The sequence below is a fragment of the Castor canadensis genome, chromosome 10 (assembly GCF_047511655.1).
Source record: "Castor canadensis chromosome 10, mCasCan1.hap1v2, whole genome shotgun sequence".
NCBI lineage: Eukaryota > Metazoa > Chordata > Mammalia > Rodentia > Castoridae > Castor > Castor canadensis.
Window position 1 is genome coordinate 79,813,598 of NC_133395.1, and position 60,948 is coordinate 79,874,545.

Genomic DNA, 60,948 nt, shown 5'->3' on the forward strand with positions numbered 1-60,948 from the left:
CCACTTACTGGCTCAACAGCAAGTGACATTCAGCCTTTTATTTCCCTGCACCAAACCCACAGAGTGGGGCTCACTGCCCACCTTTCAATCATTAATGAAGGTGACCAAGAATCCAAAGATGAAGGGTCCCTCCTCTGAATTCCAAGGGTGTGTTTTACCTGTGGTCTGTGGCAACAGAGGAACCCAGGACATATGGGTCTGGGAACAGTGTGGCCACTTTCCTAAATACCCTGATCCTTCAGAAGCACCAGTCTCAAGCCCCGGCCCAACTGGCACCTGGTCTGCAGAAGGGATCAGAGCTCCAAAAGGATATCAACAGTGCTCTACAAGACAACTCTACCCCATGGGCTGCCCACCAACCTGGCCAGTGCCCTTCCAGTCCATTTTGCTTTGGTTATTTTGGAGATGAGATGTCACAAACTATTTGCCCAGGCTAGACCCCAACTGCAGTCCTCCCAATCTCAGTCTCTAAAGTAGCTAGGATTACAGGCATGAACCACCAGCACATAGCAACCCTCTCCCATTCTTGAGACCCCCTAACTGTAAGGTGAGGAGACTCAGAGTCCCCTACCTACTCACTGTTCAGCCCCGAGAGACTGATCCTTCTTTGCCCACACACCTGGGGTCCTGTCCTGGGCCATACTCCCAGGCTCGCATTGATGATAGAATGCCATGGCCCAAGGATGAACAAAGCTCTGACTTGTATCCACTCCACTCCTTGCCCATCCTAGGTGGGGCTTCCTAGTATTCCCTGCATTGCACAGGGATGAGGGCTGGCTGGAATGAGCTCACCTTAGAAGTCGTAGAGTGGAACTTCTTAGTCAGGCTGTGCCTTGGAGTCACCAGGTGCTTTGAAATGTACTGTTAGTGGTAGGGAGGGGAATCAAATCAGATCATCTACAGAGGAACCAGCCAGAGATGGTCAGTTTTTTAGGCTTTCAGGTGGTTCTTATGTGTAGCCAAAGGATTATTGCAAGGTTTGAATCTCCTGAGGTTGTTTGAAATCCATGGCCACAATCCTAGAAAACATAGCCAGACACACAGAGCTTCCAATGTGTTCCATGAAGTCCCCGGACCCCTGAAGTCCAGTGATTGAAGGGCAAACTCTTATGCTTCCCATACAACACTGTCCCTGGAAAACGAGGAAACTGGGGCTCAGGAGGAGGGACTAACCTGCCTTATGGCACACAGGCAGGCACTAGACCAGGTGCCCAGAGCACCGGTCCAGCTATCTGACACTCTGCAGCTCCCTTGGACTCCAATAGTCCACCCAGCCTCTGGCAGGTAGAGCTCTGCAGATATTCTCTCAATGCCCACCTCCTTTCCCAAACTCTAATGGCCAGCTCAGTTCAGCAACAGTCTAGAACTCACCAGTTCCTGACCTCAGTCACACACTGGCCTCTTGGAGCAAGGCCATGCAGAGCAAGTGGAGGCAGGAGAGGAGTCATGGTCAGGCTGCTCACACACATAATGTCCTGCTTTGCAAGTGTCAATAGGAAATGTGAAACATTAGCCACACAGGATGTCTGCACAGGTCTTGCAGTAGGAGCTGGAATGGACAGTCACCTACTAAGCCCCACCTCTATGTCAGACACTCAAAACCCCAGGACCCCCAGGGTTGAACTCATAAAGTGGCCCTGCCCCCCCCCAAACACACAGTCTAGATGTCCCCTCCAAAGGACACCCAATTATCAGGAAGCCTTCCCTGACTTTCTCCTAGGTACCAGCAGACTGAGTTGCATGTGAGTGACTGGATACAGAAGATGTGGCCTAGGGGAAGGACCCTCACTGTGTCCTTAGAACCAAGAGCCTAATCCAGCAGGGTCAGAGCCTGTACCAGAAGTGCAGGAATCACATTACAAGGATGAGTTGCTGCTGAAAGCAGCTGCCTCCTTCTGGCCTTCCCAACAGCCAGACTGACCTGTGTCTTGGTTCCAGAGGCAGCTGGCCCTTGTCCTCAGGGACACTACTGCCCCAGAGGCTCTACTGTGCCCCAGCCTTGCCCACCTGGCACCTTCAGCCCCTGGATCAAACTTGGCTCAGAGGGAGGGGTACCCCAGCCTGGGCAGGAGGCTGGGTGTGGGGGGAGGGCTCTGTATTGGATTTGACCAGACCACACTGGCACCAAGGCCAAAGGTTACCATGGCGATCAGGGCCACCTAGTCAGCCACCTTCCTTCCTTGGGTCATTATTGAAAGTCACTTCCCAAGGAGGCCCCCCCTAGCCCCATGAGCACACAGTACAGTCTCACATTCTGTTTCACTCACTGACTGTAGTTATTTTCTGTTTCCTTGACTAAAATATAAGCACCACATAGCCAGGGAACCTGTCACTTGCTCACTGCTCTATAATCACAGAGTGGCTCCCCACATGTATGTGTCAGACCTAACACTACTTGAATAAACTGAGGCTGAAACCTCCAAGGGCACAGCATATCCAGCTCTGCAGGGCACATACAGTGGCATCCAGGTGGCCACCAATGGTAGCAGGAAGGGTGCGCACTCCTGCTGTTTATTGGTCAAACCACAAAAGGTCATGAAAGAAGGAAGAGGAGGAGAGGCCAATGAAATAATTTGAAGAGTAAGTTTCTGGCTGCAAAGAAGTATGCTATCACGTAAAGGGGTCAGTCTGCAGGAAGTGGCATCTGCCTTAGAGAATGTGCCAGCAGAGGGCAAATTATACCTATGTGGGCTATAGTTTGGGAGAGGTAGGCTAAATTGAGAGGAAGCCAGAGAAGAAGGTCTCAGATCCCAGGCTTCTTTAAGTCCTCTGTTCCCTCACCAAGCATTCAAAAGACCTCTCCTAGAGGACAGGGGGGCCTACTTCCCTGACCTGGCAGAAACAAGGGTTGTGCATCCTCACTGGGGGTATCTCCTGCAGGCTGCCAGCTCTCCATGTCTACCTGGCCACTACTGTGACTCTGCTGGTCTTGCCCACCCTTCTGGTCCCTGTAGCAAAGGTTTCTTCTGCCTCCAGGGGGCCCTTGTACCCAATGGCTCCCTGGGAGATGGGACCAGTGGCCTGTGCCCTGCAGGTACTCCTCAGAGTAAAGGTGGCTAACACCTGGGAAGGTGGGGAATGAGTGAGCTCCAAACCCAAGTGAGAGCTTAGCCCACTCTGCCTCTGTCACCCAAAGGGGTCAAGGGCCCTGTGGCACAAACAACTGTAGGACCTGGGTTAAGACTAGAAATGCTCTGATCACCAGGGAGGGGTGGTAGGGTGCTACCTAGGGCCCTGACCTTAGGGATCTGCTTTCCTTTCAGGGCACTTTTGCCCCCAAGGCACCATCTCCCCAAAGCCCTGCCCAGCTGGCACCCACAACACCCTGGTTGCTCAGGATCACTGTGAACCACGTCCCCAGGGGTAAGTGTTGAGAAACAACCTTATGGACCTTCTAGTCTCTGAATATGCAGTTTGCATTCTTGCTGCAGGAGGTGGCTGGGCTAGGGGCTGATTCAGATCCCTTCAATCTGAGTTTCCTGAGACTGTAAGAAGTCCCACAATAATCTCCAAGACTCCTAGGAGCCATCAGTCTCTGTCTTTTGATATCTTTTTTGGTACCACTGGGTCATTTCTGGGCTTGTTTACCTACCATTTAAGCCATTTTTCCTTCACTAACCCCAAACCCTCAGCTTAGGGCACTATGCAGTACAGAGCTGTCTTGCACACTGGGTGGTGACTCTGGAAGCCAACAGTGGAGGGCCACTCAGGTGACAGCCTCCAGTGCCCATCACGCTACAGGGGCTATCCAGCCTTCTGAGCCCCTCCTCCCTTCTTTACAGTTTCTTCTGCCTGGCCAACACATCCTCCGTGGTGGGGAACGAGTGTCATGCTGGCCACTACTGCCCAGCCTCCACCACCTTTGCTTCTCAGTTTCCCTGTCCCAGCGGCACATACAAGCCACAAAGAGGGGGTTTCCAGCAGTCAGACTGCACTCCCTGTGAGCCAGGTAAGGGGCAGGGACTTATCTCATCCCCTTACCACCACCCCCACCCCCCTCATCATGGCCACATTGTGCTTTGATCTCCCTACCCTCAGGCCTGGCTCAGGTGGGGATGCCATCTTAGGAAATTAGTACTGGGTTGGCTGCCCAAGCCCTTCTCCCCAGTCCCATCTTGTCATTCCCTCTAGGGTCCTATTGTCTCCTGCCTGGGCTGGTGGCCCCATCAGGACCCTGCAGTGCTGGTTTCTACTGCAATCATGGAGCATCTGTCCCGAATCCCACCGATGGAGTCATGGGAGACCTCTGCCCTCCAGGCCACTTCTGCCCACAGGGAAGCCCCAAGCCTGTTCCATGTGCCCCTGGTGGGTTACCAATGGGTGAGGTCTGCTCTAGGTGCTGGAAAGGAGAGAGGAGCTAGACCCAGCCATGGGAGTCTCCTAGGAAAGGACACAGAGGAAAGAAACCCCTGAAATTGCCTTTATGGAGCAGGGTCCAACCCCTACACACACAGTGTGGGCTTGGGCGTTGTGGGAGTAGCTAGTTTGACCTAAAGCCAGGTCCAACTTCCCAGGAAAGGTGGCAGAGCTGGCTGGGCTATAGAAACTCTACAGAGAGGGAGGAACGGTGTCAACTGAGCCAGAACTCCAACATGCTAGGTGGGGAGTTGGAGGGCATTAAAGTAACCCATCCATGAATCTGAATGAGCAGAGCAGGATGGTGGCTCTGCTGGCTGAGATGGGCCACCATGGGTCTCCATCTGGTAGACCTCCTGTCCCAGCCTCAATGTGTGCACCTGCAGGCTCCTTCTTGCCTCTCCGAGGTGCCTCATCCATGGAGGAATGCCAGCCATGCCCAGCTGGCTGGTTCTGCTCCCGGGCCGTCCTGAGCTCCCCAGAGGCCCTGTGTGAAGGAGGCTGGTACTGCCCTGGGGCCTCTGTCTCTGGGCACAGTCCAGGTAAGGGCAGACCCTCCTTACCATTCTAGAGAGAAGAAGGGTGGGTGATCCTTGAAGAAGACAGGGGCCATTGGTACTGCCTTATCTCAGCTTCTCTGGCTCCTGGACTGTGGGAGAAGGGGCAGAACACAATGTATCCAGCCTGGCTCCTGCACCCAGAGCTGTGTCCCTTGCTCAGAAAGGGGAATGAAGACTCCTGGGGTGAGAGAAAAGAAGAGCCCAGAAGCATTTAATAGGAAAACAGTCAAACATGGGGAATTCTGTGCTTTGGGCGGGGAGAATAAAAGTACTACAGACTCATGCAAGACATCTCTAGTGAGGCATTGATCAGGCAGAGAAGGTGAGAAGGTGTGCCCCCAGCCATAAGGGTGGATTCAAGCTCTCCTTAGCAGGACTGGCAAAATTCTACTTTCTAGGGCCTGTTAAATAAATAAGTTTTGGCAAATTAAATTTAATGGAGTTTATTTGATCAGTTTCTGATTCATGAATTGGGCAGTAATCAAAACCAGAAAAAGTTCTGAAAGTTCCGACAGACAGCATGAAGAGACTATCGAGAAACCCCTTGATTGGCTACAACCTGGCATCTGCCTTATTTGGGCATGGTGTAAAGCATTGGCTGCCTCTGATTGGCTAAAACCTGGCTTTCTGTTGCAAAACAAAATAGACTCCTAAGTTAGGTTCAGTTTGTCTATGTACTAAGGTGGGCTGTAGTTTGTTAAATAGGAGCTTTTAAGTACAGAGACAGCCTCAGGCTAAGGTGATCCTGCTTGTTTAATCTGACAGGCCTTGGTTCTCTACCTATAGAGGTTGGCAATAATCAATTTTTAGGTTTATAAGTAATTATAATAGGACATTCAGTGTTTAGAATTGGTGTCCTTTTTTAATCAAAATGGGTTAGAAGTTGGCTTTAATCACTACATTACTCAGTCTCAATCTGAAATGCTTTCTTAGATCAAAATTAAAAAGGGGGTAAAGTCACCGCACGTTCCTGGGACTTGGTTGTGGCCTAAGGTAAAGTATGTGTCATCATTGTGTGGGAAAAACAGACTGAGAAGGCCAACAGAGGCAAAGGGGCCTCCAGAGCAGCTGAGGACACAGGCTCTGCAGATCCAAGGAGTAGTCACCAAGTCTACCAGTTAAACAAATTTGGAGGGTTGAAAGGGAGCCCACTCTTGGGAGAAGAGATGCTTGCTTACAGGGCCCAAGCTGAACTAGAATGCACAGATGGGTCAGGTTTGAACCAACAATGCCTGTCAGGGCTCAAGGGAAGATGCAGGGAACTGTATACAAAGGATGACATTCCTGGCAGTCCAAGTCAGCCTGGGATGGCCTGACCATACCTTCCACTCTAACGCAGTGTCACCAGAATATTCACCAAGGGCAGTGCTGTCCGACACTGTTGCAGAGAGCTAGAGCATCAAGTCTCAAGTCCCACCAAGCTCTCACTTGCTTCAAAGCACCAAAGTGTACAGCCTCAGGCAGCTTCCAAGGACCAGGCTCCATCAAATGCTACAGCCATGGCAGCCAGTCCTCAGGAGTATGCTCTATCCTGCAGCTAAAAACCCTGGCCACAGTGTGGACACAGCCTAACCCACAGAGCACAGCATAATACATCTAGGCTAGCATCTCCAGAGAGGGTGTTGTTACTGTCCAGAAGAAACAGAGGATGCTGTGTATAAAAGATGGAGACAAACCTTTCCTTCAGCACATGGCTATGGGGTACAAAGTGCCAGCTTCTGACCCTGCCTATCCTGTTCCACATTCTCTCCTAAAGAAGTCCCCTGCTTGGTCACATCTGGCCTCTCACCACAAAGGTCCCCATTTCCTGAACTGGGGATCCCTCATTGCTGTCGGGGCTCACTGTGAAGAAGGTGTAGGGCTCCTGGGAGCCAGTTCCCAAACACACATGTCCAAGCAACCCACATTCTGAGGACCATTTCATAGGATAAGATCTCTGAGAACATGTTTGATGAAAAATATTCTGACTCAATAACAGAAGCTGCCTTGTGATTCTCTGTGAGGCCCATCCAGTCTTGTCACTAGAGATCTGGCTCCTTGCCTCCAAGGCTGAGAGATTTCAAGTGGCTCTAATACTTGAGGCTACTTTAGGGCTGGGACTGGAGCTGCCTCCTCTTCAGGGGAAACAAAAGAATGAGATGTGGAGGAAGGACATGCTCACCCCCAGATGAGTAGCAGGATGGCCAGGGTGTCCTAGGTCACCCTAGTGATACAGAGGGAGCAGGAAGAGTTCATGCGAGGCTCTGGCTAGAAAAAGGGGAAGCCTCCAAGAGGAAACAGCCCCTCTCTCTTTGCTTTTCTAGATGCTATGTGCCCTCCTGGCCACTCATGTCCTCCTGGCAGCCAAGAGCCTTGGCCTTGTTCCCCAGGGCAGTATCAGGATAAACCTGGACAGAGCTTCTGCAAGATGTGCCCTGCTGGGAAGTAAGAGTTGTCACTGGGGCCTCTCCTCTCTGTCCACTGACATCTGGCTTTTCTGACACTCCTGAGACCATAAGGAGCTAACACATGTCACAGGAACCTTCATGGACAGAAACGATAGGCACCCCAGTACCATAACACCCCAAAGTCAATGCAGGGTCTTGGAGGGTGGAAGCCCCATGCAAAAGACTCAAAAGCACCTTGATCACCTGGTGTCTATTTCCCATGTGTTCAGATAGGCCTGTGGGAATTTTACTTCTGCCCAAATCCTCCAAGATCCAGAAGCTTCCTTCTCCTTGAAAGCTTTGCTCCCTAGGGAGCATGGTGATACCAATGGCACCAACTCCTTCATGCTGACCACCCATCCTTTGTGTCCACAGGTCTTGTCCTTTTGTGATCCAGGAGCAAGGAGCCAGGCCTATGGGGCCAGTAGACTGTCCTGCTGGCTACTACTGCCCTCTGGGTACCCAGAGCCCCACCCAACACCCTTGTCCTGGGGGAACATTCCGAGAGAAGCCCGGGGCACGCAGCATCAAGGACTGCAGACCCTGTCCTGCAGGACAATTCTGTGCTGATTCAGGTGACCTGTGCCACCTCTGGAACTTTGCTATGTCCCTGGACGGTCCCTATGTTTCAGAGGCTCCTGGTCTGCCTTTATAGGACATCCTAGGTCCCCTGGTATGCATATCCCTATAGCAGAAACTTCTTGAGAGATGGATGGGTTCAGTGTGGGAGATAGGGAAGGCAAGGGGAACTCACAGTGGGAAAGGGACACAGTGGGGCAAAGAGACAGAAGCCACATCAGGAACTGGCCTAGGCATGCCATGAACTCAAAACATTTTCATACAGTTCTGAACAAGGTGCTCTGGGTGTTCTGAGGAAGGTGACATTGGTCTCATGGTTTGCAGGGAGGCTTGGTAGAGGGCTTGCTCTGAACTTGAAGATGACCAAGGACATCGGCAGGTTGGAATAGGGGAAAGAAAAAAGCACCAAGATGGCATCCAGCTGAGACCCGCAGAAAGCAGTGGTTCAGGCTGTACAGGAAGTAGGGAGCAAGACTAGAGGGACCCTGACTAGGATTGAACCTGAGGCTTGGATGATAGGCACAACACTAACCTTGTTGAAGTGAGGAAGAGAGTGAAGTACATTTGTCATTTAGTTGTCTGTCCCAGTTGTAAATAAATCACCTGGAATAAGGTATAGTCAGGTGGCAAATAGATGTGAGAGTGCTGCTGGAAGAGAGAATTAGGTGGCATCCACCACATGGTCCCCAGACTCTCAGTGGTTCACAAAAGCACTAAGACACCACACCAGAATCAGGTTCAGGACTCCAAGTGTCAGCAATCACCTTCATGCAGACCATACCCTGTTGTCACCAACCTCACAGTCTGGTCTATATGTCCAGGTTCCTGTGTTACCATTCCCTCCCTTTGCTGGACATAGTCCCACGGATAAGATAAGGTATGTCTTTTGTCCAGAGAGGGACTGAGCAAAAGAGCCAGAGGAACTAAAAAAACAGGTGGAGACACAGAACCAGGTGGGGACATGGAACCAGGAAATGCTCACAGAACCAGAAGAGAACACAGCCAGAAAAGGGCACAGAGCCAGAAGGGGCCACAGTGAGAGGAGGAGACAGAGTTAAGCTCCAAGTTTTTGAACTCCACAGCACTACATTCATCCAAAACTGAATGACTGGGTCCAGGGCATTTTTTCCTCCTCATTTGACTGTAGGCCTCCTGTCCTAGACAGAGTCTGTCTTTACCCTTTTCACAGGGGCTGGAAAACGCCTCCCAGATGGGCTGTGCTCAACAGGATATTACTGTCCCCCTGGACAGACCTCAGCCACCCCCATGTCTTTCCGGTGCCCCCAAGGTTTCTACTGTCCTGAGGGATCACCCCAGCCAAGGGCCTATGAAAATGGAACCTTCCAGCCCCAAGAGGCACAGAGCTCCTGTGAGCCCTGCCCCGTGGGTTTCTACTGCAAAGCCTCCATCACAGGTGTGTTCCAGGGACTGGCACAAGAAATCTCAGGGTGGGAGTCCCCAGAGGCCTGATTTTTCTCTTTTTACAGGCAAATGTTTTGACCCATATGCAGTATATGAACAACTGATGTTGACAGGGTATAGAGAGGGGACTGTGACAACCTGTTTGCAAGGACAGGCATGTTGAGGGCTTAAACCAGGATGGGGCCTCAGGCCCTCACACCCTTGGACCTCACAATACCCATCCCAGGTCTGAGCATAGTGGGAACATGAGGGCAGGACATGGCAGGACAATCTGAGACCCAGGACCCAGGACCTAGGTGGCCAATGTCCAACTCAGTTCCCCAAGGGGTTGACATGTAGGCTGGGCCTGTGCTAAGGGTGGTGCCCCTAGTGCGGAAAAGGGGGATTTATGCTCAAGGCCCCTCATAGTCATAAGTTTCCTGGGCCATGCATCTCCACTCCAAATGGCCAGCTATGTGGGATCCTCACTGTCAGGAGCACAGAAATCAAACAAAGAATAAAGTACTTGTATCCATGGGCTAGACCTAAGTATGTCCAGAACCAGGGGTTCTCAGGACACTGAGAGGGTAGGAGTCCCACCTTGAATCAGGCTGACCTTGCCACTCGCTCCTACACCCAGAAGCTTATAGCCCCAGCCTCCTGTTCCTCCAGGGCTACCTCTACCCCTCAGGCTCCCACTCGGCCACTGCCCACCCATGCCCTCGGGGGACTTTCAGACCCAGACAAGGTGCTGCTGCAGAGCTGGATTGTGAGCCATGTCCAGCAGGTTTGTGAACTCTGCACCAATCATGGATACTCAGGGGGCCTGGACTAAAGATCAGGAAGAGAATGAGGAAAAGTGGAGAGGAAGGCAGGCAAACTAATCCTGAAGGAACATGCTTGCTCTGGGAATAGCACCCAGAGCCCAATAGCTGGGTCAAGGATGCCAAGTCAGGGTCTAAAATGTGCACCAGGGCACACAACAGGCCCACAGTCCAAATTGTCATTTGGATGCTCACAGCCTCCTCATCCCTACACTCTGGCCTGCCCTACATTCACCTCTAGGGCTGGGAACGACTGGTCCTGAGTTCTCCTCAGAGTTCAGGTCTGCTGGAGAGAAACTGAGGCAACTCCAAGTTTCCAAATCCTTTTGCTCCTCACTCCCTCATCTGCAGGGCCATCTCACCCTATGTTTGTCTGAAGGAAGCATGGGGCGGGGCGGGGGGAGTGGTTAAGGGGAGTGCAGATGGGAGGTGAGGTACAGATGTAACACACTCAACAGGTACAGGGTTTCTGCCTGAGCAGGTGGGAGGTAAAGAGCCCCTGTCACCTGCCCTAGCTATTTCTGCTCCTTCCAGGGATGTTCTGTTCATTGGAAGGGCTTCCCCAGCCATCCGGGCTCTGTCACTCTGGCCACTACTGCACAGGAGGGGCCATATCTCCCACCCCCATCAAACACAAGGCAGGTAACAGTGGGCCCCTGCTACCCACCCAGGTGTGGGTGGGCTCAGGAACACCAAGCTGGTCAGGGACTCTCTTCCCTGCCAGGGTTGCAACTCCTTGAAAGCAGGACCCTCTTGGCCTGGCTCAGGGCCCACAATAGATCATTCCATTGATTCCAAGATGTGCATTTCTTTCATACCTAACATCACTAAATCAGCAGCTTCACTGTAGAATCCATGGTGTCTGGCAGTCATGGCTGGCAGTGATCTCATTTTAAATGGCCAGTGAGATCATAGCTTATCTTCCACTAGGTCACATTTTGAGTTGATGATATGTGTCAATGGGTACAGGTACCAATGCCCCTTGGGCATCCTCACATAGCCCAAGACCAGGTCCCAGGGTGGCCCCATCTTAGAGAAGAAACCAGAGACCCTGGGGTAACTGACTTGCTCCAGGTCACATGGTGAAAAGCAACTCTCCCTGATGGATCATCTTACTCTACTGTAGGGAGAATCAGCTTCCAGACCAGGTTTAGCAGACAGATGTGGGTGGTGTTTACTGATTTGTCACTGATCTGCGGTGTCACCTGGACATGCATGACCCTTGACCTTTGTTAAGCAGACCTTTCTTTTAGAACAGAGATGCCCTACCTTCTGGGAATTCCACAGTAATGCCACAGAGAAGGAAACAGGCCAGGAGACAAGGGAGAGAAGAAAAGAGAGATGAAGGAGGAGGAAGATAGTCAAGTGGATGTAAGGATTCAAGAATTCAGAGCTCTCACACAGACCCTGTAGGCTTCTCAGCCGAAGGACTCAGTAAGGCCTGTATCTGGGAGGGACATGTGGGGCTTCTTGCACTAACCTGATCCTGGTCTTCTCACTCAGTCCCAGCTGTGGCATGTACATCAGAAACCCCAGATGTCCTTTCTTCCTTCTCTCTCAATGCACAGGTGGAGGCCTCAGGACTTTCTGGGAATGACATCTGTCCTCCTGGCTTCTTCTGCCCTCCAGGAACAGACTCCCCACTGCCATGCCCCGCTGGGTTCTACTCCTCCGCCACTGGCCTGGACAGCAAGGACCAGTGCCAGCCATGCCCCTTGGGACGCTACTGCAGCCGACCAGGGCTGTCCCACATCCTGGAGGCCAGGCTCTGCCATGCAGGGTGAAGTGAACCCCAATAGGAGGAGGGGGTAACCTCAGCTCTAGTCTGAGATTGCCAGCAACTCCAAGTACAGACTAATCCTAAATCCTCAAGCTTTGCTGAAGGGCATAGACTATGCTTGTCTCCCCAAGCATGTGGACTGGACATCCCACCCCTTAGACACAGGGCTCAGTTGTATGTACACTCATGGCCCCCAGAAATGATTCCCCATGGGTCAAGGTGCCCCTGCCATCTCTGTGGCCCCTGGTACCTGGGTCTTCCCCACACCCATCTGCCCACAGACATCTAAAATGCCTGAGGTTCATTTACCCCTTATTGTTTAAAGGAGTGGAGGTTCTATGGTCTCTAGGAGCTACAGTCAGGTCTTGGGTGAAGGAAGACATTCCCCATCTGCCCAGGGGTGCTGAGGAGAAGGAGTGTTTGCAGAGGGGAGCAGAACGCATCTGGAAGATGCCAGCCCTTCCCAGGACTGTCTCCCGGAGTCTCACCTCTGAGTTTCTATCACAGGGGTCAGAGCATGTTTTAAGTTGAGGTTCAGAGTAACATCTGCCATATATGACCCCCTTCAGTCCCAGGAATGCCTGGCTGTGCCATCAGCTCTTAGTGTGGTCCCACTTGTCTTGCCCAGCACAAACCTGAGGCCCAGGGCTCCCAAGGCTTGCCAGATCCCCCAGCAAGCTGGAAGAGGTTCATCCATGACTCTCCCTGTCCTCAGGTACATCTGTCTGGGAGGCAGTACTGTCCCCTCACCCTCCGATGGGATCCATGGATACAGATGTCCCCATGGCTTCCGCTGTCCCCCAGGAGCCCACCATGAGCTGTCCTGCAAGCCTGGTACCTTCAGCCCATTGTCTGGGGCTGACACCTGCCTACTCTGCCCACAGGGCACCTACTGCTCTCAGTCTGCTACTGTGGAACCCACCACCTGCCCCAAAGGTAACCCTGGAGCTACCCTTGCCCTTCTTCTCCAGGGCAGAGACAATTGGATGCCTTAGGAACCCCAGATCTCTGAACTTGACTATCTTCTGGAACCCCATGCCTGGTGTTGAGTGAGATCTCAACCTCCCACACTCACTAACCCACCCACATAATGGGGCTCATCACACTTCAGAGGGGAGACCATGGAGTCAAAATAATGGAAGGAGCCACATACTGGGGACAGTGCAATGATTTGACGGGGCAGGCCATGCTGTCTCAGCATGTGGAAGAAAGAGGACACTGTGGTGGCAGATGACCTCCTGTGTTGAATTCACCTGCTCATTGCACATCCCTTCCAGTGGGCTCCAGGGATGGGCAGGCAGGAGTTCTGGAGTGAACAGCTCAAGCCTGAAAGGCAAGACATCTGGTCAGTCTCAGGCTGTCTGCACATGGAGTCCCAGAGACTCCTAGGAGACCCGAGGGGTACTGAGCCAACTCCTCCCAGTACATGCCACAGAGTAAGGCTCTGTGGCAGAACTGACTTGAGACTCTGGGACCCCTCTAGACCACCTGGTGGCAAGCTGCATGTGGTGTTGCTCATAGGCTCTAGGGAAAATCCTGGAGTAATGGAGACAGTGCCTCACTGTGAGGCACTGTCTCCAGTATCAGAAATTCTTCCTTCTCAGCCCTGTAGAACCAAAGCTACCTTCATTGCACTCTGGCTGTCCCCAGTGTAGGTTCCCAAGAATAACTCCAAGCTGAGACCAATGGCCCTAAGTCTGCATAGACATACACTCACACACACATGTGTGCATATACACACACAGGCACATGCTTATACTTGCATATCTCTCACACACTCATGTTCAAGCACTCTCACTCATACACCCATATCTCCCTACCCTGACACATAGACCTCTACCCAAGCCCTCATCCCACAACCTTGGATTCAGGGTCAGTATCTCCTCACCCCCCTAGTTATGACCCCTGACCCTCAGTACTACCTTAACTCTCTGTCATATGTGATGGGAGTCATGGGGAGAGGGAGGCAGCTATGGGGCCTGATCACTCTGGCTTTGCCTGCAGGTCACTACTGCCCAGCAGGGACATCTGCTGCTCACCCCTGCCCAGAGGGAACCTTGAACCAACGGGAAGGTGCCATGTCCCCCAGGGCCTGCCAGCCCTGCCCTGCAGGGAGCTATTATCCAGGGGAAGGCAACAGCCAGCCTGAAGGTAAGTGCTGACAGCCCAGCAGAGGTTGGTCCTAGGTACCACTGAGTGGCCTGGGGACCGCTCTGCTGCATAACCTCCTCAAAGTGAATAGAACAAGAGGCAGCAGGGTCCCTTTGAAGCCTGGTCTTGCAAGGACAAGCAGACAGAGGCATCCTAGAGCTTAGAGCAGGCTTCCAGAAACAGAACTCACAACCAAGCTTACCCCCACCCCAAGCTCTCAGAGTCCCTAAGATCTACTCCTCAGCAAGGATGAGCACAGGCCTGGGTCTGGCCTGTAGCCTCCTCCTGCTACTTCCTGATCCTTCATCCCTCTCTCCCTCTCTGCAAGGCCTCAGGCTGTTGCCAAAGCAGGCTCTGGAGCCACAACCAGGTCTTACCCAGCTCTGTGCCTAGTGCAGTTGTGATGATGGACAGGTCACTGACCACTTGAGTTTGGTCCTCTGTATGACAAAGGATGACAGTAGGGCCATTTCCTATGACTACTGTGGAGAGTGAGGCCTCTCAGCCTAACTTAGCCTTGCACATCGAGATACCTCAGCATCTCTCCTATCTTATGCAGCTGTCATCCTCCCCCATGCTGATGATAAAGCCTGTAAGGAAACCCCAAGCCCCCCCCCCCCCAGAGAATGGCACCTGCTCAGTGATGTGTCATATCCTTGACCTTTTTTCTGCCCACTTTAATTTCCACAATGCTCTGGGATTAGGGACAGCAGTAGGTGGCAGGGACCTGACAGGGACATGATAAGCTCAAATGAGATCAGGGTTTAGATACAGGCTGATGTTTCTTTCCATCACTGCAATGAAATTCCAAGTCTACCTCTATTCTACCTAAGGACCCTGCTCAGCTGGTACTACTGTAAAGGGGGTACTGCCAGCCCTACACCCTGGGGAAATGTGGCCTTCCCCCTCAACAGACCCTGCCCCCGAGGCCATTATTGCCCTCAGGGGACTCTGTATCCGGTGCCCTGCCCCCTGGGGACGATGAGGAACAGCCTAGGTGAGCATCTACCTATGCCCTCCCTTCCCAGATGGTGTTCAGAACTGTGCACCAGACTGCCCTATGAACACCAACACCATGACTAGGAACCCGTATTGGCTAGGGGTCTGGATGCAAGACCATGACCAGGTGTGGCTAAGGCCTCTCCACCAGATGGGCACTCTTCCACCTCTCAGGCTGTGCCCTGGCAAAGCAGGCAGTGCCCATCCAGCAGCTGCTCCATTAAACAGACTGTTCTAGACTCCACTCTAGCTCCAGGGTGCAACTGAACCCCAAGTGTAAAGGTCCATCTTCTGGGGTGGTAATCCAGGATGGGGCACACAAAGCCCTGGACTGTGACTCTCCCTGTGCAGGTGGCACCTCTGAGGAGAGCTGTGGGCCCTGCCCAGCTGGCTCCTTCTGCCCCAGCCTGGGCCTCAGCTCAGCCAGTGGGTCCTACATGACAAATTCTGACTGCTTCTTGGACCCCAGGACTCCCAATCCAACTGCTCTCCCCTGCCCTCAGGTACCTCCCCAGGATTTGTGGGAGGGAGCTCAGTCCCCAGGCCAGGAAAGCAAAGGGGTATAGAACTCGCTTGAGCCTGAAGCTCAGCCCTCAGACTGTGGGCATCAGAATGGCCCATGGTGGCCCAAGGAAAGGATTCCAACACTCCCATTTCCCAGGTCCCACTTTCCCTAATTGCCCTTGGTCTGCACCTTCTTGCACTTCAGTCATCATAGCCTGTACCAGATGGAGGGAGGACCCTCATGCTGACTCTCCTGGCCACTGAGTACCCCTACCACTTCCTGTTATAAGCCTCAAAGATGCCCTTTTATGTCTACTGCCAGGGTCACTTCTGCCAACAAGGAGCTGCATGGCCTGCCTTGTGCCACCATGGGCACTACCAGCCCTCCCTGGGCTCAGACACCTGCCTTCTGTGTCCACCAGGCTCCTACTGCCCACATCCCGGCACCAGGGTACCCAGGCCCTGCCCAGCCCATGCCTACTGCCCAGCTGGTATGTGCGGAAGCCTCAGCTCCCCACCCTTCCTGGGCCCTCTTCCTTCTCCTACACCCTATCTTCCTTCCTTTCTTCCTCCTTTCCTTCCTTCCTTTATTCATTCAAACCCCAGGGTATTATGGGAACTGGGCTCTCCCATGTGTGCAAACTTCTACCTCCAACTTCCCCTGGCACTACCCAGGCTTCTCTCTACCTGTCCACCCTGCCATTGATCTTCTTTTCATCTGATGATTCTGTGCTTCATCACACCTCTTCCCTGACCCCTGGGCCCCTGACCCAGAGATACCAGGTCATCCCTGCACCCATCTGAATTGACAGAGACATAGGGAGGGTTCTGAGGAGGAGCCTGAACACTGGGACAGTGACCCAGCAGATTCAGTGGCAGTGCCCAAGGGACCTGCATTTGCTCTACCCAAGTTTGAGTCCAGCCACCCTAAACAAACTGTTCTTGAACCATATGCAGACACACTCAGACATGAATGTGTGTACACATGCACTTGTGCATGTACATACTCATGCACACACAGCCTTATACCTGCACACACACACACACACACACACACACACACATGCATGAACACACAAACACATACATATTTTGTCCTCAGAGCTCAGAAAATTCATCATTTCTCATAACTTAGGTAAACCTAGAGAAAATTCTCTTGCTTATCTTAGGAGTTGTTGTGAGTATATTTCCTTATAAGTGCATAGCCCTTGGTGATTCACCCATTGGTTCTTCCCCATAACTGAGATGCTCAAGACACAAGAGCCCTTCTTATTTGAGAGATCTTTTACTCAGAATGTTTAGAACATCCTAAGGCCAAGAAAGCTGGCCTGTAATCCCCAGGATTCTGTTTTCCTAGGTAGCCTCCATCCTGGCTGATAGTTCAGAAGAGAGGATATCCCCATGTAGAGAAGTCTGGGTGTGCTCTTTATCCATGTCAGCACAGTACCCATGCACCAAGACACAAAAGTCAGGGGTAGCACTCTGAGGACCAGAAGTGTGATTATGACCTCTGGGGAATTGGCCAGGGCAATTCCCATTCAGCTACTCTCTCCCTCCTCCTAACAGAAGAGGAGAAAGGAGAGGAGGAAGCTGCACAGTGAGACTCTCTTAGGTGTGGACCAACAGGTTCAAACTCAGCCTCAGAAAGCTGCACAAAATCTAGCGGGAAGTAAGTGCCTTGCTGAGCCTCCTGGCTGGAGGCATGGCCTTCATGCCCCAATAACTTCACTGCTACTTAAAGACCCTCCACACCAGGATTGCTCCTTTGTGACAAGCACAAAAGATAGTCATCCTAAAGGTTAAAGTCATCTCCATGTCATTGGTCATTGGCCCTAAGGAAGCAGCATATGAAAGCCAGCACTATCAGAGCAAATGCTGAGGGTCAGAGAGGCAAGAACAGGTGTATCCTCATCTTTAATTAGTCCAGGAGTCTCTGTGCACTGAAATGGTCCCAGGCCTCTGGGGGACCTCTTCATTCCCTGTCTTTTTCTTCTCCAGGGACCTGGTCCCCAACTCTGTGTCCCCCAGGGACCTTCACTCCCCAGGATGCATCAGGCCTCCAGGAAGAGAGTGACTGCTCTGTCTGTCCCCCTGGTCACTACTGCAGGTCAGTCACCACCTACTGCCTTGTCAAACTGCAGTGACTCACAACCCTCTGCCTGTCCTGCCAGAAGCCATGCACCATAGATGGGAAAGCAGACCTGCAGCCCAAGGTTAGCTAGCACCCACAGTGAGCCAGACCAAACACAGCACATCAGGATCTGTAGGGCAGGCTTCTAGCACTTGCTGAAGGTTAACAATTCAGTTCCCCAAAACCCAGTGAGAGTAATCAACAGAAGAGTTTCCCCATTTCATGCAGCCATGATCCTGCTTCAAAGATCATCATTCCCACTCAAAAGGTGACAGAAGTTCCTCAGGCTCTTGCAGAGCATGGTCTCCCTCTGCTCAGGAAGTACATCCATGGATCTAGCCTGCCTTCTCCTGTTGCAGAGCCAGAGCAATCACCTGGCTGCCTCAATGCCCAAGCCCAAGCCCTGCTGGTCCTAGGGACACAGCAGGCCCTAGGAATCCCAGACAATACAGAAAGCTTGTGAAACAGCTGTCCACCTCCACTGTCCCCATTTCCATGGCAACTGATGCAGGGTCACTTAGCTCTCTGAGAGGGCTCATCCTGCTGGTGACAGCCTTGAGTCACTTTCCTTAACCACTGAGCTCCATGATGTAGTGGAGAAAAGACCTGTCAGAGTCCATCAACTACTGACCATTCATAGAGATAGCTGCCTACCTACACTGTGCCCAGGCCTCAGCCGCACTGTTCTATCCTGGGCTGTACCACATCAGAGTTGCCTATGGGCACATTCACCAGCTCTCCTGAAGCAGAATAAAGAACTTCACACAGTGAATCACAAAGAAAACTTTAAGCTAGGAGCTAGCTCCCTCCAGCTCAGAAGATCCAGGCTCAGATCTAAAACTCCATGGAGGGCTTCTTACCCTTCTTCCCTCTCTTTGACTGTTAGAGGTGGACAGGTGCAGGGGAAGTGTCCTGCTGGTTACTTCTGTCCACTTGGGACCTCTGAAGTGATGACACCAGGCTCTAAGCAGCCCCCGACCCACTGTCACCAAAGGCACCTGTGTGCAGAGCGGTGCCCACAAGGTAACAACCACTGCTTGTTTCCCATAGATGTGAAAAACTCAGAACTCACCCAATTGTTGTCCATCTAGCATGTATACACATACATGTTTATGTAACATGGACATGTATCCCATATCACAAACATTCTAAGGAGTGGGGAACAGGAGTAACATCTAGGTCTCTCACTAATGGCCAATAGGACTTCCAGGCCCCTATGGATATTGTCCCCAACAGCTCTGGCACTGTCTCCACCTGCCTTCCACAGGCCACAGTGTGACCCCTCTGTGCTTTAGGATTTTATTGTCCAGATGGCAGTGGAGAACCCATCCTGTGTCCCCCTCACACCTTGGTGACTGCCCCCGGAGCCCAGCGGAAAGAAGACTGTGGGCCCTGTCCCCCTGGGCACTGGTGCAAAGCAGGTGAGGCTCTGGGGCATGGTGACATGGATCACAACCTGGAAGGTTCTGGTAATTACGGAGGGCATGGGAAGCTGTGTTTGGGGAGGAAGGTGAATACAGCGCTCACTCTGCAGGGGCCCATGCCTTGAAGCCCTGCCCTGCTGGCCACTACTGCCCTGGAGGGAGTGAGAGCCACCCAGGAGCCCCCAAGGCCTGCCCTAAGCACACCTACCTGGCTGCAGAAGGAGGCCAGAGCCAGGCGGAGTGCCTTCCCTGTCCCCCTGGGTACCACTGCCCATGGCCGGGTGAGACCCTTTCTGCAGACTAAACGCAGGCACCTGGAGGACATGGAGAAGGCCACAGGGAGACCCCTGCTTTGCATGGTGCTTGTCTCTCTTCCTTCAAAGACCACCCATGTCCCCCTGGCCACTGGTGTCCAGGAGCACAGGGCGCCTTCCTCTGCCCACCTGGCACATTTCGGTCAGAACCAGGGGCATCTGCACCTGAAGACTGTGAGCTTTGTCCCCCTGGCTGCTACTGCCCTGATGCCCAGCTGAAGAGCCAAGCCAATGTGTTTGCCACCCCCTGCCAAGCTGGGTCAGAATGTCCAAAAGGTGAGCCCTCAGTGTCTCCCAGCTCTGCCCCACCCTTCACATGCCTCCCCTCTATCACCTGCTCTTCAAGCATTCATCTCTAATGCTCAGGGCAGGGCCTCAGCAGAATCCCCCTTACTGAGCTCAGGCCACAGGTGTGTAGGCTGCTTGTTTACCTCAGAGCTACTTCCTAACTTCTAGACTCTCACAGTCTTTGGTTGACATTTGTACCACCTGCTTTTCCCCAAGGCTAAGGTGCTTCCATCCCCCTGCCTCCATCTGAGTCAGGGAGAGTCCAGATGCAGATTTAATAGCATCAGTGAGCCCAAGGTAAGGTGTTCTGTTCCCCATGGCTCAAAGCCCAAAGCAGTATTACTACTTGGGTGGAGCAGGAGGTAGTAAATGCAGGTGTGGGCTCAAGGAGTACATCCTCAGGGAGTAGGGGAAAGAGCTGAGATGTGAAGCTCAGAAAGGGGCTCACAGAACCCGTCTGAGGCCTTCCTAGACTGGCTTGCTGGTCTATACCCCCTCCCCACCTGAACTGGCTCCATATGCATGGTGGGAACCACTTGTCCTCTCATCTTTGTTCCTGGGCTCTAACTCCATGAAGAGTTGCCTTGCCTGACCACATGATAACCTCCTATTCCTCAGCCCCCTCTTCCAACCCTGATCCTCACACTGCCCCACTCAATAGCTTTCCTCCTACTCAGATCCACCTGGGGACTTGGGAATCCTCTGGGTCTCCTCACAGCTCAGAGCCTCCTCAGGCTGCCATGGACTGCGGACAGGAACTGAGTATATCCCCATGAAGGGCTCTGCTCACTTGCATCCTGCCTTGACCTCCCTCAGGTGCTGTGGAAGAGGTCCCCTGCAGAGCCGGCTCCTATTGTGGGCCCCAGACAGGAGTTCCCCCACTCTGCCCCGGGGGCTTTGCCTGCCCTGTTGGCTCCTCCACCTACACTGGTCCAGGGCAGCGGTGAGTCCTCCTCAATCCTGTGAGACTAAACCCCCTGTGAGTACCCTTCTCAATCCCTGTGAGATTGGAACCCTCCACATTCATTGCTTTGAGCTCCCTCACCTTTCCAATATCCTACCCATCCCTGTCAGTCTAAGTTCCTAGGAGTGCCCCTCCCCCATCCTATGAGTCTGGGCCACTCACCCCTGATCAGCATGTCACATTTCATATGTCAGTCCCCTCAACTTCTTAAATGATTCTGACCAAAATGTCAGGGCCCAAAGACCAGTACTTGGTAATCCTTTGTTCAAGGCCTAGCTTGGACTTGATATTGCCTCTTACCCAAGAAGGTAGGGGTGAGCAAGCCAATGACACTGAAATCCCCTTATCAGCCTCAAGTACCATCCTGTGTGGGACAGCCACATTTAACAAATAAAAATACACCCCCCCCCATTATGTTTGAATTTCAGGCAAATGGCAATAAATTTTTACTGTAGCCCATGCCGTATGAGACACACTTACACTGGAAAAGTGCTTAATATTTATCCAAAATTTAAATGACTAGAATTGGGTTTCAGATCTGGCCAGCCTAACCCTATGTACAGAACTGACACCCCAATATTCAGGTCTTCCCCAGGCAGCCCACTTTCCAGACTTGGGCACTGCCCTGCAGACCAGCCAACTGGGCCTGGCTCAGCCCTCTTCAGAAGGGCAGCTCCGACTGTAGAGGCCCAGCAGATACAGGCAACTCCAACCCCTATCTGGGATAATGTCGGAATCTCCCTCCCCTGCCAGCCTAAACCCCAAGCTGGGGGTGTGAGGGCCTGCTAGACAGATGAGAAGCTGCAGCCCACACATTCTTCAGCATGACATGGGCCTGGGGCCTGCTCTCTGTGCAGTTGCCTGTTTCCCTATTACTGCCCTCCAGGCAGCGCCTATCCTAGTGCATGCTCTAGGGGCTTTGAGGCCCTGAATAAGAGTGGCTTCAGGGTCTCCGTGGAGACTTGCTGCCGTCCATGTGCAGCAGGCACTTACCGTAGTCAGAACCTGGACACCCTGCCCTGCCAGCCCTGCCCACCTGGATTCAGCTGCCCCCAGGGTGAGTATCAGGGGAGCTTGAGCCAGGGCAAGTGAGGGCTGGGGCCCTACAGTGAGGCCAGGAGCATTCCTGAGTACAACAGGAGACAGGGCTATAGCTCTCTAGGCTGGGCCAATCTCCCTGTCAAGACCCAAGAATGTAGCATACAGAAAATGAAGGAGGCTGCAGAACAGTTGGTGCCATGGCCACCTCCGTGGTAGATTTACACCACAAAGCACAGTGTACAAAGCCCCAGGCACATGCACATGTGGGAACCAGAGGCCCAGGTACTCTCAGAAGGTGACCCCAATGGGATAGCATCACTATCACCTGGGGCTGCTTAACTGAGAGGCAGATGGAAGCAGATGCTGTGTACCCAAAAGATGGAGGAGACCATGGTGGGGAGGGCTATGGGACTAGGGACAGCAGTGGCAAGGGCCTTCTACTTCTCCTACCATCCAGACATTTCCCATCTGCTTTACTTCCAACCCATTTCCCAGCAAGTGCATCCTTCCCCTAGGCTCTCCCTACATGTACTTCTTAGTCCCACCCCAACCGTGGTCCACAGCTTAAAATCCCCCCTCCTTTCCCTGCAGGCTCAGAAAGCTACCAAACCCATCCCTGCCCAGCAGGCCACTACTGTCCTGCTGGGGTATCCAGTCCCAGGCCCTGCCCAGCAGGGACCTTTGGAAGCAACAGTCATGCCAAGGCAGCAGGAGAGTGCCGGCCATGCCCTGAAGGCACGTTCAGTGCCCTGCCTGGCCAAACAGGTTGCCTCCCCTGCGGAAGTGCTGCCTTCTCTTCCCCTGGTGAGTCCCAGGCCCACACGTGCCCACAGTGGCTTATCCCCCTCCTCTGTCCCTGAAGTCCAAGAGTCTATGAAATGACTCTCAGGAAAGGGTCTCAGGAAATGACCCATGGCTGAGTGGAGGTGTGTCAGGAGAGCTGCAGTGTGAGAGAAGAGCTGTGGGCTGTGGCTGAGTAGATGTCTGAGTCAGGGCTCCACCAAACATATGAACAAGTAGGAGGATCAGGCTCAGAGGTGCAGCTGCTCCTCAGTATGGTCCAATACATGAGGTCTGGTTCTACTTGTAGACTGTCCACAGGGCTCTGCTGCTGCATCCACTCAATGCAGCAGGAGCCATGCCACCTTCTTCCAAATCCATCTGTGGCCCAAGGATCTATGTGGGAGGACCAGGGATGGAATGCAGACTTAGCTCTCAATCTCAGCCCAGCATTCCATTTGGAAGACATGGTCTCCTTGGTGTCTGTGTTCTCTGGCCTATTTGCACACAAGCCACTATGCAGTGTGCAACCAAATCATCCTGTCACTGGGGAAGGGTATTGGAGTGAGGGTGATCCCCAAAGGGAAAGAAAGATGATCCTCTACTCAATCCCCCAAATACTAACCAATCCCAGGCTCTTGAATTTAACAACAAAAAGACTTTCCAAGTGATTCGCAAATGAGACACACAGGTAAGAAGCCAGCAATGATTTATTTAGCAAAGCAGGAAAAAGCAAGAAGAAATAAAAGGGAAAAAGAGGCACCCTCTAACATGCAGAGGGTAGGAGCTAAGAGCTCAATGGGCACCCCCATCTCGTGTGTTTATGCCATCTAAACTAGGCTGGAGGAATCCAGTTTAAATTTTTTCTAGATAAGTGATCACTATGGCAAATCTCACTTATTCTGTTTTGACGTTATCATGCAAGCACAGAGACTCTGAGTCTAGGGTGACTTTTATAATCAAAGGTCCTCATAACATGGCTGTCTTTTCTTGTGTTCCTTAGGAGCATTCTTTCTGAACTACTGAACCAAGCACCCTCTATTCTCAGACTAGATTACTTATCGAGGGAAATTGTATCTTACTTAATGTCTCAAGAAGAGGGAGTGCGATGCAAGGAACAGATGTGTGCACTTTCTTCAATGGTTAATTTACCTTTTTCTGCTTTAATGATTTCTTTTAGTCTTAGTTCATGACTCTGACTTATTGTCAGAGGTTTGTTTTTTCCCACCATCACCTTATCCTGGCTATCCTATCTCAATCCCAAAAATCATACATATCACATACGTGTAACCTCAAAGGGCTCCCTCCAGCCCTTCCCAAGTGAGAACTGACCTCAGCCTATCTGAAGGGACTGGATAGTTTCCTATCTTATGGCCATCGTGACACTACCACACTCCTGGACCATGTTCTGAATGCACTCAAAGATGAACCTATTGTGAGCCTCATTACAATGCTATGAGACAGCCACAATTGTTATCATCACTAATTTGCAAATGTGTAAAATGAAGCACAGAGAGTTTAAATAACCTGACACATTCAGACTGTTAGTGGTGGCACCAGGATTCGAACCTAGCTGGGCTGACTTCCAAGTTCCTGCTCCAAAGCACTGCACCAGTCCACCTACAGTCTGAGTGATCTCAGTGATACTGGAGAGTCCTGGCATAGTAGGTGTATGAAGACGCTGGACCAGGAGTTAAGAGTTAAAGCAAGCACAAATTTATTGAAAGGATAGCAAAGGACCATGACAGGAGGGACTTAGTGAAAGAGCTAAGCCAAAGAATGACTGAACTCTAGGAGATGATATAGGGCTTGGCCTGATTTGGGCACCACCTACTTTACTTCAAAGTTGTATCTATCTAATTAACTTCTTGTTGACCCCATCCTCATCAGACTGGGCATTCAGAAGGGCCTTGTTAGTTCATCCTGTCCTTGAGACCTGCCATATACATTTTATGACTAATGCTCATTATTTTGGTGAGACCCCCTTTTTGTTTATCTTTGCTGTGCTATCTTCCTTAAGGGGTCTATATATCATCTCTTTACATGTTTGTCTTTAAGAATGCTTCTTTGCTTCCCTTATCTAGGAGAAAGACCACTGTACTTTATTAGCTGAGTGAGAAGCCCATCCCTTACATATCCTTAGATGTTTGCTTTTAAGGATGACTTCTTGTCTCCTTTATGAAAAACAAAGTTACTTTTGCCATTTGTTTCTTTACACTCCCAAAGTCATTTCTGCCTTTTACTCCCAGAGCCATTTCTGCCATTTATTCCCCTTCATGTTTGCTCCCCTCACAACAGGTTCCCAGAGATTCTACCATAAATTCTTGTCTTCTGCCTACAGCATTCTGTCCCTCAGGTGTCTACCCTGATCCCTGTGACACTCCCCTTAACCTGGAGTGACTGAGAAGAGTGGGTCTCCCCATGGTTGTTTTGTCTAAGTTTCATTTCACTGACTTGGGCGTAAGAACTCAGTACAACCAGTTTTGGGGTTTTAGTTTTCAGGTGTTTATTTTTTACTGGCTTGAGCATGTTATTATAATTTTTGTGGTGAGATGACCCTTAGGGAGCACTAAAACTTTTTTCAGGCCAAAATTATTACAGCCATTCTGACATAAAACTCTGGGACAATGTTGATGTGCTGGGGCTGTTGTAACAACATTCCACAGACTTAAGTGGTTTCAACAACAGAAAATTATTTCTTCCACAGTTGTGGAGCCTGGAAGTCAAAGATCAAGGTATTGACAGGCTTGGTTTCTCCTGAGGCCTCTCTCCTTAACTTACAGTTGGACTCCTTCTGGCTATATCCTCACTGACCTTTCCTCTGTGCCCTTGTACCCTTGGTGTTGCTTTGTGTGTTCAAATTTGCTCTTCTTATAAGGACACCATTCATATTGGACATTCATATTTGACATAATCACCTCTTAAAATGCCCTGTCTCCAAATATAGTCTCATTCTTAAGTACTGGGGATAGGATTTCAATATAGTCAGTCCCTGACATCATCCCCTAACTGCAATTCATGAAGTGCCCAAAACCTTAGGGGGATGTGGTGCCAAATGCAGGGCTTGTCCTTCTGGACTCTTATACCCTCCAGAATCAATTAAATCCCCCATTCCTTCAAGTAGATGTTTTCTGTTTTTCTAGCTGTTCTAGTTGTATATAATAAGAAGATTGATATGAAATGAACTATTCTGCCATCGCCAAAGTTAGAAAAAAAGTTTTGCTTCCTTCTTTTTAAATATATCAACTATTTCAGAGCCTCTTTCCCTTTCGTGATGAGTGGAGAGATTTTATTCAATTTATTTTAAAGGTTATCTCACAACACTAACCGCCAGTTGTTGTTGGAGCCACAAAGGCTCCATAGAAGATACTAAGATAGGTGTCACAGAAAAAGAAAAAAGCAAACACAAATTGACAGAAGTGCCCAGTAGTAGTAATAGTTCATTGGGTTGAGAGGGTAGAAAGATATGTCTTAAATGATACTCTTTCATGTAGAATTCTACATCCAGGAGAGTGCAAGGCCAACAGTTCAGACATTTGTTCAAAGTGTCTTCATCAGTAGATCACTTTTTCCAAAGAATTCACACTAAAAGAATTAATGCAAAACATGTAGAAGACGTTGACTCAGACAGTGCTAACAGCCAGGTCTCCTAGCTGCTCCCACTTGGTAGCCCTTCAATCAGCATGTCCCCAGCACCTCTGTGGAGCAGGCTTAGCCCAGGGCTCTAGGCTCAAGGAGAAGATATGGAAGGTCTTAGATCACAATGGTTCCCAGGGTCTCAGCAGGGATTTGGTCCAGATGGGCCACAGGACATTCTGGAATTTAGAATATTGGAGCTGGAGTGACCATGGAGATCCTGATAGGGAGAGAGTATTCTGTGTCACTGCAGTACTGAACAACTCCCTTCTTGTCTCAGGGAAATGAGATCTCTCTAGTGCATGTCCCACATTTCCACAGGGAAAGCATTGGACCACCTCAGCACAATAATTAGTATGACCAACTGCCAAGCCCTTCATCAGAAGTCCTACTGTGTGGGTACACTGCACACTGTGTGGTGCCTGAGTGCTCTTCTGCAGCACCAAGAAGACTACAATGAGAGTTTTGGTCTGTCCCTGAGCTAATATAAACCTAAGAGGGGCAAACAGGCTCCACGTGCAGGGAACCCCAAACTCTGCCTAGGTCCCACTTGCCACTTCTCCCCCAACTGCACTTTTTGGACGAGCAAAAGCACCTGACTCCATGATCTCCAAACACATCTTGCACTTTTCAGCACTCACCTTCCCATCCATCTGGCTCTGCCCAGGTGTACAGTGCAACCTTCGTGCATCTCTGCAGGTCTCTCTCACTTTATGCCCTGGAGCCAGTGGCCTGAGCCATTTCCACAGGACCATCCCACATAACTATGTGTGACCATGTGTGGGAATGAGCCCTTATCATGGTGTCCAGAGCTTGTTACCTCATTAGCAGATCTCAGCACAGGCTACACAGTAAAGATTGTAAGGGCCTTTTTTTTTTTTTTTGGCAGTTCTGGAGTTTGAACTCAGGGCTTTGCACTTGCTAGGCAGGTGCTTTACCACTTGATCCATGCCCCCTGCCTTTTTCCCTTTTTTTTTTTTTTTAATAGGATCTCACGTTTTGCCCAGGCCACCCTGGACCATGATCCTCCTAGTTAGACTTCCCACAAAGCTAGAATGACAGACATAAGCCACCACACTCAGCTTTTTATCGGAAAAGATGATGGTCTCCTGAACTTTGCCTGGGCTGGTCTGGAATCTCGATCCTCCCTATCTCTGCCTCCCAAGTAGCTGGGATTATAGGTATAAACCACCATGCCCACCCATAGGAGACTTCTAAAAGGCAGATGCCCCAGCCTTTCCTTGGAGTTTTTATAAAATTGGGCTAAAGGGCACCTGGACACCAGTGTTGTTTAAAACCTTCTCAAATGAGTCAATGGAAAGTCAGGGTTGAAACTGGCCTCCTGAGAAGACCTCTTGCATCCCCTAACAATTCCTCCAAAGTCAGGACTATGGTAAAGTTGGTGTCTGACCTCTCCACGCACACCCTGAACTCCCCAAGGACAGGGTTGGGGCCAGCCCCCACCTCTGCTTACCATTGAACACCTGTGAAGCAAGATGACGTCTCTATCCCCAGGCGCCTCCTCCTGTATCTGTCGGGGCCTGAATAGAGTCTTCCAAAAATCAGATGGTTCCTGCATCTGCCAGCCAGGACATGTCTCCTACAACCACAGGGGCCTGGAAAGTGACCAGGAGAACAACCACCACGGTGATGAGGACTGCCAGCCTCAGGTGAGCCCTACAGCCTTGGGAAGGGAAGGGAAGTGTCCAGGAGGGGACTTGGCTGGGTCCTCTACAATAGTGTGTTTCTCCTTCTTAACGAGACCTTCCTCAGCAAAGAGGTAGTACCATGGCTTCAAGAAGGACCTTCAAGGAGTCAGGCAGCAGTGCCATTATTAGGAGAGCAAAGGGTGCCATTTTGTGTGGCCACAAGAAAGGTGACTCTGAGGGCAAAAGGTGGGCCAGCTCTGGGGGTGGCAAGAAGTGGTCTTGCAGGGCTGACCCTGCCTGTGTCTGTTCTTGGGGCAGAGTTGTGGTCAGAAGAACGGCCATGTCCCACCCAGGCGATGGACAGCAGAGGAGCACAGTGTCTCCTCCGCAGGCAGCAGTCCTAGTGGCAGCAACACCAGAGTCCCTTCATTGGCAGCTCAGAGGCTCTAGAGCTGACTCCTTTTTAAAAGGCAGCCACATCTTTAGAGGAGTCCCTTCCTCCCACCAGCCATTTGTTTGGGAAATTTTAGTGGGGGGTGTTTATTCGTTTGATGGTACTGGGAACTCAGGGCCTCAGGCTTGCTAGGCAGGTACTCTACTACCTGAGCCATTCCACTAGCCTCCATTGTGGTTTTTTTAAGAACTGGCTGATCTTGAACTAGCGATCCTACTGCCTCAGTCTTCTGAGTGCAGGGAGTACAAGTGTGTGCACCATCTACTTTTGATATAGAGCCTTCTGTGCTGTCTCAGACTCACTGGGCCCCTCACTGACAGGAAACTCCCATCTGACCCCTTCCACCCCAGCTGCAGAGGGCTCCACTCCAGATAGTCCCCACCTGTGCAGGATCCCAAGGCCGCCCCCCACCCCCAGGTCAGGCAGAAACTCTGTCCTCCAGTCTGAGAGGCATCATAGCCTCTCTGTCCCCTTCTCCTCTATCCATCTGTCCCAGGTCAGGCAACTCTACCTGTCCCTCCCAACTCTCCCACTATAGCCAAAAGCACCAAATCCCTGAAGTCTCCTCATTCTCTGTCTCTCCCAACCTCAGGGTTGAGTCCCCTCCTCTGACTGGCTCCTTCCCTTCCCAAGACCCCAGTGACTGTCAGAGCCACTCTCCAAAACACCCTCTGCTCGGCCTCCCAGCCCAAAACCTTTCGGCAGTTTCTCCTTGCCCTATGGGCCTGAAAACAAGTTGCCAAGCCCACCTACCCCTTCACACCTGAGGAGACAGACATCTGACAGGTGAGGGAGTCAGAGGCAGGGCACCTGTGTCCCTGTTGACCCATCTCCTCAGTCAGAGGGTGGCTTATTCATGGAGACCATCTGGACCCTCTATTTTCAAGGCAACTCCCTATATGCAGGAGGGGAGTTTTGGGGTTTTTTGTTGCTATTGTTTGTTTTAACAATTTCAAGAAAGTTCTTTCAAGCTAACATTCAAATAGTATCTCAAGGGTGAAATGCTGTTTTAGCAAAACCAGTTTAGCAATTCCAAATGTATATAAAAACATTTTTAAACTAATTCTGTTAAAGGTGATAATTTACCCTCCCCCATGTTATCTACTAGACTTCATTGCACCAAATAAATAGGGATAATCATTGCACACACACACACACACATAAACACACACACACACAAAATAAATAAATAAGCAAATAAATAAAGGAAAAATTGGATTTTGACAAGTACTAGCTGAATGCAATTGAACAAAATCATTACAGGATTAGCAGTTTTCTGACCTACTTACTTAAAAAAGCTGCATCACTCAATTGAGACCCCAAGGAAATGCAGATTTAGATTTTTGATGTATTTCTTGGTGTTTCTTCAGTTAAATTGAATTATATAACCAAAAAAAAAAAAGAAAAAGAAAAATCACAGTAAATCAGGTAACCATAGGCTTAATGTGGTATAACTAAATCTTCCAACATGGGAATCCACAAACCCAGTGTGGATTTTAGGATTGCCCACTACATGATTTTGCAGGACTAAAAAGGCACAGGAGCCCTATCATAGGACACCTGAAGTGATGCAGTACTTTGGGGAAGTAGATACAGCAGGAATTAGGAGTTTCCTTCCAGGCTAGGGGCCTCCTCTGCAAATATGCAAGCTATCCATATCCAGTCTTCTTCTCATTAGCTTTTCATTAATATGTTAATGTATGCTTTATACACAGTATATGTTATAACTTTTTTAACATTAATGACTTTTTTTTATTATTATTATTATACTGGGGTACATTGTGACATCTACAAAAATGCTTACAATATATCTTAGTTGAATCCACTCCCTCCATCATCCTCCTTTGTCCCTTCTCCAGGTCTCATCTTTCCATTTTCTTACATGAGTACATAACATTTCACCATCTTCACCTCCTCCACCCTTTCCTTATGTCCTCCCGCCCCCACTGGCGCCAGCCCCCAGACAGGATGTTACAACATTTTTACAGCTCTTTTACCCCTTGGATGCATGATTCCATTTGGTTGCCGTGGATCTCAATACCTGGGCCGTCTTCCTAGATGTGACCCCGAGGGAAGGGGCCACAGCTCCTCAGACTCCACACTGTCAGGAGGCCACATAGGACAACAGTGGGAATGGTCCCATGCGATGCTGCTTCCTTCTGCAGCTCTTCCACCCCAGGCTAGCCCCATGGGAGTTGCTCTAACACACCTTGGTCATCTACTCATCTGACCTCTGACCCTATCTCTGCAGTGTCCTCTCTCAATTGAACGCACAATCAGTCTCGTCATCACTCCCTCCAGGAAGCTTTCCCTGACTAGTCCCCAGCTAGAGCCCAAATCACCTCCCAAGGCAGCCACCTTCTCTTCTGTTGCTTTTGAAGCTTTTTCCTGCCCTGGATTCTAACCCTATTCTTAGCAGAGTGACTGAATAGGTGCCCTGAGGCCCTGACTGTGTGTATGGAATGTTCTCTGAAGTTGAGAGTGCCTCTAACAGACCTACAAGAGGGTCAAGACCAAGACACTCCTTCCAACTTCCACAGGTCACCCAGCACTGCCCACCTGGAAAGGTTCACCTGGCTGCCCCCCATGAGTGCGTATGACTGCCAGTATGACTGCCGCCTTCTGCCGTCCAGGAGGTGGGGAGCTCAGCACTGCTCTTGGCATGTGAGTGAGTACAGCAGCCAAGAGCAGAATGCATGGCCACTGTAAATGGATCCTCCCATCCCCAGAAGTCCCATCCCAAAGGGTGTTGGGGGACACAGCCCTGATGGGACACTGAGCCCAGTGTAAACCCCTTCCAGAGGCCACCTTGGTTCTGAGTTCCTCAAGGCAGCCTGGCTAACATGGCTTGGGGCAGCAGCCCGGGGCTATGGAGGAGCTGACCCCATGAGGGTGGGATCCACACCCCAGGCCCTGAACCAAATGCAGGTGCTGACCCTGATCGTATGCCAATCTGCCCTGAACCCTGATCTTCCTGGGCTATGTGGGGAGGGAGGTGTACTCTGTTCCAACAGGAACCTTCCAGGCTACACAGGTCTCTCCCCAGACTTACCTCAACGGGACACCCAAAGCAATAATTCTGAGAACATTATCCTGTTCCTTGCCCTTAGCCTTATCCCCATTCTGGAAGAGGCGCTGAATGGGCATTGGCAGAATGAAAGCAGGGACTAGAGCCTGCACTATAGGGTGTCACTGACCTCCATCACTAATGCAATGGCCTAGTGGGAAGCAGACAGCTCACTTTCCCTGAGAGAGGATTGATAGCCTTCTCAAGTGGGCTTTGCTGCCTGAGAATCATCAGGGGCTGGAGCAGCCTTCTATCTTCTCCTCTCATACAGCTGCCAGTGCCGGAGGTATGTTTCAGCAGAAGAACTCTGTGACACCTGGTGTCTGGCCACGAGCCCCCAGCTCTCCCTGGCCTGGGGCCCTGACAGAAAGCTGATCCTCAGTGTGAAGAGTGAGGCTGGGAACATCCTAAGGGTGAGCCCATGTGGGGAGGGCTGGCATGGGAGGGCAGTCTCTGCCTGCAGAAGACAGGGGAAATGGAGCCACCCAGTACCTGTGGTTACAGAGAAACCAGGCACCAAGCACAAAGAAACTGGGCAGTGATGATGGTCCTCCCTTTCTCGACTTGCTGTCTGTGGGCTGAGAGAAGTCAGGAAGAAGGGAACATGTTGTATTCTTATGTCAATGTCCACCCTCTAGTCTGAATGTCAGAAGGGACTTTAGAAAGCATCCATGCCACTTTATAGCATGTATGGTGAGGCCTGGGAACTGAAGACCACTCAGCATAGTCACGTAAATGGAATCAGGCCTTCCAGCCCTAGTCTTCTGGTGACAGGGCTGATGTTGGTCACTGCTGTCTTCAGGACTTGATGCTTCTTCCATGTAGGAGGTACAGAAGCTCTGGGGCTGGTCCCAGAAAGACTGTCTGCCAGAAATTTCTATCTGCTGTCCTTGGCTTGGGACAGGACAGCAGATGTGAGGTGAGAGGCAGAAGTTTCCCAAGTAGGGCATTTTCAGGGAGAGGGAAAAGTAACCCCAGCATTGGACCTGGGTGAGGTCCAGGTGTTTTCTGAAGAGAATGAGGACCAGGGCTCAGGAGGCCATCTGAGCAACGATTGTCGAGGGAGGTGGAGGCCTCATCACTGAGCCCCGAGCATCCCCAGAGCTGGGTGTGAGCTCTCGAAGTCCTTTTCTGCTGCCCACGTCCAGTCCCAGCATCTGATGCTGCATGTTTACAGGAAGTCTCAGACACTCTGGGCTTGGACCAGCTCTTCTCAGGGAGTACCAGGGTCCATCTGGTCCAGTTTGGCCCTGTGGCACCTTCAGCTTCATCATCTCCAGAGTGGACATGCTTGACAACTTCCTCCAGGGTAAGCTAAGGAGGAGTCACCCGGCTAGGCTTCCCATGAAAGTAGGAGGACAGGAGGCAGCTACACTCCTCCGAGAAGGGCAGGACAAGGGCCTTGCGTGGGTCACACATAACTCCTTGCAAACCTCTCACTATGTTGGGAGGCAGGAGTATGGCAGATGCCCCAGAAGGCCCTGGAGGAGAGACATTAGCATTGAGACATCCCCAGGATTGGGCCTGCTCCTCCAGGAGAAGGAGATAGATGGGACTGATAGGTGAGCATGTGCCTCCCAGCTAGTCCCAGATCTTCAGCATGCCTTTCTTAAATGCTCCCAGGAACACCTGCATTCAGTCCCCAACTACAGAGGTGTGATCGAACCATAGGCCAGGAGTTTCCTACCAATGATCTCCAGATTCCCAACCTGGTACTGTGCCTGGAAACAGGGGATGTGATCCTCTTCCAGCTCCATCTTCTTCCCCACAGTGAGTGCTGCCCTGAGAGCTGGAACCTGTTCTTCCAGTCCTGGCTCTCTGTCCCCCTCTGCCCATACGGATGACCTCATATGCAGGGTGGGGGGACCCCAGGCCTCTATTGTCCCTGGCTCCTGACCTGCTTGCTCACTGCACCCTGGGCCTCAGTTTCCTTATCTATAAAAGCAGGAAGCAAAGCAGATGTCCAAGCTCCAACATTCTGTGACTCTTTGTGCAGCCCAGGAGCCTGCAAGATCTCTTGAGGGTGGAGGGAACTCACCAAAAAGAGACTGTGCTATACCCTACCCTGGGGTCCCAGACCTCCTACTGACCATCTTCAAAGCTGTGCCACTTAGTCATCCTTCCAGGCTGGAAGCAATGCAGAGCTGCCCCCAAACCCCTGCATCCCCTCCTTCTGGGACATGTTGATTGATAAGTGTCTTCCTCAAAATGACCTAAAGCCTGTCTTCTTTCTGGGGGCCCCACAGAGAAGGCCTGATTCCTCCCCCTGCACAGACAGCCTTCTGCCAATAGAGAAGGTCACTTGGGCCCCTCCTGGTCCTGGCCTCATGCTCTTCATTCTTCCATCCATATTCTATATTCACTGGACACTGGTCCTTGATAAACCTCAGCTAGGGAGGTCCCTTCCCCAGGGTGCTGCTGTGGGTGGGAATACACCACCCTACCCCACCTCCCGCTGCTCTCACAATGATGGATCTTGTCCCACCTGTGGCAGCTGGACTGGCTGAAGCAGGGACAGGCCCATGGGAGGCTGCAGCCCTAAAGGCGCACAAGAGGTAGAACAAGAGGCAGGAGCCCCAGGGATGCAGGGCGATATGGGTCAAAGAGGAAACTGGATCTGGAAAATAAGCTCTGTGTTGGTCTCTGTGCCCTGGTCTCCCAAAATCCACAGGGACCTTGGCAACACCACCCTCTCCAAGCCTTGATGTTTTTGTCTGTGCTCCCCCTTCTCCATGCTTAGAGTCCCATTTTGTGGTGTGACATCTGTGTTCCTGCCAAAGGCACCATCTACCACTTAGCTGCCCAGTCACTCAGCCACCCCATCCCAGAGCACACACTGAATACATGCTGCCCACTGCCTGCCACACTGTAATAACATCACATGTATATTGGGCCAGTGCGTTGGCTATGCTCGCCATGACGGCCATCAGGAACTGGTGACCCTACTCAGAGCTTTCAACTCTAGGACTCTGTTTAGACAGAAGCACCAAGGTTGCTAAATGCACCATGCCATGCACAACACAATGAAGTGTGTCATTTCACTGAATACACGTTTCAGTTCCTCCTGCTTCCCGAAGGCCTGGGTGCTGAGCTCCTGCACCTGGGCAGCCCAGGGCTGGGGCTAAGCGCCTCTAGATCCCAGCTCAGTCCCACTTGCATCCCCCAGACCGCTCGGCCAGTCATTACCCTGTGTACCAGAGGCAGCATCTGCTCAATAGCAACCCTCACTGGGACTTTGGAGTCTTCAGAAGACTAGGCCACCTGGTGGAAGAGACCTATCTCAACTTCTCAAGGTAACACAGCTGGGCTATCTGGGAGCTAGGGACTAGGGGGTGTTGCTGTTTCTCAGGTCACAGCCTCCTACAGGATGAGCAAATAGGAGTACCAGGAGTCCGCAGCCTATGTGAGAGGTCAAGCCAAGAAACTGTGAGCAGTCGGAATAGGAAAGCTCTCTGGGGCCAAGACGGGCAGGGATTCCTGTGCAGGACAGAAGGTCACCCGCACTCAGCCTGCTTTGAGCAGCCTATCAAGGCTGACCTCACACTCTTGCTCCTTTATTCCCCCCAGGTTTGCCTACCAGTTCCTAGATCCAGGCACTTATGTGTTTCAAGATAATGGGCAATCTGAGAGCACTGTCATGGTACTGGTGAAGGAGGAGGGGGCGGCCTGCGGCCCTGGCATGGCCCGTGTGCAGCCTTCCTCTCCATATCAACTCAGCAGGCTTGGTGTCCTCAGGCACAGGCCACCAGTCCTGGGTCCAGATTGGGCAGCGATCACAGGTACTGACCTTGACAGGGCAGCTGGAATGAAGGGTCTGGAGTGGTACCCTGTGGTAGATCCCCGGTGAGTGTGTCAACCCTTTTGTGTCTCTGGGAGTGTCCCCAAAGACAACAGGTGGGCACAGTAACACAGACTCGGTGGAGTCAGCCTTGATGAGGGGCATCATTTACAGATAAACAAACTTGAATTTTCTCCATTTAGGGTGGCTTTTCTCACCCTCCCTTTCCTCACTCCCTGGCCCCTCATTCCTGGGAGTGGCCCCAGGAAGCAAGACCATGATTGGAATCTCTGAGTAGAAGAGACCCCATAAGAACATCTGCTGTGGGTTTCCCACCTTCCTTCCTGCTTGTCTCTGTCAGTCCACAATTTGTCCTGGGCTCTCCAGGCTGTGTCAACAGGGAGAAACTCAGCCCTGCCCAATGGGCGGAAAGGACATTGCCCGGCAACAGCTGATGTTCCAAGGCCTAGACTTGGGGGGAGGGAGGGTAACAGCTCACACACATTCATGCAAACATACTCAGTACACTTGGAGCACAGGAAGGGCTGTGAGTGAGGGAAAAGTACTGTACTAGAGGCAGGAAGGGAGCCCTAAGGAGTTATAGCCCAAGGCAGCAATGGGAGGAATAAGGCCACAAAGACAAACACAAAATGCCATTTTTTGGGGTTCCAGGCAGCCAGGAAAGGTTCTGAGAGGCCATCACGAGGCCTGTACACTCTTCTTTCTGCCTTGTAGGAGTGCTACTGGCTACTGGCTTGGTGACAGTACTGCTGACAGGCCTGGGCCTCCTTCTGAGACCCTCCATGCCCCAAGCCTATCCAGCAAGGACATGGAGGCCACGGTGGAGAAGCCTAGGGTGGACTCCTGTGCCCACTGAGTATGTGCTCCTCAACAACAGGTGAGTCCTTTCTCCCCACACCTGTTCTAACCCTGCCTCACCCAGGAGCTGCTGGGGCACCACTGGCCCCTCCCTCAAAGCGAGGCACTGCTGAACTCTGTCCTGGCCTTGTGGACGCCAAACACAGTGCCTTCTGGGGCTGACTTGTGGCTCCACACAGTGTCCAGAAGGTGTATGTGTAACTGCACACTGAAGTCAGCTCTCTCTTCTAGTCTCCTGTCCTGTGAAGACCTTGGACCTTGGGGCTCTGGGGAAGGAGCTGGTTCCAAGGAGAAGGCCATGAGTCAAGGTACAGGTACAATGCCAGGCTGCAGCAAGGCCCCTCCTCTTTGACTGCCCTCCACACACACCTGTACCAGGCACACCCTGTAGTTATGAATGCCTCATGAACCTGTAGCATAGACAGGTCATAAGATAAATGTCCTTCTGAGCTTAATATCAGTACTGACCAGTAGGTATTTCCAGGTATTGTCCTCATTTTGTAGAATGAGGCCCAAGAAATGTGAGTGACTTGCTGAGGAGCTGGTGTGGTGTGGAGAGATGGATTTCAGGCAAGACTTTCCAATACTTACAGTGCTGGTCAGTTCTTCCAGAGTCATGGACAACTCTCCAACTTCCTTTTGATCGCCTCAGGAGCAGAAATGAGGACTGTTCAGTAGGATCTATCACAGGCCCATCAGCTCTTCCTTGATGTTCAGGGTGTCCTGAACCCATCCCCATCTGAACCCATCCATCACAGCCAACTATGAGCAGGAATTATGAGCAGAGGGGCACAGAGAGAATTCTAAGAGATGGAGCCCTTCCTCTGTTGGGTTTCCAGTTGCTCTATATCTTTTCCAAGACTTGTTATTTTTGGTTGGTAAAGGCCAACTCCTTTGCCCATTTTTGAATCAAGTTGATTTTGTCATTATTGTTGTTGAGTTTTAGGATTTCTTTATATATTCTGGACATTAATTCAATATCAAATATTTGATTTTCAGATATTTTCTGCCATTCTGTGGGTTGTTGTCTTTATTTAAGAGACATTTATTGGCAGGTTCTATGGTACATTTGAAGATAACTCAGACACAGGTCACAAAGATCCTACACAAAGGAGCTCACAGTATAGCAGGGAAGATAGAACACATGCACACATAACACACACACACACACACACACACACACACACACACAATGTCACTGATTGTATGTTTGTTTTGTGTGTGTGTGTGTGCTGAGAATTGAACCCAGGACCTTGTGCTTGCTAAGCATGCACTCAACCTCCTGAGCTACACTCCCAGCCCTACTGTCTTTTTATGTTACATGAAGTCCAGATTACTTGTTATTACTGTCAAGAAATCATGGTCAAATCCAATACTGTGAAGTTTTTGCCCTATGTTTTCTTCTAAGAATTTTTTTTTAGATCCTGCATTTAGGTCTTTGATCTATTTTGCTTTACTTTTGTATATGCTGTTATGTAAGCATCCAACTTTGCATATGAATATCCAGTTTTCCCAGGACTGTTTGTTGAAAAGACTGTCCTGAGAATGGGGATGTGGTTCAAGTGGTAGGGCTCTTAGCATGCATGAAGCCCTGGGTTCAATCCCAAGTACCACAAAAAGGGAGGTGGAGCAGGTGTCGTGCTCACATCTGTGATTTTAACTACTCAGGAATGGAAAGTAGGATTGCAGTTCAAGGTCAGCCTGGGAAAATGTAATCAAGACCCCCATCTCAACAAATAAACTGGGCATGGTGGAATACTTCTATAATCCCAGCTGCACAAGGAGATATAGGAGGAAGAATGACAGTTCAAGGATGGCCCTGGGAAAGAACTCAAGATTCTATCCAAAATTAACTAAATGAAGGGTTGGAGGTATTGCTCAAGTGGTAGAGTGCATACCTAGCAAGTATAAGGCCCTGAGTTCAAATCCCAGTATCAGAAAAGAAAAAAGAACCCACTGTACGGTCTTGGAATTCTTGTTTGAAATCATTTGACCAAAATATGCAAGGATTCATTTTTGGACTCTCAGTCCCTTTACTACCATGGATTTGTTCAGATTTTCTCTCTTCGTGCGTTAGTCTTGGAAGGTTTTGGGCCTCTGTGAGCTCATCCTCTCATCTTGGTTGTCCAATATGTTGGCATCTGACTGCTGAGAATCGTCTACAGTCTTTTTTATTTCTGAAAAACCGGTGTTAATGCCTCATTTTTCTTTTCTGCTGTTAGGAATTTGAGTCTTCTCTCTATTTTCTTTGTCTATCTAGCTGAAGTTTTGCAAATTGTGTTAATCTTTTCAAAGAACTAACTTTCAATTTCATTGATTTTCTCTATTATTTTTCTAATCTTGGTTTCATTTATTTCTGCTCTAATCTTTGTTATTTCCTTCCTTCTGCTAGTTTTGTTAAGTTTGTTCTTCTTTTTCTCCCTCCTTAAACTGTAAAGTTAGATTGTTCCTAGAGATATTGTTTGGATTTTTTTAAGATGGTACCGGGATTTGAACTCAGGGTTTTGTGCTTGCTAGGTAGGTGCTCTATCACTTGAGCCATGCCTCCAGCACCCTATTGTTTTTTAATACAAACATTTACAGCTATAAATTCTCTCCCTCAGCATTCCCTGAGTCACATAAATTTTGGCAGGATTTTTGGTAGTGGTGGTGGTGGTGGTAGTGATGGTGGTAGGGGTTTGTTGTTTTGTTTTCATTTATTGTTTGTTTGTTTGTTTGTTTAGTAGTACTGGGGCCTCAAACTTGCCAAGCTGGTGCTCTACCATTTGAGCCATTGCCCCAGCCCTCTGTTTTGTTTCATTTGTTGTTTTGGGTTTTTGCTTGTTTGGTTTGTTTTGTTTGCAGTACTGGGGATTGAACCCAGGGCTGAGTGCATGTTAAGCAAGTGCTCTACCACTTGAGCCACGTACCCTAGCCCTCTAAATGCTGTCTAACTTCTCTTGCAATGTCTTCTTTCATCCATTGATTAGGAGTGTGTTGTTTAATTTCCATTTTTTTCTGGATTTTCCAGTTTCCCTTGTGACTTCTCACTTCATCTCATTTTGGTTAGATCTCACTGATGAGATCTACCCTTTTACATCTGTTGAGACTTCATTTGTGGCCTAACAGTCAATTCTGGAAAATGTACAATGGGCACTTTGGAACAATGTATGTGTACTTTTTGTTGTGTACTGTTGTGTATGCATCTGTTAGACTTACTTGGTTTCAGGTGTTCTTCAAGTTCTCCATGTCCTTAGTTTTCTCCTGTCTGGTTCTGTCCAGAACTGGGAGTTAGGTGTTAACTGTGCACCTGCTATTGTAGGACTGTCTTTTTCCCTTCAGTTATATCAGCTTCTGCTTCATATTTTGACAGTCTGTCATTAAGTTCATATATATTTATACTTGCTACATCTTCTTGCTGTACTGAACCTTTTATTAATGTATAATGTGCTTTTTTTTGTCTCTTGCAACCTTTTTGAGTTAAAGTCTATTATATCCAATATGAGTACAGACACCCCTGCTCTCTTTTAGTTAATGTCTGCATGGAATATCTTTTTCCATTCTTTCACTGTAGACCTATTGTGTCTTTGGATCTAAAGTGACTCTTTATAGGCAGTTTAGGGCAGGACCATGTGTATTTATCCATTCTGCAAAATTCTAACTTTTAATTGGAGAGTTAATCCATTAGCATATAAAGTAAGGACTCATGAGGAAAGACTCACTCGTGTCATTTTGTTCAATTTCAAGATTTCTTGTCCCTCATTTCATGCATCACAATGTTCTTTTGTGTTTAATTGATTTTTTGGTAGTGAAATGTCATTACTTTCCCATTTCCTTCTGTGTATATTCTTACAACTATTTTCTTTGTGGTTATCAGAAGAATTACCTTTAACATTCTCAAGTTCTAAAACTGCACACTGACTTGCAGCCAAATGAACTTCAATAATGTACAGGCTGATCTTTTATGAATCTGCCCCAAACCTGTCCAGATGTGTCCTATCTCAGAACTACATCTTTATACATTGTATTCCAGACAACAAAACAAGTAGCTCTTTTATATGCCTCTTACATTATATAAAAAACAGAGTATGAAATTATAAACAAAAGTTACAATAGCGTAGGCTTTTAGCCTAATCATTAGCAGCATGCTAAATGTGGAGTTTCAAACAACTGTTACAATGTGGCCAGCATTTACAACTGCAGTGTGCGTGCTATTGCTAATATCTTTATTTCTTTCTCTGGCTTCAAGTTCCTGTCCAGCATCCTTTCGTGTCACCCTATATGGCTCCCATGAGCATATCTGGCAGGGCAGTCCCGTGGTGACAAACACCCTTCATTTTCATTTCTCTGGGTATGTCCTCATTGCTCCCTCACTGCTGAAGGACAGTGCTGCTGGATGTAGGATTCTGGTGGACAAGTGCTTTCTCTTACCACTTCACACTTTGTGGCCAGAAAGGGCCCTCCCTCCCTCACACCATCCTTCCTGCAGAGGAGAGGGGATTGGGGGAAGAGGTCAAGGAGCCACAGGAAGCCCCTGCAGTACATGTGAGATCTTCCTAGGGCCAAAGGCTGAGCACAGAAGCCTTTATGGAGTCTTCCTGATTCCTCTCCCCCTGAAGCTGGCCTGGGTCATGCTTCCTAACCAGGGAACACTTCAGCCAAATAAGTACTCATCAGACATAGTGCTCAGTGCTATAGGGAAACCATGGTGAGGACACAAGAGCAGATTATATGGATGAGTCCACAAAGCAGTGGGGTCAGGTGGGGTGAGTGCAGAGCACTACAGAGCAGCTGCAATGGAAGGAATAGAAGAGGTAAAGCATCAGATGATGACTGGGAGGACTCAGCACACAGCCCTCTCAAGAAAGTTGTTGAGGACGGGAAGACCTACCCTCAGCAAAGAGGGGAAGCAATGCCCACCACCAGCTCTGGTGCCACCAAGGCCCTAGTCAATCCCAATCACACAGAACAGGTTCTTCCTGAGCTATTGCTGCTCCCTGCCCCTCAAGGTCTCCTGCTTTCCCTTCCCACAAAGCTTTGCCCACCTTCCCTCCAGCACTGAGCTGGGCAAGGATGAGGCTACTGGCCTACCCCCACAAGCAGGCCCCCTCTCTTCCTGCAAAGTCAGAAGAGTGAGCTACCCAGCTGGACCCTGCTCCCCAAGTCTCACTCCATGTCTTTGCCCTGCAGGAGAGCTGCCCCACAATCTGACACTGGAAGACTTCAGTGTGCGCACACTCTATGACAAGCTCGAGGACCAGAGCCTGCATGTGGCAGCTCAACTGAGCAGACACAGGAGGGATGCACTGGCTTTCTATAGGACTGCAGGCCAGCAGCTGTGGAGGCTCCAGGTCAGCCCCTCTCCCAGAAAACTACCTGGGGAGCAACCACCCCTCTAGATACTGCCTGAGTCCAGAGGGACCCTACCCCTAAGAGGTGACACAGCCCCGGTTCTTCTAAGACTTTCTGCAGAGCCTCAGCATGAAAGACCTACAAGCTCTGGGCAGAAGGAAAGAGCCTGAGATGGGGGCCACAGCCACTGCAGGGACAGACACTGGGCAGAGTGAGAAGATATGGGGTGGCCACAATGCAGTTTCCCAGAGAGAGCACTGTCAGCCTGCTCCAGGTGAGAGACTGGCCCAAGCAGTACAGGGCAGCATTAACACTCTCTTTGCCATCTCACGTAGTGCTCAGCACCTGGTCACACAAGACAGCACCAGACCCAGAGCCTGAAGTTATAATTTGCGGAGAGACCCAGATAACAGAGATGATAGCCCTATCATCATGTCAGCATCACAAGGGGACTGAAGAGTTCCCTGGGAGAATATCAGCCCTGACACAGCATCCACAAAGCAAGCTGCCCATATTTCCTGCCCAGGGCAGGACACTGGGACCCCAGTTTCTCCAGAGCTGTCTTTCACACCCTTGGGTGCTGTTGTCAATACCGGGAAGGCATCACCCCACTTGACCCATTCACAGGACACCTGTGAATGACACTAGCAGCCTCTCTCCATCTACAGTGAAGGATCTGAGGCTCAAAGAGCCTAGAGGCCCACCCAGGGTTAGTCCAGGAGCCCCATCTCTCCCACCGTCTGCATGCCGCTCCCATCTCCATCTGCAGGATATAAGATCTTCCCTTTCCAGGCCCCAAGCCCCTCATTCAGCCCCAACTGCAGTCCTTCAAGCCCAGCCTCAGGCCTGTCCAGGAGCTCCCGGTGAGACAGACTGGCCAAGTCATCTGGAGTCTCACCCTCCAGAAAGTGGTGGCTCCCTTGTACCTGGATCACTTTTTCCATGGTGCTGTCCTCTCTCCAGCTCATGGCCTTGGGAAAAGGAGTTGAGGATTGGGCCAGACAGATGTCAGAAATATTGCTCAGCTCTGCCCAACCCCTACACTGGGTGTTGAGGCCTCTGTGACTTCTCCACGCCAATCCTCCTACTTGAACTTTTGGTTGGTACACTCCTGGGCTGGGACATCTGGCCAATGATCAGGAGAAAGAGGAGGACCATGAAAGTAATTTTCCTCTGAAAGCTGCCTGAGTCTATAACGCTGAGTCCTAACAACCCCACAGATCACTCTTTGTGCTCACCAACAGCTTGATGTAAGGGCTGAATGAAGCTCACCTCCATCCTGGGCCATCACCAAGGCAAAGCCCTAAGTTTGAGTTTTCCTTGCTGAGGGACACCCGCCCTCCCTTTTTACCCCTCCCCACAAATAAAACAGAACAGGATGAAATTCCACCAAACAGGGGGGAAAAAGCAATTAATCAGACTTTGGTGAATGCTGTAAAACCCAGGAACACTGGTCTGGGTGGAATTACACACTCTCCCTGCCAAGCCCCATGAGGCTATGCCAGGTGTGGTGCTGTCAGGTATAAGGGGCAGAGGAGGATGCAGGCTCTGGGCTGTGCATTGAACACAGTGGGGAAAGGGAGAGGGTGGAATAGGGAGGAGTGACATAGGAGATGTATGTTCTGGAATGAATGTTCCAGAATTAAATGCAAGTAAGAAAGAGTGAAATGTAGAGGAAGAGACCATGTGTACAGTGAAAGCATTTACACATGAAGCACCACTACGGGGATCGAGGCTCTAACCAAATCATCTTGCATGGCAGAACAACTGTCTCAGCAAGAGAGAGGTAGAGTGGGCGAGGCACACAGCCACACACAGGTCAGAAGACCTGGACAGGTGAAGCAGGTGTCCAGTAGGGTGTTTGTGCTGGGCTACAGTGATCAGGCTAGATCTCTGTGTTCTGTCTCTTTCTTCCCCAGGCTGTACCCCTAGCATCTCTCCCCTAGGCTTTCAGCCAGAGCTTAATAAAGCCATCACTGCCCTGGCGTCTGCACTTTCTCAGGTATGTGAACCTCTGGCCAGGGCCAGCAGAGAGGTGAGAGGCCACCAGGGACAAGGGAGCACACCTGTGTATGGAGAACAGCCTGCCCGTTACCCTGGCCCCATGGGGCTGCATGGGTGCCCACAGGAACATCACACATGCATGCATACTCTCTCACACACTCATGTACCAGATGCACACAAACAATCACACATGTGTGCACAGTCAAACTCCCATACACCCTGGTGCCTCACTGTCCTGGACCAGCTCTGCACTCTGGCCAGAACCCGGATGCTCAGCTTGCACTTCTTGATTACAAGACTGTCTGTTCCTCCAGGCCTCTAGTCAGCATAGTGAGCAGCGTCCCTCCAGCAGCCAGGAGAACATAGTCCTGACAGGCCAGCCTCAGCTGAACGACCAGGAGCCCCATAGCAAAAGGTGAGGCAGGACCAGCCTGAGTGTTCATGTAGGTTGTGTGCTCCTAGGGGTGGTTCTTAGCTCCCTGGTCACCTTATTCTGACCATCTTATTTTTCATAACTGAAACTTGATTAAAAGCCTTAAACTATTCAAATTCAACTACAAGATTTTGGGGACCCTACACCCAGTGATCACCCACTGTGAAGCCACCCTAGTTTGCCATGGGTTCACTGACAGGGCATTTGTTGAAGCCGTTCCCACCCCTGGGAATGAAGCCATTTTACTGTGGAAGACCCCAGACTTTCCGTGCTAGCCCAGTCCAATTTTTCTTGATCACTGTCTCTGTTGGGTTGATCCACAGGGTCTCTTAGTTTATCCCCAAAGTCCACCCAGAAGATGAAATGAATTTGTTTGCTCATGTGAATTGGATTTCTGTCCATGGTCTGTGTCTCCCTTCGTCTAGTCTTAATGACAGTAGGTGATACTGCTTGCAGTTTTACGCTGCTGTGGGAATTTTATGCACTGACTGGTTTAATCCTCACAACAACCACAGGAAACAGATATTCTCACTAGCTCCATTTTAAAGATGAGGACACTGAGGCTCAGGGGGGTTTAGGTACATGATTGGGCTGAATTCCAGCCCAGAGTATGTGGGTCTCAGGGTCCAATTTGTGCTGATGACCAGCACCAGTCTCCCCTCCAGTACTCTATGGAAGCCACAGTCAGAAATCCTCACTGTTGTTTTCCTCATTTAAGGGCCCTAGAAAGAGAATAAGTAACTAACACCTCCGGTAAGCAGAGCAGAGGAATCTGGACTCTCCTAGTGTCATGGGACCCGGGCCCTGAAGAACCAGGAATTCAGAGAAAAGGACCCCACAAAGGGAAGGAAAGTTAAGAATCCAGAGACCCAGCTTCCAGACTGGACTCTGCCCTGAATATTGTAGATCCTGAGCAAATGTTTTCCAGCTAGTTCCCTTAGAGACAAACAGGATAATTTCATGCAGAACACTGTACAGAGGGTTTAAGACAAGGAAATCACAGCCAGGCTTGAGCCAGGCTCACACCTGTAATCCCAACATTCAGGAGGCTAAGGCAGGAGGATCTCAAGTTCAAGGCTGGCCTGGGCTACATAGTGAGACCCTATCTCAAAAAAAAAAAAAAAAGCAGGGTACAATAGCTCACAGCTGTAATCCCAGCTACTCAAGAGGTAGACATCAGGAGGATTGAGATTCAAGGCCAGCTCATGCAAAAAGTCATCAAGACTCTATTTCAACCAATAAAAGCCGGGCGTGGTAGTGTGCCCCAGTCATCCAAACTATGAGAGAAACATAAACAGGAGGGTTGCAGTCAGGCTGGCTGGGGCGTAAACATGAGATCCTATTAGGGAAAAAAAATGCCTAAAAGCAAACAGGACAAGTGGTAGAGGGCCTGCCTAGCCAGTATGCAAAACCCCAGTCCTGCAAAAAAGAAAAATGAGGTAGTCGGAAAGAACAAGCCTGATGTACAGCAACAACAAGAAAAGGCAGACAATGTGTGTACAAAAGAGAAGGTTCTAGAGGTTTAAAGAAGTCCACAAAGATCAAGGCAGGTGCAAATGGTTGAGATGGGCTTTCAAACAGGGCCACAGCAACCCCTCCCGGCCTGAAAGGGTGCAGAGAAAGCAGCCATCACAGCCAGCCTAGCACAGGGAAAGATGACCCTCTCCTCTGCCATTGTAGGGTCTCCGCTGACCCCTGTAGTTAGACCAACAAAGGCAGATTTGTAGGGGAATACACAGGGATACTCCTGGACCAGTGCACTGGGTATGCACGCAAAGCATGGAGCAGTGACTCCCAAGTGGGGACAGATTAGAACTTGGGCTTCTGCAGCATCTTACCAAGAAAGCAGCCCATTTTTAGAGAAGTGATAAAACAAAGGGAATGGCTTTAAGTTCGTAGAGCAGGCAATTGTGGAAGGCAATTATACTAGGGGAGAGTGATGGAAGATAAAGATCCTTTTAGCAATATGTGTTGGGTAGACTTCCCTGGGTGCCTCAGTCTCTGCTGGTGATTTCTGTCCTTCCTGGTGGAGAGGTCAGGGGCACCCTTACCCATTCATGTCCTGCTTTTAGGCAGATGGGGAGGCTGAGAGCTTTTCCTGTACCTGCTCTCTTCAGTGCCCTTAGCTCATGGATCCTTTGATAGTTCAGTTGGTAGAGTGGAGGATGGTTAGTGGATGAAGCTCTTGGTGTCCTCAGCTCAAAATACTCCATGTGCCAATTTGGCGCGTTAGGCAGTGCATTCTGTTCCCTTTTGCTGAGGAGGCTGCTCTGCCACAAAGGCAGGCAGGCTGAGTACATTCATCCAGCTCAGGTAGTCTAAGCATTTGTCAGCTTCTCTGTGGTGTTAACATTGCATCCGTCTCTTCTCACACCGTAAGGTAGGAGTTAGCAGTGGTCAGTGCCCTGCTCTGTTTCGTGCTGAGGTAGGCTGCCCTCCTGGGTTCAGAACCTGAATGAAGCCTTTCTTTCCCTCAATCACAGACCCCAGAAGGATCAGGGACCTCTTCAGCTGTTGTTGGATGACACTAAAGGACATGATGCCCAGAGGCCTGGCCCCAGGGCGTGGATCCTCCAGGCAGGACATGGACACAGAGCTGGTATTGAGCTGCAGGTAGGTGTAGCCCTGGGACTGAGGCCATCTTCTCTATCCCTGTCACCCCACTCAGGGTTCTGTGTGTTCAACTGTCCCACCTCACAACCCTGCTTGTGTCTCTACACTGTGTGCAAATCTGGGAGACAGAAAAAACATGAGATTGGACAAAATGTGACAAGAAGGGATATTTTGTGATTAGAGAATCATCCATCCAATCGACAAGTATTCACTGACTGTTACAATGTTCTCAAGAACAGGAGGTAGAAGCTTATGAAGGCTTCCTGAACCTTTAGATTATGGGGGAAATCCCAAAAGAGTCCCTCTGACTCCTGGCTTCATCCCTAACATCTGGAGAGCTCTCTTTCAAATATGGCTCTGCCTCAGTATTTTGTTGTTGTTGTTGTTATTGTTGTTTTCCTCTTGGTTTTTCTTCTTTGTTTTTGTAAGTTTTTTTGTTTTAAATTGACACACAGTAATGGGACAGTGTGGTATTTCAATGCGTGGACACATTGTGTGGTGATCAGATCCAGGTGATTGACCTACCATCACCTGACATTTGTTATTTCTTTGTGTTGGAAGCACTCAAAATTCCCTTCACTTAAGTATTTTGAAATCTTCAATTCATTGTTGTCAACCAACTTATCCTATCTGCTGTAGAAGATTAGAAGTTATTCCTTCTACCCCTGTTCCCCCATCCCCCTAGCCATCCTTTCTCCAGCCCGCCCTCCTCCCTACTCTCTACCTCTCCAGGCTCAGTAATCACTATTCTATTCCCTGCTTTTTCTTCTGTAGTACTGGGGATTGAACTCAGGACCTCATGCTTGCTAAGCAGTCACTTTAGCACTTGAACCCATGCTCCCAGTCTTCTGTGCTTCCACCGATAAGTGAGATCATGCAGTATTTGCCTTTTTGTGCCTAGCTTATTTTGCCTAATATAATGTTCTCCAGTTCCAGTCATGTGAGTGATGAAAAAGTCTTATGACTGGGTTATATTTCATTATGTATATTTATATGATGGTCTCTCTTTTGTTTGGTGGTACTGAGGTTTGAACTCAGGGCCTCATACTTGCTAGACAGGCACTTTACTACTTGAACCATGCCCCCAAGCCTTTTTTGCTTATAGCTATTTTTCAGTTATATTTAGGGTTTCCTGTTTCTGCCCAGGACCAGACTCCTACCTATGGTTAAGATGAGGTCTCTCTAACTTTTTACTGGCCTTGAACTGTAATCTTCCTGATCTCTGCCTCCTGAGTAGCTGGGATTATAGGGGTGAGTCACCACACCCCAGCTTTATGTGATGTTTTCTTTATCCTCTGATCTATTGATGGACATCAGGATTGATGCCATATCTTGGCCATTGTGAATAAGGCTGCAATAAACATGAGAGTAAATGTGAGAGTACAGATATCTCTTCAACATATTGATTTCAGGGCCTTGGAATATATAAACAGTAGTGGGATTGCTGGATGATGTGGGTTTTTTGAGGAGTCTCCATACAGTTTTTCCATAATAGATGTAACTAATTTACATTCCCACAACTGTTTGTGAGAGTTCCCTTTTCTCTGTATCCTTGCCAGCATTTTAACATTTTGTTATTTTAATAGCCCTCTAACTGGGCTGAGGTAAAACTTCATTGCTACAGTTGTCTGAGGAGTAGTGACACTGGTCATTTTTCCTATACCTATTGGCCATTACTATAGTCTCTTTTGAGACATATCTATTCAGATCATTTTCCTATGTTTTAGTAAGATCACTGGCTTTGGGTTTGGGTTTTGCTTTGGTGGGGATGGGGGGGTGTTTGTTTCTTTGTTTTGCTGTTGAGTTCTTCATATATTCTAGGAACGATTTCTTTATCAGAAGAAATTTTTTAATATTTTCTCCCATTCCATGTGTCCTCACTTTGTTAATTGTCTTCTTTGCTCTAATGAAGCCTTTTAGTTTGATGTAGTCCCATTTGTCAATTTTTTTGGTTTTGTTGCCTGAGCTTTTAGGGTCCTATCCAAAAGACCACTGTCCAGGCCACCATCCTGAAGCATTTCCCCAAAGTCTTCTTCTAGTGAGTTTTTGACCCATTTTGAGTTGATTTTTGTGTAAGTTGAAGGATAAGGGATCAAGTTTCTTTTCCCGGCACCTATTTTTAGCAGGGTTATTTTGCAGGTTTCATTGTGCTATTTTCATACATAAATAAAATGGATAATGTTCATCCCAATCACCCTCTTCTTTCCCTCTCCTCCCACGCACTGGTTTATCACCTCCAAACAGTGAACCTTTCATAATACATCACACTTTTCTAGGTCTAGATTTCACATATGAACAAAAACATGCAATTTTTGTCTTCCTGAGCTTGGTTCATCTTGCTTAACATGATGATCTCCATTTCATCCATTTTTCTGCAAATGACATAATTTCATTCTGCTTTGTGGCTGAATAATACTTCATTGTGTATGTGCCATGTTTTCTTTATCCAGTCATCATTGACTGGGTACCTAGGCTGGTTCTATGTCTTGCCTATTGTAAACAGTGCTTCTATAAACATGGCTGCACAAGTATCTCTCCTATGTTGATTTACATTCATTTGTACATATACTCAGCAGTGCTATTGTAGGGTATGTCTATTCAAATGAACTTAGTCATGTTTTCAGTTTCTTGAGGAACCTCCATACTGCTCTCCATAGTGGCTATACTGATTTACAATCCTACCAACAGTGTATGAGGGTTCCTTTTTCCCCACATCCTCACCACATTTGTTGTTGTTTGTTTGCTTTCTTGATGATAGCCATTCTGACTGCAGAGAGATGGAATCTTGGTGTGGTTTTGATTTGCATTTCCTTTATGGCTAAGGGTGTTGAATGTTACTTCATGTGTTTATTAACCACTTACATTTCTTCTTTTGAGAACTGCCTGTTCAATTCATTTTCCCATTTATATAGTGGATTATATGCTTTTGGAATTTAATTGTTTGAGTTCTTTATGTATTCTAGATATTAACTCTTTGTCCAGTAAATAGCTTGAAAAGATTTTCTCCCATTCTATGGATTATCTCTTGATTCTGGAAATTGTTTCCTTCAATGTGCAGAAGCTTTTTAATTTGATGCAATTCCATTTGCCAATTCTTACAACTGAGTAATCGGAGTCCTATTTGGAGAGTAATTGCCTATGCCTGTATCTTCAAGTGCTTTCCTGAATACTTTCTAAGTTTCAAGTCTTACATTTAGATGTAAGACTTTGATCCATTTTGAATTGATTTTCACGTAAGTCTTCTTCTAGTCTTCTACATGTGGCCATCCAGTTTTCCCAGCAACATTTGTTGAACAGACTGACTTTCCTCCAACATATGTTTTTGGCTCCTTTGTCAAAAAGATGGCTCTTGGCTGTGTGGATTTATTTCTGGATCTTCAATTCTATTCCATTGGTCTATACATCTGTTTTTGTGCTGATACCATGCTGTTTTTGTTACTGTAGCTCAGTAGTATTGTTTGAAGCCAGGTATTGTGATACCTCCAGCATTGCACTTTTTGCTCAGGATTGCTTTGGGTTTATTTTGGGATTACTTGGGGACTGTTGCTCCCATATAAATTTTAGGATTGATTTTTCTATTTCTGTGAAGAATGACATTGGGATTTTGATGGGGACTGCATTGAATCTGTAGACTGTTTTCAGCATTTCATATTAATTCTCCTGATCCACGAGCATGAGAAGTTCTTTTCATCTTCTAATGTCTTCTTCAGTTTCCTTCTTCAGTACTTTATAGTTTTCATTGTAGAGGTCTTTCACATCCTCAGTTAAGTTTATTTCTAAGTATTTTATTTTTTGAGGCTATTGTAAATGATATAGTTTTCCTGAGTTCTTTTTCTGACTGTTAATTGTTGGTATTAAAAAAAAAGCCTAGCACCATTTATGGAAAAGACTTTCTTTTCTCTAATATGCATATTATTTATTCCTTTGTCTAAAATCAATTGGCTGTGAATACATGGATTTATTTCTAGGTTCTCTAGCCTTTTTCTTTTATCTATGTGTTTCTGATGTCTGTTGTGGTTACCATCATTTTGTAGTAAGTTTTGAAGTCAAGTGTTGTATTGCCTCCAATTTTGTTGTTTTAGCTAAGGATTGCTTTGGTTGTTCAAGATTTGTTTCTATTATTCTACATAAATTCTAGCAGTTTTTCTTTTTGCATTTCTGTGAAGAATGTTATTGATGTTTTAACAAACTGCATTAAAATAGTGCATTACTTAGGGTAATATGGAAATTTTATCAATGTTAATTCTTTCAACCCACTAACACGAGCTGTCTTCCTGGGTTTTGTGTATGTGTGTTTGTGAGAGAGAGAGTTTTCACTGTAGCAATCATTCACATCCTTAGTTAAATTTCTTCCTAAGTATTTAACAGCTATTATGAATGAGGTTGTTTCATAATTTATTTCTTCTTTTCTGTGTGTCCCAGGCTGGCCTCAAACTAATGAGTGCTAGGATTACAAGAGTGTGCCACGATGCCTACCTAAGCTTTCATGATTTCTTTCTCAGTAATTTTGTTGGTGGTGTATTAAAAGGTACTGATTTTTGTATGTTGACTTTATATCCTGAAACTTTATTGAATTTGTTTATCACCTCTAACAGTTTTTACAGTGTCTTTGTGTTTTGCTATGTATAAATCACGTGATTTGCAAGCAAGGATAATTTGATCTCCTTCCCATTTTTTGTTTTTGTTTTTATTTTTTGAGATAAAATCTCACTATGTGACACAGGCTAGCCTGACACTCACTATGTAGCCCACACTGTCCTCAAATTCATTATCCTCCTGCCTCTGCCTCTCCAGCACTGGGATTACAGGCAGGGGCACCATGCCTTATTGGCCTCCTCCTTTCCTATTTAGATATTCTTTATTTCTTTTTCATGATGCTCTAGCTAAGACTTCCAATATGCTATTGAATAAGAGTGAGAAAGTGAGCTGGGCACCGGTGGATCACGCCTGTAATCCTAGCAACTCAGGAGGCAGAGATCAGGAAGATCACAGTTCGAAGCCAGCCCAGGCAAATAGTTCCACAAGATCCTATCTCAAAAAAAGCCATCACAAAAAAAGGGTTGGTGGACTGGCTCAAGGTGTAGGCCCTGAGTTCAAGCCCCAGTATTGAAAAAAAAAAAAAAAACAGAGGGTGAACGTGAAAATCCTTATCTTATGTGTGATCTAAGGAAAACAATTTCAGCTTTTCAGCTTTTCTAATTCAGTATGATGTAAGCTGTGAGAATGCAATATTTGGCCTTTCTTGCATTGAGATGTATTCCTTCTATACCTAATTTTAAGGTTTTTATCATGAAGGAATACAGATTTTAGTAAATGCTTTTCTGCACTATTGAGATGATTATATAGTTCTTATCCTTCATTCTGTTGATGTGATATATTTCATTTATTAACTCACATATATTGAAGTAATATATACTATTACTTAGATATGTAATAATATATAATATATAATATGTAATTATTATTAAAACTAAATATGATGAATAATGAATAATGTTAAATTATTACTGATATTATTGATTGATTAATAATATTAAATTTTTAGTGTTATTAATAATTATTTGGTTAGTAATGATTAAATAAATAATAATTGATAAAACGTATAAGACATAATATGTAATACATAGCCTTGCATCCCTGGATAAATCTCACTTGACCATAATGCATAATTTTTATGTGCCATTGAATGCAATTTGCTAGCATTTTTGTGAAGATTTTTGCATTTGTATTCATCAGGAATATTGGACTTAGTTCCTTTCTTTGTTGTGTCTTTGTTTGGTTTTGGTTTCTTGGTGATGCTGGTCTTATAGAATGAGTCTGGAAGGGTTCCCTCTCTTCAAATGTTTGATAAAATTCAGCAGTAAATTCTTCTGGGGCTGGGCTTGTTTTTGTGAAGAGACTTTTTACTACTGATTCAATCTTTTTACTTGCTATTGCTCTGATCTGGTTTTATATGACCTCATGATTCAGTGTTGATGGGTTATAACCATCCAGAAATTTAACCATTTCTTCTAAGTTTTCCAATTTGTTGGCATGTACTTGCTCATAATAGTCCATAGTGATCCTTTTATTTCTGTGGCATCAGTTGTGATGTCTCCTTTTTCATCTCTGATTTACTATTTTGGGATTTTTTTTTTTCTTGTTTATTTTAGCTAAAGGTTTGTCAATTTTGGTTTATTTAAAAAAAAAACTTAACTCTCCATTTCATTGATTTTTTGTTTTTGTTTTTGCACTAACAGGGGTTGAACTCAGGGCCTAGTACTTACTAGGCATGCACTCTATCACCTGAGCGATACCCCAAGTCCTTTTGCTTTTTAATTTGTTTTCAGATAGGGTCTCATGTTAACTTTGCCCAGGCTGGCCTAAACCCTGATCCTCCCACTTCTACCTCCCTCTGGGATTATGACAGGCCAATATTTTTTTTAAGACAGGGTCTTGCTATATAGACCAGGATAACTAGAATTAATAATCCTCCTGGCTCAGCCTCCCAAGTGCCAAATGAGCCACTATACAGCTCTATTGGTTTTTCCTACTGCTTTTTCTGTGTCCCATAGACTTTGGTATGTTGTGGGTTTAGTTACATTTGCTTTAAGAAATTTTTAATTCCCTTTTTTATTTCTTCATTGACCCACTAAATAGAATGCTGTTTAATTTTTATGTATGTGTACAATTTCTAAAGTTCCTCTTTTTGTGAATACCTAATTGTATTGTATTCTATTATGGTCAGAGAACATATATGCTATGATTTTTTTTATTTTTTGAGACTTATTTTGTGGCCTAACATATTTGAGAATGTTCCAGATGAGAAGAATGTGTATTCTGTAACTGTTGGATAAAATGACCTGTAAATGTCTGTTAGGTGCATTTGTTCTCTCGAATATTTTAACTCTGGTATTTCTTTGTGTATTTCTTGTCCAGATAATCTTTCCATTAACAAAAGTGGTATATGGAAGTCCCCAATTATTAGTCTATCTTTCCTTTATATCTAATAATGCTTGCTCCTACATTGGGAGTATATGTATTTACAATTGTTATTTCTTCTTGTTGAATTGTTTATCATTATGGAATGACATTCTTTGTCTCTTTTAACAGTTTTTTTTTATTTAATGTCTATTTTATCTTGTGTAAGAATAGCTATCCCTGCTCAATTCTAGTTTCTCCTTACACCTTTTTCCATCCCTTCATTTCATTCTGTGTGTGCTTTTACTGGTGAGTTGAATTTCTTATAGGCAGTACTTAATTAGATCTTATTTTTATAGCCACTCAACCAGTCTATATATTTTATTTGGGGGATTTAATCTGTTTACAATCAAGGCTATCACTGATAAGTAAACATGTACTCTAGTCATTTTTTTCATTTTGTGCATATTTTTCCTTTCTTCCACTCTTGGTTTGTGGTTTGGTGAGTTTCTGAGTTGATAGGGTTTCATTTTCTTTCTTTTTTGTGTATCTGTTGTCCTGTTGAGTTTTGTACTTTCACTTTTTTTCATGGTAGTAGTTATCCTTTCTCTTCGTATGTAGGACTCCCTTAAGCATTTCTTGTAGGACAGTCTGGTGCTGATGAATTTTATCAGTTTTTCCTTATCTTGGAAAATCTACTTCTCCTTCATTTCTGAATGATATATTGCTAAATATCAGTAGGATTTTTTTTTTTTGCAGTGCTGGGGATCAAACTCAGGACCTTGCACACACTAGGCAAATACGTTACCACCGAGCTCCATCCCCAACCTCTGAAATTTTTTCTTTCAGACATTGACTATGTCATCTTGTAAGATTTCTGTTGAGAAGTCTGCTGCCACTCTGAGATCCCCTTACATGTGGCTTAATGGTTTTGTTTTGCTGTTTTTTAAATACTTTGTCTTGTACTTTTGACAGTTTGACTAAGAGAGGATCTCTTTTGGTCCAATCTATTTATTACAGGCCTGGATATCCATGTTTTGCAAAATTTTATTTCATTGAAGAGGTTTTCCATGGCTTTTCCTTCTCTTATCCTTCTAGAACACCCATAATGCAAAACTTAATGGTGTTCCCTAAGTTTCAGTGACTTTCTTTATTATTTGTATTTTGTATCTGTATTTTGTCTGACTGCATATTTCTAAACACTTTCCTTCAAGCTCAGAAATTCTTTCTTCTGCCTGGTGTATTATGCTTTTAAAGCTCTCAAACATATTTTTAATTCATTTATTGAGTACTTATCTCCACAGTTTGTTTCCTTTCTTATCATCTCTTGCTGCTGGATTTCTCATTTTTATTATGAATTATCTTCTAATTTCACTGAATTGTCTGTTTGTATTCTTTCAAATCCCATGAAGTCTCCTAAAAATCATTATTTTCAATACTTTCTCCAAAAACTTTGTCACTTTCCTTTTCTGTGTGGTCTGTGGTTAGAGTTATTTGTGTGCGTCTGGTGGGGTTATATTATATTGCTTTTTTCATGCTTTTTATGGTCCTGTATTGATGTTTATGCATTCGGTGGATCAGTTGCCTATACCAATTTTATATGATGGTTTTTTATAGTAAATGACTGTCTCCTAGCAATGTGGCCTAAGATGGATAGGCTGTGTATGTTTTAGATCCAGGGGGAGCAATTTAGTGTAGTGTCTATGTAGTTTCTTCAATTATAATCAATTGGTATTGTCTGCAGATGTCTCAGTAACTTAGGCTGCAGGGGTTATAGAATTGCACAGCCAGATGAGATGCAACTGTCTTGGGGGCAACTGGCTTATTTGGGGCATGGTGTTCTGAGTGTGGGGTGACCATCCGTTTCTATGGTTTGCATGGTGTGGGTTCAGCCCATTTGACCTAGGCAGGTATGGTGCACCATCCCAGTAGTGGGGCAGAGAGACTCTCATTGTCTAAAGTCCACGTGAGTAATCTCAGCGAGCTACCAGGAGCCAACTTCTCATGGCTGACTGCCCGTGACAAGGGACAGGGGAACATGGCTTCCCTTCTGCTTCTCTGGGCCTTAGGAGGCCAGATTTCTTTGAATGAGCTGCTCAACTGCTTTTTGGGGCTGCAGAGAATGGACAGGCTCTTCTTGTAGGCCTCAACAGTCCAAAGTACTTGGCCGGTTCCTGGGGTTGGTGGACAGGGCCACCTGTCTGCTTCCGGGGGAGTCTGTTAGTTGAGTCATAAGGGTATGTTGCTCAGCTACTTTCTGTGGGCATAGGTGTATATACTGGGCTTTCTGGATACTCTCAGAGCAACAAGAGAGTGGTTAAGACCACCAGCTCTTTCTTAAGGCCATTGCAGGTCAAGTTCTTCAATGTTGGGCCACACAGGTGCTTCCCAGGGCAGTGGGAGGGTGGCAGAGCCACCTAACAAGTTCAAGGGACTGGGTTGGTGGAACAGCAAGAGGGAAGCTACCTGTCTTCTACATAGGACCCAAGGTGGACAGAGTTTCAGCAGGAAAGGGCACAGAGGGCTACTTTCTTTCTCTGAAACAAGGCAGCAGTGTGGTAAGCTGCAAACTTCCCTACTGAGCTCAAGGCCTGAGAGGCTGCAGACGTCCCAGCAGCAAATGCCTCAGGCATCTGTGGCAGGAGTAGGGACTGCTGGGGGCCTCCTACTCACCTTTCCCCACAGACTGAAGGTGCACTTGGTCTCCAGTTGACCTTGAGAGATGAGACGGTCAATACTGTGACTTAGTTCTATTCTTTATGAGGCCAACGTGTATCTCCATGCTCCATAATGCCTCTGCCAAATCCCTACTGCATTCTGGTGCTCTGTCTCCAACACTCCAGTGACATAGCTGAGGTTTTTCCTTTTGTTGTAGAAGCTGCAAGCCAGGCACCTCCAGCCTTGCTGACACACAGGTGTATTTTTAGTTTATCTGCCATTTCATATTTGCAGCTCTCTGGGTAGTCAGGTGTATTGGCTCATGAGATGTTCCACAGACAAGTTAAAGTTAACATGTTCCTGCAAATTCTAAGATCCTCTGTCTTCTTTCTTAATGACTCTTAGTACATGATGTTCACCTTCATGATCACTCATGGTTATGATGGTTGCAGCAAAGGGAGCAAGGTAAAGAGTGAACTTATTTTTCCTTTTTGAAGAGGTTTTCCAGAATCCACCCCACAACTTTAGCCAAAACTCAGTGGCATGATCTGTTAGAGAGTCTGAAACACCCATTTTACAAATGGGCAAACTGATACTCCCAAGAAAACACAGGGTCTGTTACCAAGAAGGCTCTGCCATACTAGCCTCCCCATGATCCCATCAGACACCAGGGAATGGCACATGAGGCCTGCTTAGTATGTTGGCCCCAGCTCCAACCACACCATTTCTCCAGCATCTTCTTTTCTCTTTCCAAATTCCATGCTTCTGTCAAGCTAACTTTGATTGCTTTCCAAGAAACCTGAAAATACATTCAAGTGCCACTCATCCCACATAATTCCTTGTCCTATGTCTGCCTTTTCTTTTGCAGGGTGCAGGGAGGTTGTGGGGTTTTTTTCAAAAAACATACTTCATATTTCTTCTTTTATTATATAATTATCAGTTTAACCTTTTACTGTAAGAATATAAGTGTTTTAGAAGGATATTTGTTATTATTTATACAAATTCACAAACAGTACAACTAACTGATAAATGTCTGTGGGTTAACTCCATGGTCTCATGAGTCTCTAGAGTCCTGTGGAAGAACTCTAGAAAAATAAACAAAACAAAATCCACAAAAATATACATCCTACTCAAAAGAGGTTTTTAAAGCCACAGTCCCAACTCTCACCAAAATAAAGTCATCTACTCCTCCATTTCTCTGCCTTTCTTGAAAGACTGAAAACTTGTGGAAGGCACTGATGGAGTCCCAAAACTGATCATTGCCTTAACACATGCTGGGTGCTCAATGACAATTTATTTATGAGTGGCTGGACAGAAGGATGGCGGGTGGGTGGGTAGGTGGGAAGATGGGAAGATGGGTGGGTGAATGGGTAGGTAGTTACATATATGGGTGGATGGGTGGATGGGTGGATGGATGAATGGATGGATGATGAATGGATGGATGGACAGCTAGATGGATGAATTTCCCTGTGCTCTTTCATATCACTGGCGGCTTTTTCCACATGCTGCTCCCTTTCTTGGAATTCCCTTTTCCCATCTGACATCCAGCTCACTCCTATCTAATATTCTTTAAGATCCAGCTGAAATTTCCTCTCTTCCACAAAGCACTCCCTGACCTCCTTTACCTAGCTAGGTGTCCTGCTTTTTGCTCCTACAGCCCCAGTGCTTATCTCCATAGTTTCCTTCTTTACTTTACTGTGCTGGACTACAGGTCTAAGAACAGCACCTGACCTTCATGCTGTATGTCCAGCACTGATTCTAAGACCTGTCCTGAAGCAAGAGTGACAGAAATTTTTAACAAAATTAGAATGAAAGTAAAAGTGATGAAGACCTGGATAGGAGTGTAGGTCAATGGTAGAGCACTTGCCTAGAAGCCTTAGGTTCCATTTCCCATCACACACAAAAAGAGAAAGTAAAAAAGAAAGAAAGAAAGGAAGGAAGGAAGGAAAGAAGGAAGGAAAGAAGGAAGGAAGGAAGGAAGGAAGGAAGGAAGGAAGGAAGGAAGGAAGGAAGGAAGGAAGGAAGGAAGGAAGAAAGGAAAGGAAAAAAAAGCAACTTTGCCACTGTGGTGCCACATACCTGTAGACCCAGCTGCTGGGGAGGCTAAAGTACAAGACTCTCTTGAGCCTAGAATTTTGGGGCCAGACTGGGCAAAATAGAAAGACTATATCACAAAAGAAAAGAAAAAAATCTTGTGGCCTTTGTTCCTAGAGAAAAACATGGCAGGTGGAAGACACATTGGATGAGCTGAATGAGGAGTTCTTCCAGCTCACTGCTCAAGCTCTGGAGCTCCAGAAGGAGGAGGACAAGTCAAGCCAACTACCTCCAGGAGAAGGCAATACCTTTGTGGTAAGCTCTGAAGATGAACATCTCAGCTCCTAAAGTGTCCGCAGGTGGGGCCCTTGAGGTCAAAGCCCCTTCACAGAGAGGGGCTATGACCAGAGCAGCCAGCTCTGACAAGAATATCCAGCAGTCACAGCTGAGTGCTGCATGTTTGATTTGGCAAATTAAGGCTAATCCAGGAAGACCAAGAGCTGGGGCTATAGAAAGGGAAGCACACACCATGAGGTCAGGGTATAGCTCCCTAAGTAAACTGACAGCTAGAAAAATTGCAAAGCCAAGGACAAGGAATCGTAAAAAAATAGCTGCTGTCACCAGGCATGGTGGCACAGCCCTGTAATCCCAACATTCAGGAGTCTAAAGCTGGAGAATCATGAGTTCAAGACTAGCTTATGCTATACAGTAGGACCCTTTCTCAAAAAAAAAAAAAAAGAAAGAAAGAAAAGATAGCTGCGTAGATGTTGCCTAGCTAATAGAATCTGCTTCTGGCACTGGAGGCTTTCTATGAGAGGCATCTTCCATCTGGTTGCCCCCATCTTATCTAGGGTCTCTGGAGAAGGCTGCAGGGAAACAAGGTAAGAAATGAATGTGGTTATGCAGTGAGTCTGCACTGAGCACAGGCTTTATATTCAGCCAAGAGTCAATTCCTCTCTAAGCCCCACTCCCTCAACCTCATGGACAGCAGTGAAACCAGCTCTACCTGTGCAGGATCCAGGTTCAGGGCTCTGTCCTTATCCTCACATGCACTGAGGGCCAGAAGATGGTGATCCAGTGAGGACTGGGGACAGGAGAGCTTTGTTCTTACAGAAACATTCACTATAAATGTCCTTGGAGTTGAGGAAGGAAGAAACAGGCTGAGCTGAGATGTGATAATGTGTGGTGAGTTATCACCACATAGTTAAACACATGGATTGGGTAATGATATAATTGGCTTTGCCCTGCTCCCGTGTGGCAGCATAAATAGGATGCTGTGTTTCCATGAGGGAAATGCAGTCTCTGGAGGGATCTCTGGGTACCTTCCCAAGTAGGGGGGTTGGTGCCTAGGGAGCATCAATAGGACTAAGGTTATGTCTCAGAGTAGTGGGAAGCAAGGGCTCTCAGTCACCTCTCCTTGCTCCACACCTGTCCTATCCAGGGAGCTCCCAGCATCCTCTCTGGTGTATGGCTGGAAGACAGAGCTAATCCTGTGGAGGCAGGCAACCCAGGCAGACAGATGCCTGAGCCCTTGACCCTGAAGAGTACACAGGCCCTGGTGCTGGAAATACGGAGGATTCACCTGGCTCAGCAGATTGAGGACCTAGAGTTGGAGTTATCCCTGCTTCTCCAGGCAGCCAACAGTGACCCAAGAGCCAGAGGGAACCAGTCCAGCCCCATTAACAATTTACATGTCCCTGAGTCACAGGGAATGCTGAGGCTGTCACCTGCAGGAGATGCCGTCTCCACCAAGGGCACAACCAGGTCCCCATGGTAGGGAGTAGGCCTCTGAGACTGGGGCCTATGCTGGTTTATAATGTCCCCTCAGAAACACCTAGGTTAAATGACCCAAGCCTTGTATGCACATATGAATAATAAAACAATAAAAAAAAAAAAAAAAAGAAACACCTAGGTTTCTTCAGAACCTGGCATGTGCTTAATTCTGCTTTGGTCCTTTGGGGCAAGAGACAATAAAGTTAGCTGTGTTGAAGAAATCAGTGTGTGCGTCCATCATCTTCTTGCTGTGGCACTGGCCGCTGTGTCCTGCGGTCCAGGCCAATGTCCACAAAAGGTCACCTTGCCCCGATTGGGATATGCTGGGAGTGGGGCCCTGAGACATAAGTGTAGCCACACTCCTCCTTCCTTCTCCCCTTTCTGCTAAGTCTCCAAGGCCCCAACATGCCTTCTGGCATGTATATCTACTACTGGCTCCAGACCAACTTCCTGGATGACAGAGAGGTAGGTGTGGGCCTCTTGAGCCACAATAAGGTCCTCCAACACCAGAGGGGACTCCTGAGAACAGGAAAAGTCTACTGGTCACACTACACTTGTCTGGCCCGGAGCACCAATGTTGCTGTCCTCTGTGCCTGTGAGAAGTCCCCTCCTGATGAGGGCCTTCCTCCACTGTCCTGTCCCAGATGAGCCACTTCACTTCCAGACATGCCACATACACACACGCACACACACACACCCCTAAGCACATTGCTTTACAGGTACAAGATTATTACGTGACCCACAGATGCTCTGTGAATGAAGTTGAGGTGGGGACACGGCCTCTAACCAAAGATCACAGGCACATTGGGAGGCCACACTGGCACAGGAGGAACTGCACAGGAGACTGTGTAGAATTAAGGACCAACTTGTGGATAAACTATAGTGGAGGGAGGGACTTAGAGCTGAGAAAATCAGAAGTGCTGTCCAGAGACCAGCCTTCAGGTGTTGGGCAGATATGAGAAGGAGGGAGTTGTTCATGTTAGTGAGGTGGCTGGAAAGACAGAAACTGAGCCACATGCATGGTATTGTCCAGAAGGGGTCACATGGCATTTGTTAGGAAAAGAAACCCACGGGAGGATGTGGGTAGACACACATCCTGAACCCTCCCCTGATGCTGTGGTTCTGTCATAAGAACCTCAGTTCCTCAGGAGGCAACTGTCTCTGTAATATGGCCCTATCCAGAACAGGTTAGTCCTGGACTGTTGGTCCCCAAGGCC

The 60,948-nt window shown here is 48.0% G+C and overlaps 2 protein-coding genes and 2 long non-coding RNA genes across 5 annotated transcripts; all 4 read left to right on the forward strand.

Moving 5' to 3' along the window:
* The first annotated feature begins 3,023 nt into the window (after positions 1 to 3,023).
* Positions 3,024 to 11,157, forward strand: LOC141411326 (uncharacterized). The gene is made up of 6 exons (XM_074042829.1): positions 3,024 to 3,363; positions 3,783 to 3,949; positions 4,132 to 7,340; positions 7,718 to 7,917; positions 9,111 to 9,335; positions 10,681 to 11,157. The coding sequence occupies exons 3-6, from the start codon at positions 7,225 to 7,227 to the stop codon at positions 10,884 to 10,886; spliced, it is 747 nt and encodes a 248-aa protein (XP_073898930.1). The 5' UTR covers positions 3,024 to 3,363; positions 3,783 to 3,949; positions 4,132 to 7,224; the 3' UTR covers positions 10,887 to 11,157.
* A 4,334-nt stretch (positions 11,158 to 15,491) lies between these two features.
* On the forward strand, positions 15,492 to 17,687 carry LOC141411327 (uncharacterized). Its single transcript, XR_012436098.1, has 3 exons — positions 15,492 to 15,579; positions 15,903 to 16,071; positions 17,579 to 17,687. It is a non-coding gene; the product is annotated as an uncharacterized lncRNA (long non-coding RNA).
* A 13,942-nt stretch (positions 17,688 to 31,629) lies between these two features.
* LOC141411494 (uncharacterized) lies at positions 31,630 to 33,240 on the forward strand. The gene is made up of 3 exons (XR_012436283.1): positions 31,630 to 31,741; positions 32,506 to 32,637; positions 32,952 to 33,240. It is a non-coding gene; the product is annotated as an uncharacterized lncRNA (long non-coding RNA).
* Positions 33,241 to 34,250: 1,010 nt separating this feature from the next.
* On the forward strand, positions 34,251 to 59,952 carry LOC141411493 (uncharacterized). Of its 2 annotated transcripts, XM_074043657.1 has the most exons (10): positions 34,251 to 35,107; positions 35,842 to 36,004; positions 36,217 to 36,293; positions 41,155 to 41,315; positions 41,426 to 41,590; positions 43,236 to 43,318; positions 43,635 to 43,735; positions 46,237 to 46,366; positions 58,136 to 58,273; positions 59,400 to 59,952. In XM_074043657.1, exons 5-10 carry the CDS (start codon positions 41,446 to 41,448, stop codon positions 59,733 to 59,735), a joined length of 933 nt encoding a protein of 310 aa, XP_073899758.1. In that variant the 5' UTR covers positions 34,251 to 35,107; positions 35,842 to 36,004; positions 36,217 to 36,293; positions 41,155 to 41,315; positions 41,426 to 41,445; the 3' UTR covers positions 59,736 to 59,952. The 2 variants fall into 2 exon arrangements, with proteins under 2 accessions (XP_073899758.1, XP_073899759.1); XM_074043658.1 differs by lacking the exon at positions 34,251 to 35,107 and having other exon boundaries at positions 35,424 to 36,004.
* Positions 59,953 to 60,948: the final 996 nt, after the last annotated feature.

Bases quoted from the DNA above. Each gene is read 5' to 3' on its own strand.
- LOC141411493 (XM_074043657.1), top strand. From the start codon at position 41,446: ATGAAAGACCTACAAGCTCTGGGCAGAAGGAAAGAGCCTGAGATGGGG. The intron at 46,367-58,135 runs GTAGGTGTAGCC...CTTTGTTCCTAG, and splicing joins GAGCTGGTATTGAGCTGCAG to AGAAAAACATGGCAGGTGGA. The intron at 58,274-59,399 runs GTAAGCTCTGAA...TGTCCTATCCAG, and splicing joins GAGAAGGCAATACCTTTGTG to GGAGCTCCCAGCATCCTCTC.
- LOC141411326 (XM_074042829.1), top strand. From the start codon at position 7,225: ATGTGCCCTCCTGGCCACTCATGTCCTCCTGGCAGCCAAGAGCCTTGG. The intron at 7,341-7,717 runs GTAAGAGTTGTC...TTGTGTCCACAG, and splicing joins AAGATGTGCCCTGCTGGGAA to GTCTTGTCCTTTTGTGATCC. The intron at 9,336-10,680 runs GTGTGTTCCAGG...TGCTCCTTCCAG, and splicing joins CTGCAAAGCCTCCATCACAG to GGATGTTCTGTTCATTGGAA.